At 36.6% G+C, this 68,091-nt stretch overlaps 11 protein-coding genes and 1 long non-coding RNA gene across 24 annotated transcripts in view; 5 read left to right on the top strand and 7 right to left on the bottom strand.

Annotated features, from left to right (window-relative positions):
• LOC112509628 (vacuolar cation/proton exchanger 3-like) overlaps window positions 1–5,875 on the top strand; it is an 8,660-nt gene extending 2,785 nt beyond the window's left edge. For 4 of the 6 annotated variants that reach the window (XM_025114687.1, XM_025114689.1, XM_025114686.1 and 1 more), the window contains 8 exons: window positions 1,652–1,848; window positions 1,984–2,196; window positions 2,471–2,602; window positions 2,890–3,006; window positions 3,085–3,138; window positions 3,363–3,479; window positions 3,578–3,671; window positions 4,975–5,330. In XM_025114687.1, coding sequence (XP_024970455.1) covers window positions 1,652–1,848; window positions 1,984–2,196; window positions 2,471–2,602; window positions 2,890–3,006; window positions 3,085–3,138; window positions 3,363–3,479; window positions 3,578–3,671; window positions 4,975–5,000 — 950 coding nt within the window. In that variant the 3' untranslated portion in view covers window positions 5,001–5,330. Of the gene's footprint in view, window positions 1–1,651; window positions 1,849–1,983; window positions 2,197–2,470; window positions 2,603–2,889; window positions 3,007–3,084; window positions 3,139–3,362; window positions 3,480–3,577; window positions 3,672–4,974; window positions 5,331–5,526 lie in introns of those variants that run through there. The other 2 variants (XR_003068841.1, XM_025114690.1) reach the window with 2 other exon arrangements.
• A 1,274-nt stretch (window positions 5,876–7,149) lies between these two features.
• On the top strand, window positions 7,150–10,718 carry LOC112509362 (tyrosine-sulfated glycopeptide receptor 1-like). Its single transcript, XM_025114291.1, has one exon. It carries the CDS (start codon window positions 7,164–7,166, stop codon window positions 10,449–10,451), a length of 3,288 nt encoding a protein of 1,095 aa, XP_024970059.1. The 5' UTR covers window positions 7,150–7,163; the 3' UTR covers window positions 10,452–10,718.
• A 2,639-nt stretch (window positions 10,719–13,357) lies between these two features.
• On the bottom strand, window positions 13,358–14,109 carry LOC112509363. Its single transcript, XM_025114292.1, has one exon. The coding sequence runs from the start codon at window positions 14,047–14,049 to the stop codon at window positions 13,915–13,917; it is 135 nt and encodes a 44-aa protein (XP_024970060.1). The 5' UTR covers window positions 14,050–14,109; the 3' UTR covers window positions 13,358–13,914.
• Window positions 14,110–15,896: 1,787 nt separating this feature from the next.
• LOC112510531 (15-cis-phytoene desaturase, chloroplastic/chromoplastic) lies at window positions 15,897–21,513 on the bottom strand. 3 transcript variants are annotated; one of them, XM_025115981.1, is made up of 16 exons: window positions 21,379–21,513; window positions 20,421–20,697; window positions 20,203–20,335; window positions 19,872–19,960; window positions 19,385–19,442; window positions 19,027–19,182; window positions 18,701–18,849; window positions 18,364–18,483; window positions 18,027–18,240; window positions 17,833–17,935; window positions 17,642–17,689; window positions 17,386–17,431; window positions 16,946–17,133; window positions 16,517–16,679; window positions 16,176–16,255; window positions 15,897–16,088 (listed from the first exon to the last, which is right to left on the bottom strand). In XM_025115981.1, exons 2-15 carry the CDS (start codon window positions 20,640–20,642, stop codon window positions 16,199–16,201), a joined length of 1,746 nt encoding a protein of 581 aa, XP_024971749.1. In that variant the 5' UTR covers window positions 20,643–20,697; window positions 21,379–21,513; the 3' UTR covers window positions 15,897–16,088; window positions 16,176–16,198. The 3 variants fall into 3 exon arrangements, with proteins under 3 accessions (XP_024971749.1, XP_024971750.1, XP_024971751.1); XM_025115982.1 differs by having other exon boundaries at window positions 15,897–16,082; XM_025115983.1 differs by having other exon boundaries at window positions 17,833–17,932.
• A 5,774-nt stretch (window positions 21,514–27,287) lies between these two features.
• LOC112509779 lies at window positions 27,288–29,453 on the bottom strand. 4 transcript variants are annotated; one of them, XM_025114920.1, is made up of 5 exons: window positions 29,075–29,453; window positions 28,580–28,818; window positions 28,449–28,482; window positions 27,696–28,354; window positions 27,288–27,624 (listed from the first exon to the last, which is right to left on the bottom strand). In XM_025114920.1, exons 1-5 carry the CDS (start codon window positions 29,418–29,420, stop codon window positions 27,367–27,369), a joined length of 1,536 nt encoding a protein of 511 aa, XP_024970688.1. In that variant the 5' UTR covers window positions 29,421–29,453; the 3' UTR covers window positions 27,288–27,366. The 4 variants fall into 4 exon arrangements, with proteins under 4 accessions (XP_024970688.1, XP_024970690.1, XP_024970691.1 ...); XM_025114922.1 differs by having other exon boundaries at window positions 29,099–29,453; XM_025114923.1 differs by having other exon boundaries at window positions 28,580–28,815; window positions 29,099–29,453.
• Window positions 29,454–32,203: 2,750 nt separating this feature from the next.
• LOC112508715 (protein STRUBBELIG-RECEPTOR FAMILY 7-like) lies at window positions 32,204–37,290 on the top strand. Of its 2 annotated transcripts, XM_025113425.1 has the most exons (16): window positions 32,204–32,602; window positions 33,346–33,478; window positions 33,569–33,640; window positions 33,756–33,821; window positions 33,908–33,979; window positions 34,060–34,131; window positions 34,227–34,298; window positions 34,375–34,440; window positions 34,545–34,607; window positions 34,680–34,993; window positions 35,107–35,390; window positions 35,884–36,155; window positions 36,228–36,360; window positions 36,432–36,568; window positions 36,673–36,829; window positions 36,912–37,290. In XM_025113425.1, exons 1-16 carry the CDS (start codon window positions 32,521–32,523, stop codon window positions 37,050–37,052), a joined length of 2,136 nt encoding a protein of 711 aa, XP_024969193.1. In that variant the 5' UTR covers window positions 32,204–32,520; the 3' UTR covers window positions 37,053–37,290. The 2 variants fall into 2 exon arrangements, with proteins under 2 accessions (XP_024969193.1, XP_024969192.1); XM_025113424.1 differs by having other exon boundaries at window positions 33,346–33,640.
• A 191-nt stretch (window positions 37,291–37,481) lies between these two features.
• LOC112508717 (26S proteasome regulatory subunit 7 homolog A) lies at window positions 37,482–42,123 on the bottom strand. Its single transcript, XM_025113427.1, has 10 exons — window positions 41,964–42,123; window positions 40,281–40,362; window positions 39,464–39,555; window positions 39,297–39,374; window positions 39,023–39,084; window positions 38,716–38,860; window positions 38,383–38,601; window positions 38,115–38,296; window positions 37,848–38,023; window positions 37,482–37,750 (listed from the first exon to the last, which is right to left on the bottom strand). Exons 1-10 carry the CDS (start codon window positions 42,048–42,050, stop codon window positions 37,593–37,595), a joined length of 1,281 nt encoding a protein of 426 aa, XP_024969195.1. The 5' UTR covers window positions 42,051–42,123; the 3' UTR covers window positions 37,482–37,592.
• Window positions 42,124–43,033: 910 nt separating this feature from the next.
• LOC112508716 (O-fucosyltransferase 36-like) lies at window positions 43,034–46,696 on the bottom strand. Its single transcript, XM_025113426.1, has 3 exons — window positions 45,368–46,696; window positions 43,680–43,929; window positions 43,034–43,406 (listed from the first exon to the last, which is right to left on the bottom strand). Exons 1-3 carry the CDS (start codon window positions 46,624–46,626, stop codon window positions 43,230–43,232), a joined length of 1,686 nt encoding a protein of 561 aa, XP_024969194.1. The 5' UTR covers window positions 46,627–46,696; the 3' UTR covers window positions 43,034–43,229.
• A 2,163-nt stretch (window positions 46,697–48,859) lies between these two features.
• On the top strand, window positions 48,860–51,310 carry LOC112508508. 2 transcript variants are annotated; one of them, XR_003068776.1, is made up of 6 exons: window positions 48,860–49,110; window positions 49,384–49,543; window positions 49,635–49,782; window positions 49,884–50,044; window positions 50,564–50,915; window positions 51,022–51,310. It is a non-coding gene; the product is annotated as an uncharacterized LOC112508508 (long non-coding RNA). The 2 variants fall into 2 exon arrangements; XR_003068775.1 differs by lacking the exon at window positions 49,884–50,044.
• A 5,880-nt stretch (window positions 51,311–57,190) lies between these two features.
• LOC112509888 (RING-H2 finger protein ATL3-like) lies at window positions 57,191–58,348 on the top strand. The gene has a single exon (XM_025115084.1). It carries the CDS (start codon window positions 57,439–57,441, stop codon window positions 58,282–58,284), a length of 846 nt encoding a protein of 281 aa, XP_024970852.1. The 5' UTR covers window positions 57,191–57,438; the 3' UTR covers window positions 58,285–58,348.
• A 464-nt stretch (window positions 58,349–58,812) lies between these two features.
• LOC112509889 lies at window positions 58,813–59,763 on the bottom strand. The gene is made up of 4 exons (XM_025115085.1): window positions 59,647–59,763; window positions 59,502–59,556; window positions 59,332–59,416; window positions 58,813–59,216 (listed from the first exon to the last, which is right to left on the bottom strand). The coding sequence occupies exons 2-4, from the start codon at window positions 59,549–59,551 to the stop codon at window positions 58,824–58,826; spliced, it is 528 nt and encodes a 175-aa protein (XP_024970853.1). The 5' UTR covers window positions 59,552–59,556; window positions 59,647–59,763; the 3' UTR covers window positions 58,813–58,823.
• Window positions 59,764–60,566: 803 nt separating this feature from the next.
• Window positions 60,567–66,937, bottom strand: LOC112509344 (probable ubiquitin-conjugating enzyme E2 33). Its single transcript, XM_025114254.1, has 10 exons — window positions 66,805–66,937; window positions 64,463–64,599; window positions 63,497–63,551; window positions 62,872–62,910; window positions 62,475–62,538; window positions 62,309–62,370; window positions 62,183–62,222; window positions 62,041–62,068; window positions 61,048–61,139; window positions 60,567–60,966 (listed from the first exon to the last, which is right to left on the bottom strand). Exons 2-10 carry the CDS (start codon window positions 64,517–64,519, stop codon window positions 60,717–60,719), a joined length of 687 nt encoding a protein of 228 aa, XP_024970022.1. The 5' UTR covers window positions 64,520–64,599; window positions 66,805–66,937; the 3' UTR covers window positions 60,567–60,716.
• Window positions 66,938–68,091: the final 1,154 nt, after the last annotated feature.

The following is a 68,091-nucleotide window of genomic DNA, read 5'->3' as shown; positions in this document are numbered from 1 at the left end:
CCATCCTGCTCTTATTGCTTCAAACATCTGTCAACATGTCTTACTTATACTCAAACTCTAACAAAGTCCTTTAGTCCTTATGGGCCTACTTATTCAAAATCCATTGCGAAGCATACAAGGTTACATACCACATCAATGGATCTGGTCTCCCCACTGACATCGATGAACCTATTAGGAATCATATATATGCCCTCGTCAACAAATGGATCTACTCTATCATCTCCGATGATCTCACCACTCAAATTTTTGAACCAAACTCTATGGCCTTAGACACTTGGACACGTTACAAGAATAACTTTCATAATAATGGAGTCTGGGGTGCTCAACTAGAGAACCAATTCATAAACACCAAACTTGAATCTTGCTCTTTCGTTACATGATGGTGCCAAAAACTTAAAACCATCACTGACCAACTTGCTGACATTGGCAATTCTGTCAGTGAACAACAGTTATAGCTCCCAGCTTGTCAACGGTCTCACAACAGGAGAATTTGACATTGTGTCCTCAATCATTCAATAAATATATCCACTCCCATCTTTTATTAATGTCTGCTTCATGCTTCTTCTTGACAATAAATATATCCACTCCCACCGTGCTTCTTACACCACAACAGCCCTGCAATAGAAGCCCTGCCTGTGGAATCAGCAGAACTGCACGAATTAGTAGCAGCGGGTTTCCATGGAGGCTACAGTGGCCATAATTATAATCCTAACTATCATGGATTCTGTACACTTAATAATTTGAGTCATGAAGGCCTTGGTCAACACCCCTTCTACGTGCCTCAAGGTCGGAACTCATATAACGCCTCTCTCTTGTCTCCCGTGCCTCTGTGTCCCTGCACAACGGCCCCGCAATGGCTTGCCTCTCCTCATCCGAGCGCTGGACTTCTTGACCCAGCCCCTCGGACAGCAACCCCCAACCAAGACTATACATCGAGGCCTCCTACCATCAACTCATTGCAGCCCACAGACATCACTAATGCCTTCAACACAATGAGGCTGCAATTCCAGGAAAACACTTGGTATATGGATACCATACGACGTCTCATCTTGCCTCTAACCCAAATATTTTATCTCAAGTTTTCAGTTTGGGCGCTATTCATAATATTTTTGTTGGTGATGACACATGTATTGGGAACACCACCCTAATGTCCTCCTTCTATTCCTTCCAGCTCTGTAACATCCTCCTTGCCCCTCAAAGAATTAAAGGCCTTGTTCACTTAGACAATTTACAATAGATATTAGATAATAATGTGAGATGCAATAGATCTGGGGAACTCGTTGACCCACATCCCCACTGTACTTCACCAACATCTCTAACGTAGCTTGTTGCTTTCCCATCCTCCCGGTGGCATAGTCGTCTTGGGCATCCCGATTGCAGGTGTTATAGAATATAAATTTGAAATTATATCTGTCTAACATTTTCTTATGTATATCTTGTAGATATTTTGATTGTATTAGGAGTCTCCTGAAACTCGTATAAATAGAGGGCAAAGATAGAAATTTGGATTAAGGGACTCAAATACTCTCCAATAGAAGGTTTTGGCTGAATATTTGTTGTCTAGATGAATTGCGACGTTTGCTTATAGGACAGTGTGTCTGCCATTGAGTACCTGTTTATCATTGAGCAGCAACTTTTGTTGGATTTGCAGTTGGTGGTCTTCTGAATGCCACATTTGGCAATGCTACAGAAATGATTATCTCACTATATGCATTAAAGAGTGGGATGATTAGGGTGGTTCAGCAATCATTATTGGGATCCATCTTATCAAACATGCTATTAGTGCTTGGTTGTGCCTTCTTTACCGGTGGCATTGTGCATTATCCAAAAGTCCAGGTTTTCAGTAAGGTAGTCCATAGTACTGAATTTATTTTTTCCTTACTCTTATGTGTTGGAAGTGAGGTTCAATATACCTTACAGTAAATATCTTGCCAAAAGAGGAAAACATAACCCTTATTTTTGTCTTTTTATGTTTATTTATAGGCAACTGCCATAGTTAGTTCAGGACTGCTGTTGATGGCTGTGATGGGTATATTATTTCCAGCTGTTCTTCACTTTACACACACAGAAGTCCATTTCGGGAAGTCAGAATTGGCACTTTCAAGATTTAGCAGCTGTATCATGTTGGTGGCGTACGGAAGCTATCTGTTCTTTCAGCTTAAAAGCCACTCTAACCTATATGATTCAATTGATGAGGTAGGTTGTTTATTGAATGAATTTCACATACTTCTTGTGCAGTAATTTCTCCTTGCTATTGCTAATTTATAGACATAATTGGTATCTAGTCATAACTGTCATTAGGATTCTTAAATTATTTAGGTTTGGTACCCTCTATGTAAGTTATATATAGCCACATCTATAAGATGTTTTCTGCTCTTGTAGTGGACTTTTTTTCTGTGATAAATGAATTTGTTTCTTTCTGTAGGGTTTATTTATGTGTCCTTATGTTGAGTGCTGATATTTGATGCAGGGAAGGGAAAATAATGGGGAAGATTCTGATGGCGAGGTCCCTGAGATTACTAAGTGGGAAGCAATTTCATGGCTTACTATTATAACATTGTGGGTATCTGTACTATCTGCCTATCTCGTTGATGCCATACAGGTAACCTATGCCCAGAGGGTCTCTAAACTACCTGCATATCAACATACAGTTATTTGGCTTTAGCATAAAAATGAAATAAAGTTTTATCTTGTTTGTTAACTGTGTAACTTTGGGGTTTAAGGCAGCAGTGGGAAGGCATGTTCATTTGTCTGGCTCCCTTGTTGTTGTTCATTAAATAATCTACTGTGAGCCGTCTCTCACTGACTTCTTAGATCCCAGATCAACTACAGGTGGTGATATGTTTTTGACAATGGTCGATGCTGATTGTCTTCCTCATATTTGTTCAGGGAGCATCTGACTCATGGAATATTCCCGTGTCTTTTATTAGCGTCATCCTGCTTCCTATCGTTGGGAATGCTGCTGAACATGCAAGTGCCATAATGTTTGCCATGAAAGACAAACTTGTAAGCATACACCTCGTATCTTTAGGGAAAATTGGTATGAGATTAGTTAGCTATTGCCTAATCCTTGTATATTTATAGGACATCACACTAGGGGTGGCAATTGGATCATCAACTCAGATATCTATGTTTGTGGTAACGCTTTCAATCCTTGCTTGATTGTCTGATCTACTAGCTTTATTTGTGATTAGACCAAGAAATTCATCGTTCTCTCTCACTGATTTCTTCCATAATTGCTTTCTTGACTCTACGCATTTCGGCTTTCAAATAGTGATTGAAAGTTTCATGCAACATTTGCCAAAGCTTCTCTGTCCTGATTAATATTAATGGCATCTGACTGTTCTGTTTTACAACTTCAGATCCCCTTTTGTGTGGTTGTGGGTTGGATCATGGGGCAGCCGATGGACTTGAACTTTCAGCTCTTTGAGACTGCTACACTCTTTATCACAGTGTTAGTCATAGCATTCTTGCTGCAGGTCTCTCTCCTTCTCTACCCTCTCTCTCTCTCTCTCTGTCCTCCCTCTCGTTATGGGTGTATTCAGAAACTTTGTAAGCGTTAATTTGCTGGATGCAGGAAGGAACATCAAATTACTTTAAAGGCCTGATGCTAATTCTCTGCTACCTCATTGTTGCTGCAAGTTTCTTTGTACATGTTGACAATAAATCTGGTGAGTGTCATAAGAAGCCTCCCTTTCTCCTTCTTAGGTGTATCACACTCATAAATTAGTTGAATTAGTCATTCCACATGTGGTCTTCTTGTTTGAAGTCCTGTGGTGATACAACAGCAGCGAGACAACCTTTTTATTGCGAAAATTTATTTATTTTTACTGTTGCTCAATGCTATCACTAGGCTTATGTATGATAAAATATCCAGACTTGTTGCCATGATGCCTATAGTTGCTGCAGGGGCAACTCAACTAATATATATAGCATCATGTAGTTTTCACTACTAAGAGGTTGTTTGCCATCACAATTTGGGTAAGCGCTAACAGGGTAAGCACTAACTGAGGAAAGCTCTTGATCCTTACCATGACAGCATCTCAATCAGCGACATTGTGTGTCAGAGGGTGTGGGTAATCAACACCACTTACCCGGTAAGAAGTGGTGAGTGTTTAGTAAACAGACTCTTAAGGGGACGTTTACCAAATGCTTACCGGCAAGGTCCTTCACTTACCGGGTAAGATTTTCAGTCCTTGCTATACCTCTTACCAGGTAAGATTCTTGGTCCTTGCCATGCTCACCCTGTAAGGTGATGACACACGTCAAAGACCTTCCAGCCTAGTGGTAAAGGCTTGGGCATGGCATAGTCATGAACCCGAGTTCGAGCCCTGGGAGGGGAGTGTTGGCGACATTTAAGTGGGGCCATGTTTAGCCTCCAAAATTGCCGGGGATTAGTCGGACTTTGACCCGGACACCCTTACAAAAAAAAAAAAAAGGTGATGACACACAAGATTAATTGACACTGCAGCAGATGTATATTACAGGAGAGTACTTTCATCAATATAGTGGTCCATGCTTATTAGCGGAGTCGGGACTAATAATCTGATGTGATGTTACTGACGTTTGCCTCTTAGACATTGATTTTACTAGTCTATAAGATAATGTATCTGTTCTATCGTAGTGCTGATACAATTTGGGGATGGAATGATTGTATAAAGATCACTTTAGTAGCAACCTAGCCATAAACTTGGCTGGATGCGTTGTTGTCACGTATAGTCGGTAAAAGTATATAGCAGATGCTCCTTGACCCTGCTTTGTGTCAATCTCAGGTAGTTTATATGAGCGTACACTCAGTACCTTCCTAACTCGATATAATTTAACTGGAACCACATCAATCTCTTGTAAATCACAATGACACCAAAATGATTGATGACATGTAATAGCTTTCTTTTAGGTGGGGGATTCATTTTTACTTGTAGGCATTCTTTGCATATAACCAGCAGACACACTATGGAATACTAATGCACTCAGGCATAAATTATGCAGATGATGATTAGAAGTGCAGGGACCAAATGATCATTCATCATCATCAAGAAATAGAACTTGATTTCCGGCATGGGTGCACACAGATCAGCAGCTCGATTATTCTTTTCCCATATTGTAAATTTGGATCCAGCATCATAAGGAAGCTGGAAGTTTTTTGGTCTATGACTAGTTGAAATAGAAGGCACACATATTACGTCCTGAAAAATGAAGAATTTGCAGGTATGTCGTCTATACCTGGGAGGACATAATCTTACTAGTTTGTTAGAATGTATATTTACGCCTCCATGGCATCCCTTTCTGTATATTAACAACCATGGTTTAAATACATTTTTTTCCATGTAGAATGCATTCATTTACCAACATAAGTAAAAAAGATTGAAGGGACCAGTGTTTTTGTCATTTTAGGATTAGTAACATGTTTTTGTCAGTAGGTTTTGACAATTGGTTGCAAAACAGTCCAGAAGTAGTACATTTTATGTCTTTTACATAAGCAGCTCAAAGAAAGATTACTGGCCTTTCTTGATTTACGTCATGCAGTCGGCTGGTTCCAATGACCTGAACTGACCTATGTGTGAAATTGGTGCGGAAGGAGCCTGATAAGTATGTGGTAGATTATGAAGGTCAAGTTGTGGGTGTGAAGTGCGTGCATATTTTAGATTTCCTAGTTCTGTTCACCAAACTATCTGTAGAGCAGATGACTAGGTTAGCATTGGTTTAGCAGTCATGTTGCTCATATTGACTTGTACATTTATGCGTTTTTCTTTCATGGGTTCATGTGCTGATGAGCTTTATGTAATGTTATCGTACCATTTGAATTATTTAATGACGGAGGGACGGAGAGGGAGAGGGTTCCACCACAAAATATCAAGACATGGTTGTTCAAAAGTCAGATTGCATCCCATTTGGTGTTAAATATTAGGATAGAACTTGGGAATAAGATCTTGACCTGGTTTTTATCTTTTGTTTTTTTTTTTCCATCCTCATATGTCTGACAAACTACTTATATATACATATGCATACGGCATATCATATACATTAATAGATATTAGAGTGTTCTTTGGTTTTTCATTTTTTTTCTTGTACATGACTCTCTCTATATATATATATATATATATATGTATGTATATATATATATATATATATATATGGAGAGAGGGAGGTTCAGGAAAAACCCTCTAAAAATGAAAAATTGAGGAACATTTTAATAACAATTCATTTGTATGGTATGCATACGTATATACAAGTAAATAAAGATGTTTCATGATTTTTATGCACGTGTGTATACTTGCATAATATGTACACGTGCATACTTGAAAAATTACTCATATTTACATATACATATCATATAAATGAATGGTTATGAGTGTGTTTCTTAGAAGTTTTATTTATTTTACGTTTTTTTCCATGAACTTGACTTTATATATATGTAATTTTAAAGCTCCAATTGATGGAAAATGGTATAATTTGATATTGGATAGGGGCATTTGACTTTCTGCATTTGTTTTTTATAACCTGCAAGGGGTGTGAGCTGATGAATGCATGAAGCAAGTTGTGTTTATTTTATGAACCCAGACAGGCTTGGTCAACAGTATTATTTATTCTTTCCCAAACCATGTTCACGTAGTACACAAATGACAAACCCCCTTTCTTTTTGCTTCCTTACTTTTCTTGTTTATTAAACCCATAACCAAATAAAAACTTTTAAATTATATATCTAAAATCAACAAATCTTTAGGTATGAAATAATTTAAAAGAAAAAAATAGAGGGAATATCCTTTTATCTATCTCCACTTGGTTTTTTGTTTCTTTTGATTGGGTAACAACAATAAATTAACGCCATCCCTTCATTTTATTTCTTTATTTATTTATTTATTGTAGTGGGTTTCTCCTCCTCCACTTGAAAAAGAAAAGAAAAGAAAAGAGAAAGAAAAAGAAAAAAAAAAAAAAAGCAAGAGGGCACTTTGTGATTCTTGATTTGATAAGCCAATAACAGAAGAAATGATGACCAAACAGCCGCCCCCAACAAATCAATTTACAAAAAAGTAAACGCTTCCATCATCAGAACTCATAACTCATAACTTATATAACTCATACATACATACAAAAGAAAAGAGCTCTTTCTTTCTTTCTTTCTTATTATAATTATATAAATAATTTTGTAATTTATAATTATAATGATGCTCCGCGTCAACATCCACTTGTCTCCATTCCTCCTCCCTTTCAATGGATTATTCCTCCCTCCTCTGTCTTCTTCTTCCTCCTCCTCCTCCTCCTCCTCCATCCCTCCATTTTCTAACCCTTCTTCACCTGCAGCACTCATGATGCTGCCTAAACCCAATACCACCTTCTTCTTCTTCTTCTTCTTCATTACTCTTAACCTCCTCTTCCTCTTTCCTCCCCTTACTCATGCCCTCTGTAACCCCCTCGATTACGATTCTCTTCTCTCCTTCGCCACCACCTTTCCCTCCCTTAACTGGTCTGCTTCCCTCGATTGCTGCTCCTGGGATGGAATCTCTTGTGATCCTTCCGGAGATCGAGTCATCCACTTGTCTCTCCCTGCCAAAGGTCTTCGCGGCTCCATCCCTTCTTCTCTTCTGAATCTCACCTCTCTCTCTCTCCTCAACCTCTCTTGTAATTTCCTTTCTGGTCCCCTCCCCAATGGACTTTTCTCCTCTTTGAACGCTCTTCGTACCATTGACTTGAGCTACAATCGCCTTTCTGCTCACTTACCTCACACCTTTCCTGCCACCCTCCAATCTCTCAATCTCTCCAGCAATCATTTCAATGGCACCATTCTTCTCAACTCCCCTCAAACCTTAACGTCTCTCAATATCAGCAACAACAGCTTCACCGGCCCCATTCCTCCCTCTATCTGCATCACCTCCCCGGCTTTACTCATCCTTGATTTCTCTTTAAACGACTTCACCGGAAACATCCCCCCAGGCTTTGGCGATTGTTCTAAACTCCAGGTTTTGAGTTTGGGATTCAACAATCTCACGGGACAGATTCCTGTTGATATCCATGGCGCCCGATCGCTGCAACTGCTATCTTTACCTGGAAATTATCTTACGGGAACCATTCATCAAAGCATCACCAACCTCACCAACCTTAGGACCCTTGCTCTGTTTGGTAACTTGTTTTCTGGTTCCATTCCTCGGAATATTGGGAAGCTGTTGTTCTTGGAGAGGTTGGAACTTCACATTAATGATCTCAATGGAACCCTGCCCCAATCCTTGATCAATTGCACCAAGCTTCAGCTGCTAAATGTGAGGGTCAACTCTTTAGTTGGCAGGCTTGATGATTTTGATTTCTCCAATTTCAGTCAACTGATTATAGTTGACTTTGGTGAAAATCAATTTACGGGTATGCTGCCTAGAACTCTTTTCTCTTGCAAATCACTGACCGCAATTCGAGTGGCCACCAATAAGCTAGACGGGGAAGTCTTGCCTGACGTACTCAATTTGCCATCTTTGTCTTTCCTCTCCCTTTCAAACAATACCCTCAAGAATATCACCAAAGCATTCAGTATTCTGAGCAGACATCAGAATCTCACTACTCTCATCCTCTCCAAGAACTTCTTCAATGAAACCCTTCCAGATGGAGGGATTTCCGGGTTTCTTCATCTTAAGATATTGGGGCTAGGTGGTTGCAAATTGTTTGGTCAAATTCCGACTTGGCTGAGATCATTAACAAACCTGGAGGTAATCGATCTCTCTCAAAATAATATCCATGGCACAATTCCAGGTTGGCTACAGACACTTCCAAGCCTTTTTTATCTAGACTTATCTAATAATTCTCTTTCCGGAGGATTCCCTGTTGAGCTTACTACACTTCCAGCACTTGGATCGCAGCAAGTTCTTGATCATGTAAACAGTAGTTACTTGGAACTCCCTGTATTTGTTCAGCCGCAAAATGCTTCCTATTTGCAGTACAACCAGCTGGCCACCCTGCCGCCAGCGCTGTACCTAGCAAGCAATCACCTGAGTGGTGAAATCCCCGTTGAGATTGGTCATCTGCAGTCAATTCACGTCCTTGATCTCAGCCGAAACAATTTCTCTGGCACCATTCCCAGTGCAATATCAAATCTCACGAACTTGGAAAAGCTGGACCTCTCTCATAATCTTCTATCTGGTGGGATCCCTGCGTCGCTTAAAAGCCTCTACTTCTTGTCTTTTTTCAATGTCGCAAACAACAATCTACAAGGTCCCATACCAGCTGGGGGCCAATTTGACACCTTCCTGAACCAGAGTTATGAAGGCAATCCAGGGTTGTGCGGCCCTCCCATGCACAACCTTTGTGGGAATCGATCAGCCACGACAGGTGCTTCAGGACATAAGAAAGGCCCAAACAAGAAAATGATTGTTGGACTTATCCTTGGTATATGTTTTGGAGTTGGCGTCACTCTGACTTGTCTAGCATTGTGGATATTGTCCAAAAGAAGGATTCTCCCAAGGGGTGATCCGGAGATATTTCATATGGACATGGTATCCTTCAATTCTACATCAGCTGCAGACGTTCCCAAGGATACAAGTGGGGTCATATTGTTCCCAAACAATGCAAAAGATATCAAGCATCTGACAGTATCTGATATCTTGAAAGCAACAGAGGATTTCAGTCAAGCAAATATCATCGGTTGTGGGGGTTTTGGCTTGGTTTATAAAGCAACTTTGGCAAATGGAACAAGACTGGCTGTTAAGAAGCTTTCAGGAGATATGGGTCTCATTGCAAGAGAATTTAAAGCAGAAGTAGAGGCATTATCGACAGCCCAGCACAAAAATCTGGTTTCTTTACAAGGTTACTGTGTACATGATGGCTCTCAGCTGCTGATATACTCGTATATGGAAAATGGAAGCTTGGATTACTGGCTACATGAGAAGACTGATGGAGCATCCAAACTTGACTGGCCAACCAGATTGAAGATTGCCCAGGGAGCAAGTTGTGGACTGGCTTACATGCACCAGGTATGTGAACCACATATTGTGCATCGTGACATAAAGTCCAGCAACATCCTTCTTGATGAACAATTCGAAGCATATGTGGCCGATTTTGGACTGTCTAGATTGATTCAACCATATAATACACATGTCACCACTGAGTTGGTTGGCACCCTGGGCTATATTCCACCAGAATACAGCCAATCATGGATAGCCACTTTGAGAGGAGACATATATAGTTTCGGGGTTGTCATGCTTGAGCTACTTACAGGAAAGAGGCCCATGGAGGTATTCAGGCCAAAGGCATCTAGAGAATTGGTTGTGTGGGTGCAACAACTAAGAAGAGAAGGGAAACAGGATGAAGTATTTGATCCCCTCCTGAGAGGCAAGGGCTTTGAAGAAGAGATGCTGCAGGTTTTTGATGTTGCCTGCATGTGTGTGAACATAAACCCTGTTAAGAGGCCAACTATTAATGAGGTGGTTGATTGGCTCCATAATGTTGGGTCCAACCATCGGATACCCAAATAAGGGAATGTGTAAAAATATATAGCTTTGAAGAAATCACAGTTTTATAGCATTCCAAACCGTGTTGTCAATGTACTTGTAATTAGTTGTCTGTACAGAAAATTTCCCTTAATTTTTTCTTACTTTTGCCTTCTAGTTTGTGGTTAGTTATGTGAAGGAATTTTTACTTGATGACAGTGCATTAATGTATAAAGAGACATCTGAACCTCTTACAATTCTAAATTTTTTCTAGGTATGGCTTGTAAATAGAAACATCCTATTCATACTCCTTTATAACTTGTTGCTAGTTAGTAATAGCTCAAGTTATTTGCAAAAGATACCATCTTCTATTCTCTGACAACAAGCATTGGAAGAATACGTGATCTACAACAGACTTGTAATACCATATAAACCTTCTACTGTCTTCTGAAACAGATGTAGCTGTGTTAAAGTCTTTTGGCTGAACACAGAACATGTATCCGTGTTGATATGGAATAAGACTGGACCAGCAGGGTTGCTAATATGGTCATCTATGCGATCATAAGATCACATATCTTCCATTGATAGGACTCTTTCATGACGGGCCTTTTCTTTCTGAGTGATCAGTAAAACGAGCAAGACACAAGGCTTTATTCGTCCTTGATGCTTAAAATGATATGAGAAGATTGTGTTCTTTCAGTTTCCAATCGGATGCTAGTTGCAAAACCTTTCCTTTTTGTCTATTTGGGAAAATTAGCATAATGAAAAAGATTTGATCTATTTATTACCATCTCAATTTTTCTTATTTTATCCTTCCTTCCCAATCCATGCTAACTCTATCTTCCTCTCTTGTAATTTAGGAGATGTGGAACCATATAAGGAATTCAATCACTACTAATTGGTATCTTTATTTACGCTATCAAACTTGAATTGGAATAAATTTTACAAACTATATGATGTTCCAAGTTAGTCATGCATGAAATAACCCATGAACTCTATATATACTTACAACATAGCTAACAGTGACGATGAGTACCAACTTGATCTTGATAATTTACATGGCTATGTTTATCATCTTGCCGCTGGTTAACCATGACCTGAAAACTTGACATTTTCTTTTCCTCCACGCTGATTCCATTACATTCATCAAATAAAGATCAGCGCCTTCAATACATTTTTATGTTCCAATTTATCTTAGATGAAGGTATTTCACAATTATCTTTTCTACTTCGACACTAAAGCTATTGTTTTGTTTATCCTGCAGAACGCAGGGTTCTTTGGACCATTTTAGGCACATTTTTACCTAAAGACACTTATAACAGCTCCAAAAATAGAGTATAATGCATGGGACCCCATGAGGAAATATATGTTTCTTGCCTGCTTTAATGTAGTCTGTTAAGGAGCCATTTTAATATGTTAAAATCACCTCTGACCTACAAGAACGACCAAGTTCTAAAGTACCATTTGATAACATTGTCTGAATAATGTGAGAGTTTACAGAGATAAGGTTGCTCTATTTTGTGTATCTATGATATTATTTCATGATTGCAAAGGTCATCCACTATTAACAAACTATCATTTTCCATTCTCTATGGCAAGTCAAACCAGTTTCCTGCTGTCATCTTTCTAGAAGGTTCCTATACTTTTTCTTAAGATTGAGATCAACTGACAGTCAATAAGAGAGTGAAAGATGCAGTATTCTGAAGGGTAACTTTCAGTTGAAAGCATATAGATGAATGAGAGAGTTTTGGGGTCTGACTGGATGTATAGAATTTGGCTTCAGTTTTGTGAAACCAAGTGTACAATGACAACAGCAAACTCCAATTTTGTTTGATATCTAAGTAAATGCAGATACAGCTGGTCAGCCTAAATTGTCACAGGAACTGAGTTATGGTAATAGATGGTTCCTTCAAATTCATGAGGTTTAGCCTCTATACAGTACTCTGCGAATCTTGCACTGAAAGTGGAAACCTAAATTACATTTGGTAGCTGACGTGCGACTTGTCTATATAAAGATATTGGGCATCTCTTCTAGGTAGTTAAATTGTTTGTTTTTGTTGAGCCACCAGACAAGAAGTGATTTCATGAGACATGCAGAAAAAAAGATGAAGATGGAAACCGACTACAAGATGGTTTGGATCAAAAGATCATTCCGTCATGTTCCAAACAGAGGGTGAAAAGGTAACATTTTTACCCCCAGAGCTTCTTCTGTGTTGCACATAGTTGGTCCTTGTTTCTCTTGTTAGATTTGCAGTAGATTTCCATGAAGAAAAATATCTTCTTTTCATGAGAAATGGACTTAAGTCAGTCTGTCTGCCTTAATCAATCATGCAACTTAGCACCTGGCTTGCTTTGTGGATGCTATCAGCTTGAGATTCTGGCTAAAAAGCAAGTACTGGGTAGGTGGTTAGATACGGTTCTCGTGTCTTCTTAAGGAAAAGGTAGACCAGAAGACATACAAGAAAGCTAAGGATAAAGTTAGCAATGCTAGAATGTTAACTTCTTGCAGGGAGAATTTTAGATACAATTTCATCCTATAACTAGAAACATTCTAGGTATAAGAAGTTTCTAAGATTACTACAAATTCTCTTAAGATTCTCTTAAGATTCCATCTAAATATCAAGATTTCATATGAATATCAAAAGAGAATATAAGAATGTCCTAGAATACTAGGAAGAACTCTGATAAATGATTCCTGAAAATGAAAGAGTCCACTCTTGGAGAATGTTTGCTGGAGGGCCTTACGATTATGAATTTATGATAATAAGTTAACCGATTGTTGCAGGCCAAATGTTGTCAACTTTTTAGAAACAGATACTGCACGAGATTAGTGTTTCAGTGCATAAAGATTAAGAGGTTGGTAAACTTTCACCTTCTAAAGCTAACAGATCATACAGTCAAGTATGTGATTCAGAGGTTGGTAGGATAGAAAGATGAGCCAAATCAAAAAGAGAAAGAAGAACATTCCAAGGATTACATTACATGTTTGAATACAATAATCTTATTGCTCTTCAACATATTTATTCCAGCACCAGCTTATTGAGTTCATCAGAGTGCTTTACATTATTACATTATAAGGAAAGATCATTTATTTTCTGCAGGGAAATCCCTCTAAAGGTCTCAACATACATAACACATACGTTCATACACAGAAGATGTTGTCGTTGAACCTGCGTTTTAAAGCTGCTAGATTGCTTCGCTTGGGTTTGTGTCAAAAGCTCATGTTTTGCTCTGCTGCAGATGCCCAAAAAACCCAAATGGAAACCATTTGGATAAAAAGTAAGTGTTGAGAAGGGCAAATGAAGAGGTATGAAGATGGACAAAGACAAAACCAGAAAGTAGAAGAACATGTAGATGAGAAGGAATTTGCAGTGACAGGACCAACAGCCTTTCCATGCAACTGTTGGTGCTAAAAAGATGAGATTAGCACTTAATAATATGTATATGCCAAAAGAAAAAGAAAAGAGGGAACCACATGAGTTGATGGGAAAAAGGGATAAGAAGAACACTATTCATCGCCATGAATGTACCAACAAAGAAGCATGGTGGCACAACGACGAAGGATGTAGACACGGGCACGTTGTTTCTTGACTAAAGAAGCACACTTTCTTGTAATGCCATTACCTTTTCTCTTTGTTTCCATTATATTGTGTTTCAGAATGTGAAAGCAGAAAGATTTGGGAAAAAAAGCCTCACAGAAGTGGAGCTGGACCCTGAGAAGCAAAAGGCAGGGGGCAGAGATGTATTTATAGATGGGGTCAGCATTGAAAACAGATGACTGATTTGCATGGAAAGGAGTCAGCATTGATGGTTTTTGGCTTTTTGTTTAATCCTGAAGAAATCAAGGGCAAATGGAGAGGGAAAGGGGGGGTGAATGTAAAGGAGATGGAAGCTGAAATTAGTTGTACCGTACAAGAAAGAAAGAAAGAAACAAGATGAATTGCACGTAAGTCAGATGGAGTAAAGTGGAAGTAAAAGAGATGGTTGGGAGGGATGTTGTGATGGGAATGCGTATTGGGGACATGGTGTCGCCTTATTTGCATTCACAAGGTATTACTTTATATCTCTTTGCATTTCCAATATCATATCTCTCTCATCACAACTAAATCTCGGGTTGCTATTTGACTTTATGTGGCTTCCTGTATCAGAAATATGTCATAATGCTTTAACTATTCAAAAAATGTGATTCTTTTTTAATTACGAAAATACCCTTCTCATCCAATCAGTGTCACTTTCTTTCCATCTTTTCTTCTGTTTGTTATAATTTATACTCGCTCTTTCAAACATTAGTGGAAATATAAATATTTATATTGGGTTGAATCAAGCTTCAATCTTTACCTATCTTGAATCTTGTAATTGATAGTCATGTGTATGGTATTGGTGACAGTTAAGTTTCCATTTTCTTTGACAAATTTGATTCCTTATTATGGTTGGAAACAAACAACAAGTGAATTTTAAAAAGATACTGTAAATTTTTTGACATGCAAGCAATGGGATTTGGTAATCCAGTTTTGATTTTTCAACATATCAATCCTTCTGGCATAACATGTCTTTCTCTCAATACATTACTATTCTTTATTAGGACCCCCTCACTCGATTATTGAAAGAAAAAAAATAGACGTCTAATGTTGATATTGAGGGGTGCTCGTAAATAACCAAATTTATAGCAGAAGTTAAACGTGGGTGCAATGGTTGGATTAGGACTATATATAAAAGAGGTCATGGGTTTGAATCTTATTTCAAGTAAAACTTTAACTTTTTATCTTTTAATTTTAGGCTCCAAGGCCAGCCCAAAATGTTAACTCAGACCCTAAAATGTTATTTCTGAAAACATTACGCAAAAATATAGCTAGAAGGAACGGCTTTTTGTTAATTTTTCTCCTATTTTGATTTTAGTATTTTTTTCATGATTTTTTTTCCTTCTCAATGCAGTTTTTTTTTTTTTTTTTTAATTTCATGTTCAAACGACACATATTTATTTTAAAGACCAAGATCGATTCCATTTGAAAAACAAATATACTTTATTCTCCAAATCGACACAGTGGTCAAACCGCGACTTTACGGACCCACCTTTCAGAGAAATTCTTAAACCTGCCACTAATTTTTACCGGTTGATACTAGGAAATACAAAAGGAGATATGTACTCAAAAAAAGCAAATGACCAAAACCCTAAGAAAGTGAAACTCCTAAAATTTAGGAGCAACTATTTTACATTATAGATGTACCAGGCCAGGACAGGACAGGACAGGAAGGAAGCTCCAGGATTCTAATGGATCTCTTCAAATTCAACGAATTAAGAACCCACTTCACCCCCCTAAACCTTACTTTCCAAGCATCTACGTTACACATCTCACACTTTTCTCTATTTCACAAGCAATTACATTTCCTTCATCCCCACAAAAGAAAGGCCAACCCAATATAGATTTCTTAATTCTAACATCTTTCCCAGACTCACAAATCAGTTTCTTCGTCTAAACCATGAAAACAAAATTAAACACCCATGCCCATGTATAAAACATCTTGATTAATCAATATTTGCTACAAATGATGTATAAAGTAATCAGAACGTAACCAACTAGGTACATAATAAGCATGTGCTTCTTCTTTGGAAAAGCTTCACTTGGTGTTTCTATGTTTAGCTTCTGTTGAACTTGTAACAGCTCCACCACGTTAAGCCTACAACTTCAGCCAAGGACCACAAAAAGTCAAAGATGTTTTTGGAGTGGTAAGAACCACTATGTTTCTATCTTTCATTGATTTTTAACCTACCAAGTCATCTGGTGTTTGTGGAGTTAGACAAGGCTTGCCTCAGCCAGCACTTCCCCCCGGGCAGCAAGCAACTCACAATCCTGCGTATCATGATTCATGAGATGATGAGCAACAGAAAATGCAGGCTACTTTGTGTTCTATGGTACTGAAATAGCTGCCCAAGCTTGTACACTTGTATTATCGCATCTAACACACTGACTGACTGGCCAAATACAAACATGATCTACTAGGATATAGGTGTAATTTGCACCACTTGAAAAAAGGAAACATATAAGAAGGTGCGAGTAATTCTCTTTCTGCCAGCTATGCACTAACAATTGCTTTAGGTACTTGAAGATCACCTGTACAATAGCTTGTGCACAAAATTTTCCTGATAGAACGGCACCCTCCATTGAAGCCAAATACTTTTGTTTGGTGTAGTCGCCAGCTAAATAGAATCCTTGTATTGGAGATCTTTGTAAAGGACGACAAGGTTCACAGTCTGGTACAGTTTTGTAAACAGACCTGAAAGGGAAGTATGAGTTAAACTGGTTCATAGTTACTGATAGGGTCGCAAATGTTTAACCTAATACATATTGGAGGTACTCGTGAGAATAAACAAATTTGTGGTGAGTATGTATCTATAGGTTCGCATATGTGTATATACTGTAAATTCTCTACTTGGAGACTAGTGGATTTACTATTTTCCTTTTGATGGGTGGATGAACATGATGATGTTGACATGCTAAGTACTCTTCAGAAAGAATAAGTACTCGTTAGATATGTCTAACCTTGGTGTTTTAACTACATGGTATTTCAATATTTTTGCTTTGCTCTGATCTGCTGCAATTTCATCAGGAAAGAGTCTTGAAAGTTCACTCATCGTGGCATCAATAATATCAGAGTCACTGCGTGAAATCCATTCTTCTGCAGGTGCAAAGACCAATTCCAACATGGACCGATTCGGATCATAATATTCCTGCATAAAATGGACAATGTTTTCAACCACTCCAGCGTTGAAGAGATATGGACCATCATGTAGTTTACAACTCAGAGATATGGTGGAGTTTTGGAATTGGCGAATATGGTAGAGTTTTGTGCATCATGAAAAGTCAATAAGCATATCCATGCATGCAATAAGGAGGCAAAACTGATTCTATCCAATTATAATGAGAATCTGGAGGCAGAATGTTCATGTGGTAGGGCTGCCTCTTTGTCTTTGAAGTATTACCTTACATGTTACAGACATGTCAGCATATACACTGAGAAGATTGCTCCTGCATGCCAAGTTAAATGTCAGTATGAAAAATAGGATTAGACTGCCAAAAAATCAGTACTAATTTATTAGACCAATTATCAAATGACCACAAAAAGGAACCTTCTTAGTAGTAGCAACATCTTTGTTTTTTAGAGGATGTAAAAGCAACAAGCACAACATCTTTGTTTGTGAAAAATAAGTAAATGTTTTGCAAGAAATAAAAGGTAACCTGCTAAAGAGTAGGTGATCATAGGTGTTCCGGAGTTTCCTATCAAACCTGAAAATGGTTCAACAATCAAAAATACAAAGGGGTTGTAATTGTAATTCAAAGTAAAGATCTTGACAGAAGTGAAGAATCATGCATAAGCTGAACTGTTGTTATTCTATGTTTTTAGCAATATCTTGGAGGATCCAACTAACCATATATGAACATTTATAACTGGAACACCAACTAATTTCTCCAACTTTTTGAAGTATGGAATTGGTTTCCAATCTTCAGGCAAAAGAAGCTTCAGAATGTCTACTGCTTGATACAAAACAATGAATAAAAGCTTGTTGGATATAATGCACGTATGAGGAAGCTATGGAATCAAATAATGATTTTGTCAACATACCTGGAGTAGCGAATACATAAGCATCGCCTTGGATAATATTCCCATCATTCAGTAGGAAGTTCCTAACAGTTCCATCTTTGTTTAACTCGATCTTTTGTATTCGGGAATTAAGCCTGACTACGCCACCTAGCGACTCAATATGCTCAACGACTGGCATGCAAAGTCTTTCAGGTGGGCTTCCATCTAAAAATGCCATCTTTGAACCATGCTTCTCCTGTTGATTTATTTTTAGACTACTTATCACTTGAGTTAATAACTCGCTTATTAAATGTCTTGAGATAGATTAGTTTCTGCTAAAGTACTTAATCAGCAAGCTTCAAGATAATGATGAGTTTACCTGAAGAAACCGGTTAAGAGCAATGAGAATACATTGCATTGAAAGTTCATCTGGATTTATGAAGTTTAATGCCTTTGACATGGCAATAAACACCTCCGTAGTAACTCGATCTGGTATGCCCTAGAGAAACGAGAAAAATGCATTAGAACCGAAAACTAATGCTTTTAACTGAGGGTATTACTAAACCAAAAATCCTCCCAGAAAAGAGGCTTTGCTAAAGTTCAACCTTTCAACCTTCCACTTAGAAATTAAAAATAGATCTTGTATAGATCATGACCATTGCTTCGCATTTTTTAACTGAAACAGGCTAGATAAAAAATTTCAAATGATGACATACTTGCTTTCTCATCCAGTCTTTAACACTCAAACCATCTTGAGCCTCGACATAAGCCTGTCCACCTAACATTGCAGGCAGGAGCCCTATTGCAAATTTTACTTTCTCAGGCCATGTCAGCATTTCATTGTTCCTCAATATAGCCCAAATTCCTGAAATAGTATGCATAGTTAAGCCTTTTAGTAATAGCATGCGTTGGCAATCTTGTTTTAGATCATTGAACTTCCTGTCATGTTGCAGATGCAGAGAATGCACGACCAAAGACCTATTTTGGCATTAGAATGAAGTAAATACCCTAAAATAAGAAGGGGAGATAATAGCATACTTGCCATTCAATGGTGCAGGCAGAACATCTGGGAAGTCAAACCGACTAAATTCTCCAGGCTTGTTTGGCATTGCGAATATCATAGAATGCTCCTTCCACTGCAATCTATCATTAATGCCAAGTTCTCCAAACAGGTTCTGTACATTTGGGTAAGCTCCAACTTCAAGCAAATCAAGAAGTTCATTGAGCATTAGGTGTCTGGTTATGAACGTTCAGAAGGAAAGACAATAATTGTGGGGAACAATACCTTATAGCAGACAAATAATGCACAAAGAGTATTATACTGGTGTAAATTTTTATGCTAACTACCATATGTCTTTTTAGATACTTAAAGGATAATAATGGAAAAGGTTAAAACTTACAGAATATGTGTAAGCCTGTCTCGTACCAATCTCCATCATCATCTTTCCAAGCAGCAACCTATGTGGAAAGTTTAACTTGTTAATGGTCATAGAAATATTCACAATATGAAATAACATCAAAGGCAACCTATTTTTCCAAATTAAACCAAACAACTAGGCTTGCACTACTTGCTATACATATAAGTTGAAATGCAAGTGGAATCTCTCAAAAATAATCCACCTTCGCCTGATGAGACTCGCAAACAAACAGATGTTCTGCCTAAGTTATTGTACTCGCACAAAGGGAAGACGGAAAGAGAGCAACAGAGAAAGAGAAATGCAGGAGCAAAGAGAAACCACATGCACAACGGCTGAGACTTAACTTGCAGCCATTGTTTAAAAGTCAAAAGCACAACAATGAGCAAAGACATATAAGATAAATGAAAGGTGGGAATGAGAGAGATGGATTTACGATGAACATGAAAATAAAGATAGAAACTCTGCAAACCTTTCCACCAAGAACATCTCTTGCTTCTAATAAAATTGGCTTGTGACCTGCGTCAGCTAAATACTTGGCAGTTGATAAACCTGCCAGACCTGCATATGCAACAAGGTGCAAAAGTTAGTTGGATAACAAACTATAATAGGTGTTAGTACAAAACCATCAAACATAGGTGTTATATGCTATATACTTCATAAATACGAGGAAGTGTGGAAAGTAGCATCTTAATGTAAAATAGTTGAAAAGAGATTAAGGGCACTATTATGGGTATAAATTTTGGTTACAAAAAACACTAGCTTACGAAATTTGATCAGTAATATAAACATCAGCGTCTTACCTGCACCAGCAATTACAATTTCCAGTGGTTTAGCTGGACGGGGGGAAGTTCGGAATGTTGAAGACAAGTAAGCAGCTTCCAAGAAATTAGACGTGTTCTCAAGCTCTGGTCTTGGATAATCAACGCAAACTACCTATTTAACACAAATTATTAGAGACGTATTTATTCATGAACTTGATACTATGAACAATAATCAAATCCATGTTGTACAATGGCACCTTCAAAGGGGAGACATTCTTCTTCGTTCTTGTTATTAAAGAACGGACACCTGGGAATTGCAATCGGTGACCCATAGCATCACTGTGTCCAAAGGCCAATACATCCATGTGCCCTGAGGCAATGTTAAAACAATCTCTTGAACTGATCTGTGTCCTTGAAAGATTCATTATTGTACACTTTCCACTTGAGTTGATGGTGGAGACATTTCCAAACAGAGACATGCCACCTCACCAAATACCCAAATTACGTCCGTCCCGAGAAGACACAGTAACAGCCCTGCGATTCATAGAATTCCACATAAACACATGAACCTAAAGAAGTATAGCTAATCACACATTAGAACTTTTTCCTTCCTGGAAAACCAGAAATCCAGTCATACAAAGAGTCGCAAGTTTCTTTCATACAATTGCATTCTATACCTCATACAAATATGCATTTAGCTATCAAAGATAATCTAAAACATATTTCTTTTTGTGATTATCCAAAAATTCTGATAAAGTTTAGAATCAAAGTTAAAACTTAGATGTTAAACCAAGAAATTGAAGTGCAAGTTTTTTTGTTTGTTTTTGGAAATTGAGGGAAACCAACGTTTTAGTTTCCATCAAACAGATTGGACGAGAATATCTAAAAGTTCCTTAATTTCATTTAAGCAACCAGGTTCCACTCTTCCCTTGCCCCTTGTAATCAACTATTAAGAACACCTATACATACTAAGAAGAAGCAGAAAATAGCCCTTTCAGTAGTCATACGTTTCGATTATCAAACAAGCTTCTCTCAGCTGTCAAAATTATTAATTATATTTACTTTGTAAATGAAATAAATAATCATATCAGAAAGTAATAAAATTGCTAATTATACAGCAGACCCTGGAAGCTGTATGCTCCAAAACATAAAGATTTGATTCCATCCACCTTCACAGTAGAATAAAGTAGTGAATCCTAAAGAGAGCTACTTTACCTTTGTGCGATTTGGCAGAACTTGTGGTAACAGGAGAAGAGAGGATCTGGATTGGAGCTACGTATTGCAAATTGCAAATTGCAATGGAGAAGAAGTTGGAGTTCAATTTTGGGATTGGTTTTGGCGTTTTTCGTTGTTGGAACTTCGTCAGCCACGGTTAGGAATATACCCTCCATTCCACTTCCTTCCAATTACTCAAATTTCAATTAATTAATTAATTACAGATATATTAACTGTTAAAACGTAGAAACTAACTGATAAATCAAATGAAAACGATTAAATAATATAACTTCACAATTTTATTTTTTTATTTGTTCTTTAATGGAGTGAGTTGTGGTTTTCATAAAAACAAAAACCATTACAGGGTTTTGAAATCTATACATTGTTTTGTTATTTATACTTCTCGATTTATTTACGAAGAAATTTAAAGATGATTTTATCTTTAAATATATATTGATATGGATTTCAAATTAAAGAGTCTAAATTTATGGTTTAATTTATCTAATTTAGGTTTTATAAAAAAAATATTTTTTATTTTAGTTTAATTATGATTTGTTTTATAAAAATAATGACAAAGTATTTTGTTAGAGGTTAAAAATCATTTAATTTAAATGATAACTATATTAACGATATTTTATATTTAAAATGAAGAGCTAACATACTTTAATAATAAAAAAAAATGAGGCCTTTTATCTTGAATTTTGTTGTGTTTATTCGTTAATTAGTTATATAAAGAATTTTAAACTTTTAGATATTTGAAAGTGTAATTTAAATACTTTATAATAATATAGGATAAATAAAATTTCATCGATTTAGATTAGATGCATCACTGAATAATCAACTAAACATACATTTAATAAGATGTGACATTTATTTAAAATCCCGAATAATAAACCACATGGAATTGTAGCTCTAATCAAACGGGTCGGCCAAAAAGAACACATAATCTTTAGCAAACAAACACAAAACAAGTTGTATTACCATAAAAGAGAACAAAAACGAAAAAATACCCTTGTTGTAACCGTTCATTTTGACAATATGCACAAGTAATTACGACCAATTTGTTCAATATGCACATTTACATATAACATATGTGTTTGTGCATAAAAACCAAGAAACAACTTCAACCACCTCAATTATTCATTTTTTTTTTTTTTGGGTTTTCCGTCCTACTACTTATTATAAAATCGATGGTAAGAGCTCTCAAATATTTCGTTGTGTATATTCAAACAAGGGGAAAGGAAGGAAACATAAATACAGAGAATACGAAATCNAGAGCTCTCAAATATTTCGTTGTGTATATTCAAACAAGGGGAAAGGAAGGAAACATAAATACAGAGAATACGAAATCTATACAAAGAAGGTTGCTAAAAAAAACCAATATAGAAGGAATGATTAGGAGAGAAAAAGGCAGTGATTATCTCAATTCCAATATTCCCCTTCAAGTTGGAGCGTGTAAGTCTTTAACGCCCAACTTGTCAAGTAGAACTCTGAGTTGTTGTGTTCCCAATCCTTTGGTGAGAAGATCTGCGATTTGCATTTTTGGTATCGATAGCCATTGGTTGGATTTCCTTTGACTCCACTCTTTCTCGAACAAAGTAACAATCCATTTCTACATGTTTGGTTCTTTCGTGAAAGACCGGATTGTTAGCAATATGCCTAGCCTCTTGGTTGTCACAAAATAGAGGTGTTGGTCCATTTGAGACAATGTCCAATTCGCTTAAGAGCCATCTTAACCACAAAACCTCACTAACCGTGCTGGCCATAGAGTGGTATTCTGCTTCTGCGGAAGAACGTGAGTTTTCCAAGAGACCGGCGCACCACCAAGAAGGACTAAGTATCCTGTTTGTGATTTTCTAGAAAAAGGACATCCAAGCCAGTCAGAGTCGTTGTAGGCAGTAAGGCCACATACACCTTCTCGAGGGAGGAGTATGCCCTGACCCGGTGTCCCCTTTAAATATCTTAATACTCTATGTACTGCGTCCAGATGGTCTTGTCTTGGATCGGCAACAAACTGACTCAAGACATTTACAGAGTACGCAATGTCGGGTCTRGTGGCCTGTAAGTATAGCAATCTTCCCAYTATGCGACGGTATCGACTGGCATCAACYTTAGGTTCGGCACTGTCTTTGTCCAACTTTAGGTTCTGTTCCATTGGAAAAGCACTCGGTCTGCATCCCTGKAAACCACAATCTTCCAAGATATCTAGAGTATATTTTYGTTGGCTTAGAACAATACCCTCAGAGGTGCGAGCAACTTCAAGACCAAGGAAGTATTTTAAACTTCCTAGATCTTTGATGCTGAACTCCTTGTTGAGTTTCTCTTTTGTATCACGAATCTTTGGAAGATCATTGCTTGCTATTATCACATCGTCCACGTATATCAAGGCTGCCATAAAGCTRTTGTTTTGTTTAAAAATAAAAAGAGAGTGATMTGCCTTAGATTGTTTGAAACYGAGGGTAAGAAGGAACGTAGTGAACTTTTGATACCAATTGCGGGATGCTTGTTTCAAGCCGTAAAGGGACTTTCTCAATCGACAGACCTTTGTCTCACCCTCCCTTGAAAACCCCTGTGGTATTTTCATGTAGACTTCTTCATGTAGATCTCCATGTAAGAAGGCGTTATTAACATCGAGTTGGTGGATCGTCCAATTCTTTTTAACTGCAACGGCAAGGAGTGTTYTTACCGTGAYAATCTTGGCAACCGGGGCRAAAGTGTYATGGTAGTCCACTCCCTCCATTTGGGTAAAACCCTTGGCAACGAGACGCGCCTTGTATCGTTCCACTTCTCCACTTGGTTTATATTTTATCTTATAAACCCACTTCGAATCAATGGCCCGTTTTCCTTCAGGTAAGTTTTCGAGGGTCCACGTACCATTCTCTTCAAGTGCTCGAATTTCTCTCAGCATGRCCTCTTTCCATCTTTCATCCTGTACAGCTTGTCCAAAGTTYCTTGGCTCATCATTGGAGTTGATGGCCGCTAAGAAAGCTTTGTGAGATTTAGAAAATTTATTATATGAAACGAAATTAGACAAGGGGTGTACCGTTGAGGATCTTTGAGTTGGTGCGGGATCARCATGGTCTACCGATGGGGGGAGGTTGACATGATAGTCTCCAAGATGAACTGGCTGTGATCGGTTTCTCTTGGGTCTAGACGGTTCAGAAGGTGGGGCTTGAGCTTCATCATTATTCTGGTCCACATGTTCAACAGGTGACGCAAGACTTGGTTCTTCATGCTGCAAAGGCTTGTTCACATTTAAATTGTCACCTTCATTTTCATTTTCGGTTCCTTCAGTGCACTGCTTTTGATTTTGGCCTTCATCACAGTAAGTATTGTTTGGCCATTCAAAAACATCTAGTTCATCYTTTTCTTGCTCAAGATCATTAAAATGGAATTTTTCTTCGTGACACTTTATGTCTCTAGAGACAATAATCTTCCCTGTTTCGATGTCCAGAACCTTGTACCCTTTCGTTCCTTGTGGATAGCCTAAAAAAACACCRRGCTTCCCCCTCATTTCGAGCTTGTCTCCTTTCGTATCGGTGTTCCAATAATATGTTAGACAACCAAAAACCCTCATAAGATCGTAGTCGGGTTTTCGATTGTATAAAAGCTCGTAGGGTGTCTTGTTATTGATGACTTTAGAGGGAAGTYGGTTAATGATATAGGYTGCTGTCAACACACACTCTCCCCAAAATCTTTTGGGTAAATTGGCTTCGAACCKTAGCGTTCGAGCAATTTCAAGTAAATGTCGGTGCTTTCGCTCGACAACCCCATTTTGTTGGGGGGTGTGAGGGCAAGTTGTTTCAAGCAATATCCCTTGTTCTTTGTAAAAATGAGCCATGGCATTCGATGTGAATTCACCTCCRTTGTCACACCTTATTCATTTGATGTCCTTTCCAAATTGTGTCTTRACCATTTTATGAAAGAATTTTAAACTATCACTTGCTTGGTATTTGTGTTTTAAAAGAAACAACCAGACACTTCTACTATAATCATCAACAATAKTTAGAAAATAACTTGCTCTCGTAGAAGAAGGTGTACRATATCTTCCCCAAATGTCGCAATGTAATAATTCAAAACATTCATTAGTCTTTGAAACACTAATTGGAAAAGGACTTCTAGTATGTTTCCCTTTAGAACAAGAGTCACAAACTTTATTATTAAAAGAAATACTTTGAAGAAAACCAATCGCATTGAGTTTTTCGTTTGAGGCATGACCCAACCTTTTATGCCACGTGTCTCCGGTTGTCATCATGACTCGTCTTTCATTGTTGATCATCCCCATTCGGTATAGACCGCCATTGCACTTACCTGCACCAATCAAGTTCCTCGTTTTGAGCTTTTGCATGATACAAAGGTTAGGGAAAAAGGTTACGGAGCACTGAAGGTTATTGGTTAATCGTCCAACCGAGAGAAGATTGCAATTAAAACTTGGAACGTAAAGAACGTCTTTTATTCCCAGACCGCCCTTTAGAGTGCAATCGCCCTTCCCTTTTACGGGTATGGCGTCCCCATTGGGAATAATGACAGGTTCTTCGGTTTTATTTACTGTTCTGTTTTCAAGGATTTCAATATCATGAGTAATATGTTCGGTCGCTCCCGAGTCTATTATCCACTCATCGTTTCGATAATACTTACCTGCCATATTGGCCATGTGGGGTGTGTCATTCTTGRGGCCACTGCCATCATCAGAAAAGTGGTCTAGAAGGATTTGATATTGATTATTTGTCAAACCTGGTATAGGACTTGAGTTAGTCACGACACATGATGCCTTCAGCTTGCTATCTTCACGTTTCCCTTTGTTACCCGGCCACCAATCCGGATATCCAATCTTCTTGAAGCAACCATTCTTRTTGTGTCCATCTTTGTTGCAAAAATCGCAATGCTCAACCGCTTCTCTATGYTTCGGTTCCCTGGAAACATTTTTATCGCGCCGATTTGTGTCATGCCGGTTTGGCGCATAAGCCTTAAGGGCAATGGTTTCAGGTCCCGATCTTCTTTCAGCAGATATTAGCCTTTGACGTTCGTCTTCGGCCACAAGATGGTAGGCACTGCCCAGGTTTGGTGTAGGTTTTAATGCAAGAATTTGAGTTTTAATAACAGAAAAATCACTGTCTAAGCCCATCAGAAACTGATATAGTTTCTCCTTGTCAAGGTGCTCACCCAGCTTCTTCCCCATTTCGCAAGTACATCCATCGCAAGTACATCGAGGAGTTGGCTGTACCGTGTAAATTTCGTCCAATAGTCCGCGGAGTCGTGTGTAATAGGAGGAGACAGAAGCACCGTCTTGTTTAACGGTCGGAAGGGCTTGTTTCAATTCGTACGGCCTAGGCACGCTCTCTTTTCCAAACCTCTCGACGAGGTCGTTCCAGATTTCAAGGCTCGTGTTCGCGTACTTCACACTAGCCCTGATGTCCTTCTCCATAGCGGTGGTCAACCACCCCTTTACCATAGCGTCTGCACGCATCCACGCCATGTAATCGGGGGTTGTTTTGTCGGGCTTCTTAAGAGTGCCATCAATGAGTCCGACCTTGTTCTTTGCAAACAGAAAATTAAGCATTTCTTGCGACCAATCAGCATAGTTGCTGTCGGTAAGACTGTCATTGACGTGTAGTTGTTTCGGATAGTCGGACGGGTGGACATAGAGTGGTGAGCTCGTATCCAGAACGCTTTCGTTCTTCGGGTTGGTTTCATTTTTGCCGTCAGCCATTCTTGATGAAGATGGGGCGGCAGTTTCGTATTTTGATTTTAGGCCTGCTCTGATACCATTATAAAATCGATGGTAAGAGCTCTCAAATATTTCGTTGTGTATNTTCAAACAAGGGGAAAGGAAGGAAACATAAATACAGAGAATACGAAATCTATACAAAGAAGGTTGCTCTAAAAAAAAACCAATATAGAAGGAATGATTAGGAGAGAAAAAGGCAGTGAATATCTCAATTCCAATAACTTATAAGTTATAATAAAAACCCAACAAAGCACTTATTTCTACAATGTTGACATCTGAATATGCCTCAACTTTCCAAGTCTGATTGAATTGATGTAATTGGGAGGAGCATGAGCAGAAACCCCTGGAATCACCAAACCCATTATTCTCATCATTATTCCCTCCCAAGACTCCTTGTACTCAGCCCCATATCTCCTTCCCATTCCCAAACCCCTCATCAATTCCCATACAGCATTCACATACTCCGGAATCAGGTACCACAACCCATAGTAGTTCCTGTTTGGTTCTTCTTCCACTTTCTGCATTTCACACGAAGATTCAGTCCCAATGACTAAAAAACTAGTAACAAGAGGAAAACACAACTACTTACTTGCCCAACAAAGAAGCTGTTGTAGTAAAGGCACACTCCAAAATGCTTATACAAGAAGGTTTTGTTGTCATAAGGCAATCTTGGAACAATATCATTGCAGTAGACCACTCTATAATATTTCGGAATCGGTTCTTCTAATCGTGATTCCATATACCTCCCTAATTGCCTGTTTCCCACTCTCGGCTGTCCGAACGTGTGTACACCCAACAACCTTTCTAAAACCTCTTCTTCCTCGTGTAATACGAGCACCGTTGGGAATAATATGGCAAGAGCCCCTCCTAGGCTATGCCCAGTTACCATAAACTTTGCATTCGTATGCTCCTTGAGCAGGCTTTTCAGCTTGCTCCTCACAGCAAAATATGCGGTCATCTCCACCATCTCTGGAAAACGCTGGGTTTCTTTTTCATCAAAACCATTTTTTGCTTGAAGAATTTGCTGGAAAGAAGATGGGTTTGATCTGTTTCCTAGACCCAAGGCTTCTAGAAAACCCATGTGGAGTTTTCCTAGTTTTGGAATGTCATACCAAGAGTAATCAAAATCAGTAATCCAGTCATCTGCATCAAATGGCTCTGTTCCTCTAAAACTAACCACTATCAAATTTGCATCTTTTTGCTTGTCACAAAATATGAATACTTGGGTGGATCTCTCCTTTTGATAATCTGCCCAACACATAAACAAGGTCAATACAAAAGGGTTGTAAAAAACACAAAAATCACATCATCTCAAATACATATATTACAAGTAATCTCATACCATTCCAACAATCATAGAAGTCAACAAAATCCATCTGTTAATTAAGCAAACATGTCATGCAACAGTTAGCATTTGTAATGAAGTAATCCACAAAAACGAAAGGGATAATAAGGAGATAAGAGGAAACATACCTTCCAATGTAGATTCACAACGTTCTTAATAACATTAGCATTCTCATAAGCCAATTTGGAAGCCATCATACAGAGATCCATAAGTGACTTATTTCCAGCATCCACTCTTTCTCCTAACTTAGATACATCTTTCTCTGCCACAAAGACATCACCTGGGTCCAGGTCTATTCGCCCATCAATATGCCCGATTGTGCTAATAAACGTTGCTGAGCCTCTTCTTGGAATGACCACCTTTCCTGCTTCCTCGATACAATCAAGAACATCAATTTTGCTTTCAAAGATAGATACTTCAAATAGAGTTTTTAAGAAAGAAAAAAAAATCCATAATATATGTAACATAAAGTTGTAGCTTTTTCTGCATATTGCTGTAATATCATTGGATGGAAATTTGATTCAAGATTGCACATTGCTCAGACATACATGTATGAGAGTGTAAATAAGCGATGCTGAAATGGAATTCGTGGTTAAAACATATATAAAGTTTCATGGGTTTACCTAGTAAAAGATTGGCGAACAAACCTAGGAGGTTGCCATTGAGGGAAAGCAAGTTGAGTATGAAGTCGACAACGTAGCCGGTCCATTCCATGGGCTTACCAAATATCTTTATCAACTTCCTCATTAATATGGATACGACGATGACCCACCGATGATCCGGCGTCTCCCCGGCTTCTTGTCCTAAGCCACCGAGCGACAACAGCTCCTCCTGGATGATATGTGGATGGGAACTCTGGAGGAATTTGGCACCGCTGGCTTTGTTGCCAAACATTCCGTATCTAAGGAGGTCTGTGATGCGGCCATTTTCAGCGTGTACAATCAGGTAGCTGAAATGGTCGTCAGCCATGGTTATCTATCTGGCAACTGGGTTGTGATTGATTACTCAAGGCAACGGTTTTATAGAGGGATGAGTCGTGAACAGAATGTGTTGGGCGGTGGAGCATGGCAGCTTCCGCCATTTGTTGTGAATGTGACGCTACGTGCGACGTCTGCAGTGGCCCATCTACCAACAGAATGAAAAAGCATATAGCCCAGCCAAACTTGATATGTCAGATTTATCCTTTTTAGGAATCATCCAAGGGAAACACTTAAGAGAGCTTTAACTCAACCTCGAATTAGACATAGATTATATAATAGTGGTTTAATAATATAGACAAAAGACAATTTTATCCATATATGACTTAATTAAAAAGCAACCAAACAACGGCAAATATAAATAAAGGACTTGTTATAAATATTATTAATATGAGAAGAGAAGAAGATAAAATAAATATTGAATATAAACTAGACCTTTTTGCGACAAGATTGGATTAGACATGATTTTAGTAGAAACCCATAAGACGTGGCATCTAACTTGCTTTCATGTACCACATCACATGCATATAAGTTGTAATAACTTGCATTATATATGTGATTTAGAAAAACACTTTAATAATTTAAAAGTTAAAAAGCAATTATGCATAAAAACTTGTGAATATCCATCCGCGTTTATAGTAATATCAAATTGTTAATAGAATAAATAGTAATGTGAATGAAATGATGATAGTGTTTTGGACGGGCATCATAATTTGAAAAAGAGGGATTTAAGAAGGCATTATTAAAATCATGTCTTATATGACAATAACAACAACAACAACAAAAAAGGTCATATGATAACAAATTCAATGATGTAAACAATGTAATTAGATTAATATTTTAATTATTTTATGTTGATCTACAAATTAGATAGGTATGGGAATTTAAATAAATTGATTCTACATAGATAGCATCCTTTATGTATATATGTATGTATAGTTTTGCATGCATCAATATCAATGGGAGTGAAAAGTTATATGGAGGCCAGGGTGAATATATAAATATAATGGCAATGAAGGTGAACAGAACAGGTGGAGGAATGGGATGCCAGCTCATAGGACTTGGCTTGCAATGCACAATCAGCTCACCTGTAGCTGTAGCTGTAGCTGTATGCATCACACGTACGTATTCTATATATATATATATATATATAACCTACTCTCAAATATATTATTTTTATTCCATCACTTTTCCTTGTATATATATATATATATATATATATGTTATTTAATAATAATAATAATAATAATAATAATAATAGGGATTAGGAATTAGGGAGGCGGCAGCGTGGCAAAGAAATGTGTAAATTCTGAGCTTAGCTGTTTGGTACAACTACAACTACAACTACAATACCAAATATAAATAATATCAAAAACCTTGACCTTTTCATCCAAATTAATTAATTACACACGCATTTAAAAAAATATAATTTTTAATATAATATAATTTTGTTTTCAATAACATTCATACCTATATAAATTATTTAATGGATAAACAAAAAGCACTCTTTCTTTTTACTCACAATCATGCTTCAAATTTCTTAATTTTGTTTTCTTTTTTCTTTTTCTTTCTATTTTCCCGTAATTTACTCAAAGTTTAATAAAGTATTTAGTCAGTAATGGAATCTTCTTAATAACAACACAACCATTTTTTAATCATAATCATTGTTATTAACATGAATCATTTCTTTTTACAAAAAAAGAATGTTAATAAAAACATTTAATTTATCAAAGGAAACAACACAAGTAATAATTAAATAAGAGTAATTATGGATTTGGTCCTTCTTTTTACTATAATGGTTTTCAAATCAACGTAATTACAGATTAGATATGTTATGTATTTATTCAATCCCTCCCACTCCCACTAACAAAATCAAAAAGATTCCATTCAATCCATGACTAGTTTTTTTCACCTTGCTTTCTCTTTATCCTAATTCATAAATCAATCAATCTTTTTCAGTTCATTAAACTTCACCTACAACAACTTCTTCTCCATGGAAGAATTTACTGCCTCAAGCTCACACTCATTGTCTCAATCTCTCAATACCTCTCTTACACACACTACACATATACATATATAAAAGAGAGGTGGTTCCCGACGTTGTCACCGAAGGAAACAATGAGGCTAATTAAGGGTGTGGCCAAGAAACATATGGGAAACCGGAATGGACGTCGACGAGACTCTACATATCTAATGAAGCTACTTTTCCACCCATTTCTTCATCCGGGGTCAGAAAACAAGATGGATGTCACTTATGTGTGTATATATTTATCAATATAATAAATAATACAATATTAAAAAAATTAATTTTTTATCAATGAAAAGACAAAACAATGATAAATGATCAAAATACCCTTTTGACTTAACTGAGGGAATACGAAAATACGTACCAGAGGTGCCATATCTATATTTATTTTGATTTTAAGACCATAATGAGTAGAAAGCACAAACAACAGGGACGAAACCTGTAAATAATAGGAAAAAACATGGAAATGGGATTAATATTTTGGAAACGGGAGGAGAGTGTCGGTGTGGGGCGGAAGAAATTGTCAATGGTGAATAGTAGGAAAAGGAAAAAAAGCAAGGGACATCCTTGTCCTTTTACACATAGTCAAACAAAAGCCGGAGATGGATGGATGGATGGATTCCCGTGAGGTGCAGTGAATTTTTGGACTGCATAAACCTATTATCTTTTATATATATATATATATATATATATATATATATAGATTTTGCATTTTTAGATGATACTTAATTTTTGGGGAAGAGACCCACGCTGCTTATTTTATTACTAAAACCATCACTAATTAATTTTCCATCTTCTTCCTTTATTTTGAAGAAGCTGCTAGATGATGTATATAATCTAGATCCAGAGAGGCGACTAGATTTCTGTTGCTTTGGATTCTTAACAACATCGTGCCTGCCTGCCACTCCCATCATCTTTTCCTAATACCCTATATATCCTTCTCTCTTTCTTTTGAATTCACTTTTACAAAGATTTCCCACAACATAAAGTAAATTTCGAACCCATTACAAATTCACCTGCTTTCACAAGTTTTTGGTGTTTTCTGAACCAAAGATACAGCCCACAGATGAGGGAGGTAACACCATTGCTCTTCATCTTTCTTCTCTTGGCTCCAACCTTCATCAATGGCGACACAGATCCAGCTGATGGTTTGTATTTCTCATACCCAACTCCACTTTCTTTTTTCTTTATTTGCTTCTGGATTCATTTAGGTTTTTATTGTTTACAACATTGTACCAACAATCAACTCAAACTTGATGGCTTCTTCACCCACCAGAATGTGGTTTGAATCCGATGACTCTTTTTAAAATTTCCAGTTACCAACAAAGGGTTAGGAAAATATTTGTACAAGATCAGGAACTAGTATATGCAAGGTTAAGATTTCAGTTGAAAGGCGGAGGCTTTTCCTGATCACCCTAGTTTTACAGATGCGTGATTACTAAACATATCAGATGATCATGATCCTATAAGAATCCCTGTTTAACATTATACAACAGTTGGTATGTGTTCAGCTCTAATGATCATCATCGTTAGAGAGCTGCCCAACTCCATCTGTAATCTGTTTTTGACCTTTATCAATCATCGAGTTTTATTGTTTCTTTGCTAGCATGATGTTTCTGTGATCATGTATGCTTCATATGTAATGGAGGCTGATGGTATTGATTCCTAATTTCCTATGCTATGTGGATGTATGGTCTCTCTATCTTTTGCAATATCAAGTTTTGAAATGCAAGCCTGCCTTAGTTCATGTTCTAATTCTATCTTTAGCTGCCAGAAACATCGTATTTGCTGAATGACAAACAGCAAACTTGATCATAATCAAACAATTGTTTCAACATCCTAGGTTTGTGTGGTTCAGATAGTGATCTCATGATTGACTTTCTATGTGCAGCCTCTGCTCTCAGGGTCATGTATCAAAGTTTGAATTCCCCCGGACAGTTGACCAAGTGGAGCTCAAATGCTGGCGATCCATGTGGAGAGAACTGGAAAGGCGTTACCTGTTCAGGTTCAAGAGTCACAGAAATGTATGCTGCATTCAACTCAGATGTTCACATTCATGTGTTTCAGTCTTACATTTTGCAAATCTTTAACTTGATCTTTTTGTATCATTTCAGCAACTTATCCAGCCTTGGGCTATCTGGTGGAATAGGATACCAGCTTACGAGTTTGACATCATTAACCACCTTGTAAGAATGATTACATGTTTCTAACAACAGATGGAGTTTTCTTCATTCTTTTCGTGGATTCTTTTGGTAGTAGCATAATTTTATAAACCTGACATTGTGTTATGGGTTACTGCAGTGATATAAGCAACAATAATCTTGGCAATCAGTTACCTTATAACCTTCCTCCAAACTTGCAGAGATTGTATGTTCTTATTTAGATTTTATACTTTCCACTTTTCATCATTAACTTTTTGTTGCAGTTCTCATAAAGCCTGTCTTGCAATGCAGAAATATTGCTGGATGTGGTTTCACTGGCACTCTTCCATATTCCATATCACTAATGACTTCTCTAAAATACCTGTGAGTTAACGTAGACATTTTCTCCATCTTGTATTGGTTGAACGATGATTCATATTTATCTTTATTCTTAATTGGACCAGAAATGCTGCTCGCAATCAAATTAATGGCGAATTGTCTGACATGTTTGGAAAACTTTCAGCGCTAACCACATTGTAAAGCTTCAAGATCCCAAGCTCGATCCTTTTTATGTTTTCTTGACTATTTATCTAAGGACTTCTAAACCAATTAACACTTTCATATGCTTCAGGGATCTATCTTTTAATTCATTTACGGGCGATCTTCCTGAGAGCTTAAGCTCGCTTTCCAGTGTGACCGATATGTAAGTACCAGAGTCTGTTATCTAGGCTGTTATTTAGAAATTGCTCCAATTCTCAGTCGTATATCTTTTGATGCAGGTATTTGCAAAACAACCAGTTTACAGGAACCATCGATGTCCTTGCTGATCTTCCCCTTAAGAACCTGTGAGTATTATCTTTTATTATAATCCACTTTGGAAACATATCCTATGGTTTCTTACAAGCACATTAATTGGCTATTAACCTGGGATTTTATTTTGTTTTCTCAGGTACGTTGCCAATAACAAATTTACTGGTTGGGTTCCTAGTCGGTTAAAAAACATAAATCTGCAGTAAGCATCTGATTTTAAATGCTGGATCTTTTTTATCCAATTTGAGTGTTAAATCAATGATTTGCTTGACAGAAAGGACGGGAACTCCTGGAATTCAGGGCCTGCGCCCCCACCTCCACCGGGTACACCAGCATCTGGAGGGGGCAGTCGAAATCGCCAACCGAGTGGTAATAGGAGCCCATCCACAGACAATTCTAATGATGGTGGGAAGAAATCTGGAGTCAGCGGTGGAGCTATAGCAGGAATTGTGATATCAATTTTGGTTGTTGGTGCAGTCATTGCATTCTTTTTATTAAAGAAAAGATCAAGAAAGTCGCCTGCTGACATTGAAAAGACCGAGAACCAGCCTTTTACTCCTCTTGCTTCTCAGCCACAGGGGGTTCAAGGTACCACTCCACTTTATTGTTTGTAGTCTGCTCCTCTGACATGATGTTGGATTTTAATTATTTTCTCTCAACATTTGTGCATGTCGTTATGTCATATTACTTTCTTGTTGTAGAGATGAAGTCTGTTCAGGCTTCCGCAATGGCCAACACAAAAGCATTTGAAATTCCGTCTGCAATAAATCTTAAACCACCACCCATGGAGCGCCACAAATCATTTGATGACGATGACTTCTCAGCAAAACCCGTGGTTCCCAAGAAAGTAAGTGTAGCTCCAACAAATGCCATATCCTATTCAATAGCGGATCTTCAAATAGCTACAGATAGCTTTAGTGCAGACAACCTTATCGGTGAGGGGTCTACTGGACGTGTTTTCCGTGCTCAATTTGAAGATGGGAAGGTATATATATCATATTCATCCTTTTTAAACCTTCACCTTATTTATGATTAACAGGCCAAGGGGATGTTTGGTTGGTTTTCCATTAAGTCCTATATGGATAAAGTTGTCTGTGTGGATTAATCTGCCTGCATAGTTTGGGGAAGTTTTTATTTGGAAGGATTTTTCATGGACAGAGGGAGCGTGTTTTTTAATTGAGAGGGGTAGGTTTGGAAAAGACTTGGCTTTCTACATAAAGCTCCCCCTAGAAGCTTACTGAATAAGCCACTTTCTATATCATTAAACCACTATCCAACAGTCATGTATAGCTGACTAAATAAGCTGAGTCCCATTAAGCTGCTAACAAACAGACCCCAAGTGTTCTATTCAATATAATAGCCCTGATAGCATTGCATGCAACAATCCCACAGAGGATGACTTGTTCCATATAGATATGAAAAGTGACTTTGCAGCATTTAAACAAAATCACAACCCCTTGAGTTCCATGATATTGTAGGTTGTTGCTGTTAAGAAGATAAATTCATCTGCTCTCCCTGGTCACCTGTCAGAAGATTTCATTGATATAGTTTCAGACGTATCAAGGTTACGCCATCCAAACGTGACAGAGCTGGTTGGGTATTGCTCTGAGCATGGGCAGCACCTCCTAGTTTTTGAGTTCCTTAAAAATGGTTCTCTCTATGATTTCCTGCACCTCACTGATGAATACAGCAAGCCATTAACATGGAATAGCCGTGTCAAGATCGCTTTAGGGGCAGCACGTGCATTGGAGTAAGTTGGTATTCCTTGTTTGAACATAAACGTCACATATTCACTATATGGTGCTCACATTGTTCTCTCCAGATATCTACACGAAGTATGCTCGCCATCCGTTGTTCATAAAAGTATTAAATCCGCCAACATTTTGCTAGACTCAGAGCTGAATCCTCACCTTTCTGACTGTGGTTTAGCAAGCCTTGTTCCAGATGCAGATCAGGTAGACATCAAGTCTGTTAAAAGGTAAAAAGTCCATTATTATATGATTTGGCCTTTTTCCTTGTTCTGCAGGAATTGGATAACAATGGTGGTTCTGGGTATAGTGCCCCAGAGGTTTCCATGTCGGGTCAGTACACAATAAAAAGTGACGTCTATGGTTTCGGTGTCACAATGTTGGAACTGCTGACGGGAAGAAAACCGTTTGATAGGTGAAGTTATATTATATCTCGTTCTCTAATTTGAGTTCATAAATCTTTATTAATAGCATACGAATGGCTTTGTGTTGAATATATGTATGTATATTTATGAACAGCTCAAGAACAAGATCTGAGCAGTCGTTGGTGCGATGGGCGACTCCTCAGCTTCATGACATTGATGCCCTTGTGAAGATGGTTGATCCGGCACTGAAAGGACTGTATCCAGTTAAATCTCTGTCTCGTTTTGCGGATGTAATTGCTCTATGTGTACAGGTAGGCAACTCATTAGGTTTTGATATTTGTAGGGTATGAATATGTTAATTCTTATGATGATGATAATGATGATGATGTGCAGCCTGAGCCTGAGTTTCGGCCACCGATGTCGGAAGTGGTGCAGGCGTTGGTTCGACTGGTGCAGAGGGCAAACATGAGCAAGAGAACTGTTGGTAATGATCAAGTGTCATCTTTGAGGCCTGAGGAGTATGAGGAGCCTTGATTAATGAAAATGAATGGTTGGTTGGTTGGTTGGTTGTTTCTTTTATTTATATTGTAAAATAGTGGGAGGCTGCAGTAAACAAAAAGAGAGGTTTGGAAGTTGGAAAGTGTTTATATACCCTGAATGAATTTGCCTTGTTTTTCTCTTAACCCTTCACTGCCACTGCTACTGCTGTTAATTATGTTTGGATACATCAACAATGTGCTATTCGATATTATTAATGTTTTCATTCATCGAACTTTACGCTTTCCAACATCATCGGTCGGGTACAATCATAACCGCTTAGCTTAAATTTCTCATTGTCTGGTTCAGGTCCATCTGTTTTCGCTTTTCAATTATGTGATTTTTCACCAGGAAGAAGTTGTGATTTTAAGATTTGAGCACAAGAATTCTCAGATTGCAAACTAATTTGCATATTCAGAAGATATGAGCTGAGCAAAACACAAATATAATTAAAATTAAGACAAAAAGGTTGATAGCATCATGGTTTTGTGGATAACATGAAAACACACAAATGGGTGTCCATAGGAAACATGAAAATCAGTTGTAGACCATGTATTTGGGTGTGGCACTGAACTTCTGATAACCCTTGATCACTTTGTTCACTGCATCCAAGAAATCTTTCTCAGTCACTGTCTTCCTCCGTGCTCGTATGGCATACATTCCAGCCTCTGTGCACACGCTTCTTATGTCGGCTCCTGCATGTCATTTTCACAAATCAATCACTAAATTACCTACCATCAACATGTCTAAATATACGAAATCATCGAGTTGAAGAATTAAGAGATGATGTACCCGTTGAATTTGGGCAAAGGCGAGCAAGAAGTTCAAAACGGACATCCCTTTCACAGTTCATTGTTCGTGTATGGATCTTAAATATTTGTGTCCTACTCTCCATATCTGGAAGTCCAAACTCCACTTTGCGATCCAATCTTCCAGGACGTAACAGTGCTGGATCCAGTGTATCAGGTCTGCAAGTAATACAAACACGTCATCATCTAGAATTCATTGTTGCCACTATGCAAAAGCACAGACAAGATGATTTATGAACCATGGACATACCTGTTTGTGGCCATCAGAACTTTAATATTACCACGAGCATCAAACCCATCCAGTTGATTCACAATTTCAAGCATGGTTCGTTGGACCTCGTTATCCCCACCTACCCCATCATCAAACCGTGCACCCCCAATCGCATCAACTTCATCAAAGAAAACAATGCAAGCCTTCTTTGAGCGTGCCATCTGTCAAAGTGTAACAGTTAGAAGATTGTCGTCATTGGACCAATGATCGAGAAAAGAGAGATTATAACTTGGAATTGCTTATTAACCTGAAATAGTTCGCGAACCATACGAGCTCCCTCGCCAACATACTTCTGAACTAGCTCACTTCCAATTACACGTATAAAGCATGCATCAGTCCTATTAGCAACTGCTCTTGCTAGAAGTGTTTTGCCAGTTCCAGGTGGACCGTAGCAGAGTACACCTTTGGGAGGATCAATTCCAAGCTTTACAAATTTCTCAGGATGGAGCATGGGTAGCTCAACAACCTACACTCCACAATCAAGATAAGAGCTTGCACAAAATGAAAGAAAAATCACAAAATCACAAAATCACAAAAATAACAAAAAATAGCCATATGACTCCAGCATATTATTACACACCTCTCTCATTTTCTCAATCTGTTCTTTACATCCACCGACATCATTATATGTCACATCTGGCTTCTCCTCAACTGTCATCATGGTTACACTTGGGTCAATCTTGGGAGGCAAGGGAATCTGGATCTGATATTTATTGCGATCAACACTGCGATTGAGAATGGAAATCAACAACTTGAAAATTCCATAAAATAAGAAGAAATTACTCCGTCATGCTGATATGCAGAAGAAATTGTTGACTTGCGAGCATGGAAAAATTGCATAACCCAGAAACTTAAGTGGCAAAAATCACTGAATCGATAGAACCTACCCGACACGCATGCCTTCTTCAATATCAGTAGGTGAAACTTTGTCTCCCAACCCAACAACAAACTGTGGATTTTTGTAGAAACAGAATGTTAGATGCAGAAACTCTCATTTTTGTTTATCTTTCACTATTCATTTCACCTTTAAAAAATAGGGTATATTCATTTATAAAGAAAAAAGGTGTGGATGATGGCAATATTGAAGAAGCTTCAATAGTGGTAAGTATCCACACCAACAGTCCGTGACCATGAGAGAAAGAGAGTGCACAGAGTACAAACCTTTGCAATCTGCTTGACATTTATAACATATTTGGCATCTTCAGTGTTTGGATTAATTATCTTTGTGCATCTTGCTACCTGCTTGCAACAAGATAGAGCAATTGTTATCAAGTGAACCAAGACGATGCCGACATGAAAATTCTCTTCAGCTGTTACAAAGGTCGAACCTGAAGAGGTTGCTCTTCTTGCATCATTTGTTTATCAGAAACAAGATCCCATTGGCTAGGTGCAGCTAACCCAGTGTCAGATTCCTTAATACCTATCACAGTTAAAGAGAGAAAATTACAGTTCAGGACAAATCTAGGCAACAAAATTTAGCCAATCATATCTAAAGGTTGATAGGCTCTTCATATCCTAGCAAGGGATGTCACCAACTACCAAGTAATATAACAGGCACAGGTCGAAGCAGAACCCAATACTTAACCTAATCCTGGTACACCTATTGTAAATGATGTGCTGGAATGTACAATAGATGGAAGTTCATGTAAAGGAGTGAAGAAATTCACCATGCTAGAAGACAACAAGCTGATCATTTTCTGACTTGGTATTTTCTCAATCTAAATCAATCAATCAAGATTATAGGCCAGAAAGCCTGGAACAAGCAAGTGGGAGCTTGTTGCCAAAGAGAACGTTAGTGAGGAAGTGGGGAATTTCCTCAACTTTGGCATGTAAAATCAATTGATTTGAGGAAAGAAGAAAGGGCTTATACTGAACATCCCCATCTACAATTTTATCTACTACGAAAATCTGTAGCCTAGTGCCCTATCGCATGCCTTTTTAGACAACATCCATGTGTAAAGAAAATTTAGAAGGCCATTCAGGAATCCAAGTGGAAAGTTGTTGTATATGGAATATGTAGATTTGACTAGAAGATTTAAGAAGCAAAAATAGAACTCTTTACAAAGGAAGCAAAAAACTCATACCAGCTTTATATAGATTATGAAATAAAGCTCAGTCGTGTCAGAAATGTAGTAAAAAACATACCACATAAATCATTGATCCTTTTTGACATTTCTTTCACATCCTTTTCTGCCTTCTTGATGCTAGTGGAATAAGGCCCGAGTCCCTGCACGACCATTTCTCAGTGACATTACAATTCTAAGCTAATTTTCTCTGGATATTTTTAACCAACAAATAGATGAAACCCATGGGGAAAAACAAAATGCATGTTATCAAAACCAAACAACCCACAAAATCCCACACTGAGTAGAAGAGAAGAGATACATGGAAAAGGAGAACAAGTAGAGCTAGTTAGAATGGTAACCAACAAGAGCATGTTATCGATCTATAGTTAATAAATTGCTCCCAGCAACGGTTAAAACTTCATAAGGAAACCCATTGCATAAAAACTCATTGCAAAAGATTGTTTTTGTCTCTTAGATACTTCAAAAAAATATTAAACACAATATGGTGACCCCAATGCACCAAGACTCCTCAGCTTCGTGAGGACTGGAGAGGAAAATCTGTGTAAGCATCCTTACCCTAGAATTTTATAAAGAGATTGTTTTCATGATATGCAAGCATGACCTTCTGGTCAGAAACACAAGTTAGCTCTAAATGTAGTACTAAGGTGTCAAAAAGAGAACATGGCCCTGAACAATTCAGAAAGTGAGAATAAGATGCTTAACCAAACGTACAATATTAAATGAACCATTGAAAAACTTGAAATAGTGAGATGGGCAAATGGCCAAAAAAAGCACTAATCCAAAAAATCCCCAAGGAATATGTAGATTTGACTAGGCCTCATAAAGTAAAACACGATAAATCAATAGTATGAGAATAGGAAACTATATCTAAAGCCTACAAGAGGAGAGGGGATGAATCTTTTTCACATTTTCAGCAAGAAGTGTTGACTCAAGAGTTCCTAATCTAGCTATATCACAAATCATTATGCCCCTAAGCTGTAGTTGAAAAAACACGAATATCCAATTTGAATCAATTTTAGATAATGGTACGTGAATCAACTAAAGCCAAACCCAAATCACAATGTGACTCACCATGATTTCAATTTCTTACAGAATAAGAAGTAAACCTATAATCTATGCAACAAGAACTTTCTATTGAAAAATAACCATGGTGGAGAGTTATGATCCCTTTGCCATCTACTTGGAAAAAATCTCTTGATCATGGAAGGTCATATACTCACAAATACCCATGAAAATTCATCAAAAAACTGAACAAAGATGAAACAACCCTTAACTTGAAATTAAGTTCACTGAATTGCTAATACTAGGTAATCTTGTCTTTAAATATCAGATCGCAGCCATCCATTAATGAAGCACTTGTCCATCCAATCTATTATATTTTAATCAAGATGAACCTAACTTGGTTCCAGTGTTGTGATCGGCACCCTACCAAATCCATCAGAGTCGACAACCTTACCAAACCACCCAAGGGGTTATGGTGCGGAGAGAAAAAGCGTGAGGAAAATGATGAAGCCAATAATAAAAGTTGATCTTCTTGATTCCTAGTAGAACATCATTATACATGTAAATCGAAAAGCAATGAAATATCTTAGTTGGGCAAAGAAATTCGAAATCCCTAGCAGCAATATTGGTGAATAAGTAAAAATAAGAGCATAAAGCAGGAAATTAGAAAATAATCCGTGAGTGTATGGCATCAAAGAAAAACTAGGTCTTGTCTTGCAAGAAAGGAGATTTTACTCACATAAGTCTTGAGGAGGGCGATGTCATCTTCATCAAGAGGTCGAGGGTTCTTCTCGTCCTTGATCTCGTCTTCTATGTCAGTCGGCATCACTTGTTTTGTTTCTGGTGCGGTTTTTCTCGATCTCCGGCAGAAAGAAGGAAGAAGAAGATGTCTTGCGAAACAAATAAACATCGCATATGTGTATCCTGGATTTATAAATATAAAAAGTTACATGGATAGTCCCTCCAATTCCATTATATTCCAATTTCTCCCCTCCATCTTTCATTCTTGATGTTTATGTCCCCCTCAACTTATTCCATAATAACACAACACTTCATTCATCGTACAATACTTTTTTTTTTTTTCTTTTCCTTGGTGGCTATTGCAAATAATTCAAGTCTTAATAACATTACGTTATTGATTTACATTTTCCATAATTTTAATTTTGAAACGTACATTCATCTTCCTCTCTTGCTTCACTTTCACTACCCTTGATTGTAGCAGTAAAACTATGAGATTTCTGCTAAAAAAATATTGTATTTATCAAATAAGAAGTAAAAACTAAAATCATTTATCAAACATTGTATTTCTTTCATAATATTGTTTTATACATCTCTTATTTTTAGATCAACATTTTTTTCTTACAGAATGTATGTATTGATAAAACTAAAAAACTAGAGTAGATAAAATAAGTTCCATTGTCAATGCGATTTTATTTTTATAAAGTTGTTTAGTTCTGAAAGAATGATTAAGAGTTTTTTTATGCATTATCTTGCTCGGTATTTGTCTTCAATTTGAACATGTTTTATCAATTGGTTACGAGTTTGTTTTATAAATTTCAAACCTTTTTCTCAATGGATAAATTTCAAACGTATTAAAATAATAATAAACGGAGTAAAAATACTATAAAAATAAATATATTCGAGATTGAAATTTTCCAAACCTGGTTAAAAAAACCGAAAAATATATTACTTCACTTTAATTGAAGTAGACACAATCCAATCCTCGTTGGAAAGACAATAAACAACCACATTGTTCATGAACCAAACAAACACTTTATATGCATGCTCTTCACATGTAGCAGGGAAAAATAAGAATTGCATGATTTGCAGCTATCTTCCCATAAAGATAAGATGAGGTATGTAATCCAGAAGCACAACAAAGAACACTCGCCCAAGCTCTTCATCTGATTCAAAAAATTGTTCTAATTCTAATGCTATTATAATATCATATGTTACAATTACTAATTTAACCTTCAAGACAAGCACTGTATACATACACATGCATTCATTCATCTCCTGCAATGAAATTTGGCACCTCACCCTCACACAGATACTCGTCACATCTTGATGCTGTTCCCCACCCTCTGCGTAACCGAAGAATGTCCTCTGTGAAGGTCGATCCCGGAGCTCCAATGAACACGCCGGATAATGCAGAAATGGTCTTATCAAGCATTGCCTCCACCTTCGACATCAAACATAAATCAATATTTCAACTCTAAACTATTCTTCGACTCATATTGTCATCTATGAGGAAACATATAGAGCATTGGAGCAGCTTTCAAAAGACTGATTTTGGTAAGTGAAACAAATATATTGTGATTTAGTAGAAACACTAAGATAAAGTGTGATCGATCAGCAGCCAAATGACACAAACAAGGGCCAAATAAACTGCCAACCTGTCATATTACTATAAAACAGATAGACGGCATAAAGAGAAATGGGCTGATAAACTGACCTGAGGATCCCCATCAAGTTTTTTTCTATACAATAATGCATCCCACTTTTCGGCTGAATTACGAGCCGGCCGTGTAATGAGTGGCACAGTCTTCCCATTCAGCATAACAAGTGATTGCAATAATCCAGTTTCACTTTCTGCAGCATCCGTAGAAAGATATATCACTGGCATATTGGCTCTTTCAACAAGACGGGTAATACATTCCGCAGCTTGAGGAATTGGGAAGAAGCAGCTTGGATTCTTGGCATTGCTGAAATAAATATGTGAAGGTAGTTATACAAAATTCATGAAAAATTATCTTGTTTTCTGACAGTAAGCACAAAAAATTCCTAGGAATCAAGATACTCCTGTCTTTCTTCTTCAATTAGCACCCCTTAAGCTTTAAAAGTTTCATCCCTCCAATTTCCATCATGGTTCAGAGCATAATGGTCCAAACAAGTATTGGAATTCTTTTCTATATGCAGTAGATTAATTTACTTTACATTTGTACAATACCATACCATCCATAATAATTAAAGCTAAGGGCATTGTCAGCATCATGCAGAGTGTGTTCACACTTCAAAGAATAAACTCTAAAGTTTTTTCTTTCTATTATAATAGTGCTTCTGCATGCACACATTGTGTTATCAGTGACCATTCTAATAAATACTGTCAAGAAGGCTGATTCATGAACTACTTTATTGCCTACAAAGTCATATGATACATAAAGGCATTCTACGCATTACAAAAAATGATTAGAAACTGTGTACTCAACCATTTTCTTTTCTTTTTCGGAAGGGTGTCCCAGGCTATGCGTGGATTAATCCCGGCAAACTGTGTAATCAACCATTTTCTTTCTATGCATTATACTTGACCAAAGATGTATCGTACTCCCAGTGCACATCTTCCAGATAATTTGTCTCTCTTGTTGGAGAGTTGGTATCTTACGAATGATTCACTTGTCATGGTAAGAATAATTTTGGAAAAAAAGACTACAAGTCAATTGATCTTTATGGGTGTTTCTGATAGAGAAGAATCCCACTTCCAATACAGGGCCTCCATAGCATGAAGCCATTTTTTACGAAAATCTATTTTGGTATGGTACAAGTGCGAATTATATGTTGGCTCTGCATATTTACAACCAAATAGGAAGGAAAAAGAAGGTATTGTTTAGCCAAAACGTGTAAGAAGTCTTCTAAAGCTGTCAATTAGGTGATGAGGCCACCTAGTCACTGAACTTGGGGCCATGCAGACAGATAATCAGTTTCTGGAAAGACTCAGAGAAACCACACCCAAGGGATGAAACTTTTGTAGCCTATACGGTATGCAGGGGTTTATCATGCAAACGAATAATCAGTCATCATGATTCCTTACACTTGGAAGTGAAAAATGATGACTGGTCTGTTGATTTGGGGTTATGCATATAACCAACAAAATTTATATCAAATTTGTAAAGTCTGTAAAATTTCAACTCAATGTGGTCATGGATATATCCATTAGGAGCTATACAGATTATCAACAAAATAAGTATCAAATTTATGTGTCTGCACTATCAGTATATTCATATTGATATAGCTATGAAAATCAGAGGCAATGGGAATCAACAATTACTTGCAACCATTGTTGCATGTAAATGTAAGAGATTCAGATTTAACATTCAATGGGTGATTTGTGAAAATGATACTTTGCAAAAGAAAGGACATACATACCAAAACTTTAAGAAGCCATGGCGCCGGAAGTGAAGAGCCACAAAATTTTCTCCTAAAAAAGTTTGGATGAAGCGCTGGGCGGTTAGCAAGATTAGACGGCTTGGTTCGATCAAGGTCTTACATTTATGAGCAATAGGACCACCTGGCTGCATCACCCACTGTTTCTCCACATCAGCAAAAAAGACATCTCCAATGGCAAGAACCTCATCATTGGAGGAGAACTTTTCAGTTACCTCCTGGATTGTTCTCTCTGTTGGCTTCTTCACATCCTCAGTCCATACGGTCTTAAGCTCACTCAGTGAAACACCCAGAGCCTTCAACTTCTTTACATGATCATCATCAACGTAACAAGGTTGGGGCAATGAGAAATAACATAAAACCTTGTCTATGTGCATATGATTTTTTTTAAGTTCTGCAAACTCTTCAAACGTGACCACAACTTGTCTGCCCAAACACTTATTAATGTGATCAATATCAAGCACACGGCTAAACTCATAATCAACCTTAGCACTGGGAATAACCAACACACGGTTCAGCACAGCAGCAAAGAACATGTGCTTCTCTAAGCAAATCAAGTGGTTGGACATTTGGCCAGACGTGCAAATGGCGAATAGATACTTACCTTGTTTGGGCTTCCAATCTATTGTTCGCCTTTCAGATAATTTTTGGTCTACTTTTTGGCAAGCAGTTAAACCAGAAAGACGAGGGTCCGTAACATTATGTTCTCCGGAATCCAACCAACTCCCCAACTGATGGGTCGACAATAAAGCATCCTGTATTTTCTTATTCAAAGAAATTTGATCAATAAGGGCAGATCGAAAATCTTGAAATGAATTGGAGTCGGTGGAATTGGAGTTGACACTAGGAATTGCTGCACGGTTCCATAAATCAAGAAGGCGTGATTGCTGCTGTTTTAACAAGTATAAAGCTCGCAATTCAGACTGACGCATCAAATTAGAAGCAACCGCACCGTCTTGGTCATAATGGGAAGATAGATGTGTACGGAATAGGGCTTTGAAATCGGAGGTGAAATAAATGAAGATGATGAGGAGGGGGAGAGCAATAGCAAATAGGTACCTTTTGTTGAAGGTGAAATTGAGAACATGATTAGCATAGGAGGAGTGACGAGGGCTCTTGAACTGGTTGGGGTGGTCGTCGTCGATCTGGAAGGTAGAAGGGTGAGGAGATTTAGGGATTGTATCATTTTGATGAATTAGATGGCGGCGATCTTCTTCTTCATCGGAAGATTCTCTGTCCATTATGGGTGTTCAAAAAGCAAAGGCCGTCGCAGTGGCAGTAGAGGAGGGGAGGTGGAAATTGGTTAATAACAAGGGGAGTGAGATCTGGTGGAGCAGCGGTTGAGTTGATGCACATCATCGTTACTACCACTTGCTAGAAAAGAAAATAAAGGGTGTAAATCAAGAAACTTATTAGGTAACGGAATTTTTATTTTTTCTTATTTAAAGTATGTTCATAAAACACCTTAAAATTCAAGTTATTCGTATAATTTTGTTACAAAAGAGTTGTGTTATTTTAAAATATATACAATTGCACCTAACAAAGTAATGCGTTGATATTTTTCAAAACTATTGGTCTATTAAAAAACAAAATGGATTTTGTTGTTTTCATCTTCCCGACACTTCTATCCGAAACTGATGAAAAAACTCTATTTTTTATGATATATTCACAAAACTTTTGTAATACATGTAAGAAACACCTAAAACCTTAGGGAATGGTTCGACCCTGACAGATACCCCGTTTATTTGATCCGTACCAAGAGCATGGATTTCCACACTTGGGGTTGACAATTCAATGTCTTTACCCGTCCATTGATTTATTATATTACCATCCTTTTACCATGGGGTGGGGTCGGGTATTCCCCATAATCTCATCCACTTAATGGCATCGAAACTATTGTTTTACCGGTCTGTCCCCAATAATTAATTCTCATTGACCAAAGTTAGGTAATTAAAATTCCGTTTTTATACTTGGAAGGAAATTTTGATGTCTTAGTTATGTCCCAGAATTTGCAAATTCCTTTTATCATTCATTGATTTGCCTTCATTAACCGTTGGTATCACAATTTCTTAAACCCTATGTTCTATTCTCTTTCCTCACTAAATTATGGTAATTATTTTAAGAATAAACTTCATTTTTGGTCTCTGATTTTAATGATTTCTTTGAAAGTGGGATCTGGACTTCAATAAGTCAAGATGTCGTCCCTCATGTTTGAATTTTGCTTTGAAAATGAAGCCTCACCACTAAGTCGTTTAAAATATCCGTTAAAGTCAGGGGTAAATTCGTCCAACCATGTTTTCCCTATATTTTTACAACTCTTTTTTGTTTTTTTTTTCTTCTTATTTTTATAAAAACTATCAAACTACATGGATCAACTATCTGATTAACTCTAATACACACACACACACATATATATATATATATATATATATATATATATATATATATATATAGAGAAAAAGAGACTTGAGATCATGTGAGACAAAACTGCTTTCATAAGACACGATTTTTACACTTATAACTTTACAGCAAAATACTATGAAGATAACTTTCACCTTGTTTTTGCTATGAATGTTCGGCTTTTTTTTACCTTCACAACATTGTTGTTGTGAAGTTTCAAGTGTAAAAATGTTTTTTCAAATGTCTCACAAAAAAATGTTGTGATGATAAAAAAAAGTCGAAATTTCACAGCAAAAACACTGTGAAAGTTACATTCACAATATTTTGCTGTGAAGTTTCAAGTGTAGAAATCGTGTCTCATGAAAACAGTCTTGTCTTATATGATCTCAAGTCTATATTGCGTGCGTGCACACACACACACACATATATATATACACACACACACGAGGGATATTTTGCAAACCAAGCCAATTGTATTAAACCTTAAAAACCGTGGATTTTCATTGTTTATTTTAGTGAAAAAAATTCATGAAATTGTTTCAAATATTTCACTTCAAATAACTATAAACATTATCATATTCTTTCTATTAATTTTAGTAACCAAATTTCATTAAAACGAGGAATACATTACAATTTAATTTTTACATAGAAACAAAAATATATGATACACTTTCATCATGAAATGAATTATTTGCAACAATTTCATTATATTAAACAATTTCATGGAAAAAAATCCAATAAACTAAACAATGAAATCGACGATTTTTACGGTTTGTAAAAATAGTTTGGTTTGTATTTTATCATTTTCCATGTATATAGTATATATATATATATATATATATACACTACATTATAAAACATTCGATACAAAACTGTTAAAAGACAAGTCATAAAGCATAATTTACAATCACTTTATTTTACATGAAGTTAAAAAAAACTATGAATTACAACTAAAAAAGCATAGTGTACAACTCCTTAGTACACAACCACCAAGGTTGAAGCTTTGAGTTTCACCTGAAAATAGTTTCAGCTTTTCTTTATCGTGAACAACATCACCACTCAGAGGTCTCTGTATTTGGTGCATTGTTGAAGAAATGAATGGAAACAAAGATACCTACATCACAACGTGTTGCATCGATCCCCCCTCTTTATCTCAATCACATCGATAGCAAGCTTCTTCTATTCGATTTTGATTTGAGCATTGAGGTAGCGTATGAAAACCCTAACTCTTGATTTCTGATCTCGATTGATCGTTCTTGCAGGTCCATCTCTGCAGACATTCTTCAAGTTTGTGTTTGAGTTATTACCCTCAAATAAGTATCGCTGTAAGTTAGCCTTCAAGTTTACAATTCTATTTTATCTTCCCTTTCAGTTTCCCCATTTGTTGTTCTTAGTCTTGTAAAGAATCCATTTAGGTTTTGTAGCTTTTACATGTCCATAAATAAAGAATATTTTGTTCTTAAGATTGGTTTCTCATCCTTAACATCATAGTTAGCTCGCACATGTTATAAAAACCCCATGTGAATTAAAGGCCGTATAATATATATAATCGAAGAAGTTAAATGGATTATGTGTTGATATCTGAATTTTACTTCAAGGATATGGTTACAAGAGCTATAAAGAAGGAATCAAATCGGTGCAAATGTTAAACACTGTTGGGCCTGTGTTTCTTTGAAGAACTTTTGCAAAATCTATCAACTAAATGTTGGATATTGCTTCACAGCTTCGCTTTTGATCTTTTAAGAGAGGGAAGAATTGGTACTTGCTTTGATGCTTAAAATATCTATCAACTGTTATCTGATTACACAAATTCTTTCACATCTGATCTAGAGTCCAATATTTGATGCAGATGTCGTTTGAAATTACAGATACACATCCCAAAACTGTGTTGGAATCTGATAAGAACAACTCAACTGCCTTGCAAACATTAGCTATGAAACCAGAAATCTTTCCGAGTAGAAAGAGGCTTGGTTTATGGGGCCGTCTCATCTATTCTTGTAAATTCCCTCTTCTCCTTCTTTATGCATCCGTATCACTTTCACCATTTGCTTTGCATGTTGGAAAAGTCATTCGTACTTGCTTTGAATCGTCGGGTCAGGGTCAGAGCATCTCGTTCACACAATAGTCCAGTGACGGCCATGCCTCACGTCATTTAGAACCTGTTTAACGTTTGTTGTGGGGTAACCAAGAATGGATGTTGTTACAACCTCAGTGTTCATCCATTTCACAGGGAGCTGGTCACTTGTCACATATGATCATGTGAGCTTCATTCTGTAGTACTTTACATATTCCACATGACATACAACTTGATCTTGATCGACCAATTCCTATAAGGCAATGTTTTCTATGGTTTACATGTTGCAACAAAGTATCTTGTCTTATTGGAACAACCGGGTCTTCTCCTATTCTTTATTCAATTTTATGAATAACAAAAAAAAAACCTTGATTTGATCTTAACTTCACCAATTCTGATGCTCACCGTTGTCCCTATTCTTTATTCTAAAAAAATTAGAGTAAAGTTCGCTTTTTGGTCCCTAAATTTCAATCTGTCAACAGATTTGTCCCTCGTATTGTTGAATAGTCTTGTAGTTTTTCGAGGTTGCATTATCTTATTGACCGTTCAATGGTAAAGAAAAAACAGCAAGGTCCACCCACAACAGATGTCTAACTATTTTATGTCTTGTTGATCTTTTTTGTTATCATCGTTTTCTTAAAATTTAGAAATCATCTGGTTTTTTGTTGCTAAAAACCAGTTTATTTTCCAACTCTGTTTTCCAGGGTAATGAACACGAGAAACTTGCCACTTGAAGAGAGAAGCTCCATCATATATTCAGAAGAGAAGCAGGATAAGTATCATCATCAGAAAGTTAATGGATCAAATACAATTACACGTGGTAGCATTGCATGTTCTCCATCTGTCATGGATCATCATCATCATCTTTAAAAATATATAGATATAAAATATAATTCAGATGAGATAAAATCAACAAAAAACACAACCGCATGCATTAGGAAAATGAGGATGATGAGAGTGTTGGAAGCAAGGTGGAGTCGGCTGTTTGCAGCTAAGACGTCGGAGCGCGCTGCCGTTCATGGTGTTAAGCATCCGGCTACCCATACTCTACAAGATGTCCGTCCCTCCATCCAATATATAATATAATTCATCACCCTGCACTGCACTGCACTGCACCGCACCTATATATAGTAACAATTAATCTTGTATTTGTTTTTGGCAGAGGGAAAGGATTGAAGTAGAGATTGATAAAACAAAACAAGAACAAGGGAAGAAAAGGAAGGAGGTGGAACAAAAAGTTGAGTCCCAGCTGAACAACTCCGAGAACGTCACCCAATCACCCGAATCGCTCTCTAGCTCTTGAACATATATATACAACTGATAGAATATACATGTTGTTTTTTTAAATGAAGGGTATATGATTTCCAGATGCAGTCTGTTTGTGTGAGCAAGACAAAACAAAAGCTTCAAAATTCTGTAAGATATGCAAAATACAATTTAGTTTATGTGTTTTTGAGTTGGACAGATGATGACCTCTCCTCTCCTCTCCTCTTCCCTGTAGTGTAGAATAATAATGGAGATTGGATTTTGTTTACATGTTATATGTCGCTTGGTCGGTGTGTTTGACTAAGCAGGATGTGGTTGAATTTTCCAAAAGTGGAGCTACCTACTATCTATAGAAACGTTTATGTTGTGAGCTCTGTAGCGTGTAGTATGAAACCAAAATCCAAAAGCGAAGCTAGCGGGACCCACATATTTATAATGGACGACTACGCTCTCCTTTCCTTTCCCTTCCCTTCCCTTCCCTATATGTATTATAAGTATACGTATACATCCGCAGCCCTAATTAATTAATTAATTAATTAATTAATATCAATAATTCAATAGTCAATACCTTACCTGTTTGTTATGGTAAAACAAGTCTTTCCCTATTAATAACAACAATATGATGGTAGTTGGTATCTACTACAATTCCAATTTGCTTATCTTCAAAGATAGACCCCAATTGATCAAAGGCAATGAATGATTGATTTTCGACCCTTGCCCACTTGGCAACCCCTCATGTTCATTTACCACGCTTCTCCTTAAATGCAAATGCTACACCATTTCATTCATATCTTAATCCATTCAGCTTTTCCCAACTATATATTCACTTTAAATTAGGCATACCATCCATTTCTCCCACCAAACCAAAACACTTCCTTTTGTCTATTTCATCTTCTTCACAAAAACCTGCTACTGCTACTGCTACGGCTATTACTACTATTTCTTCTTCATTCATCCAATCCATTCCATTCCATTCCTAAAGATCAAGATGATGATGATGATGATTATGATAGCTGCCTATGTCAGCTCCATAACCACACCAATCAAGTCTTGGTTGCTAAAACACTCATCCACTCCTCCTCATGCCCACCACAACATGATAGTCAAGGAGCTCACCGTCAACTCCTCTCGAATCGACTGCATCGTCTGCTTGTCTGAGGTGGTCTTGGGTGAACGGTTAGCCATGTTAGAAAGGTGTGGTCATGGGTATCATGTAGAGTGCCTAAAAGCATGGTTAAAAGAGCATCCAAATTGCCCACTCTGTAGAACCCCTGTCTCTGTCTTTGGTTCCCATGATCAAGACAACCATAATCTTTACTTGAAGAAATTTTATGACATGGTGAGTCGTTATGGCACCAGTGCCTTGGAAACCACGGTTGATTGGCTCACCAGTTACTTTACTCAGGGTCTTCAGTCCACTCTTTCTGAGAGTTGCAGTTACTTGTGATATCATTCAATTTGTCTAAGAAACAACTAACAATACAAATACATACATACATACATACATACATACCCTTGAGATTTTATTTCATTTGTTGTTAAACAGTTTGTACACAAACATGTAATATATATATATATATATATATATATATGTATGTATATGGAAAGGATGTTGTAAGATATTTTCCAGAGTGAATCCTTTTATTTGTTAGTCATACAGAGATATGTTGATGATGTTTACCAAACAATTTCTTTTAGTTACTGGAAATGGGTTATATCTATTTTAGGAAAGATGATGCAAGAAACCCAATTGAATTAAAAATATAAAAGAGGAAAGGATAGTCAATGTGAATGGAGGGTGCCACTTACACGCCCGCACGGGTTTCATCAAATCAACGTTGCTTCCACAAATATTGGCTTTTGTGAACTCTGTCCTGATTCAATCCCATTCCCGCCGCTGCTTTTATATATAACAACTTGTTATTTATGATATATTGACAAGTTGCAAGGGTTGACTCTGACTGAGTTGAATTTAGTTGCAGGTTTGATCCTGTGATATGAAACTAACACATCACATCACATCACATTTAGCTCTAATTAATAAACTTACCATCTAATTAATACTCTACTCTAATTAGGCCTACCCAACACTAATTAGCTCTTGCCGAATTGCAGAGTTTGAAAAAACAAACACCATTCCGTGCATGTGGTCTATTATGACAAACAAACAGAGATGAGATCAGAACAAACACAGAAATCTTTGGGTAATAATCATCTGATCTTCCTTTTCAATAATCTATCCACTTCTCCTTTTAATTTCTCTGCAACAACATAAATTCAAGAAAATGAAAAACAAGGGTGATGCATCAGATGAATGAAGTAATTAAAATTAAGCATTTTGATACCCCTGATTTGGAAAGAAAAAAAACACCCAAGATCGAAAATCATGAGGTTCAAAAACGCCAGCTTAGAAATACCCCAACCCAATATTGATTGCCAGATGGAGATGAATGAGGCTCCAATAGTTATAGAACAATAACACATAAACCAGAACAAGGAAATCATACTGGGCCCAACCCAAGTCTCTCAGGAAAGCCCAGTTCATTCTACATTGGGTTTGATGGGCTATCAGTTTCTCAGCCCAATTTTCAACTTCTCTCTCGTCTCTTTATCCTTCAGTATATTAAAATGTTTGTATGACCAAAGTTTGACTAAAATATTTCAAAATAAATGAAATGAAATGAATAGCCAAAACATGATCTATACAGTTGAAAGATTCTTTTTTCTAGTTTTATGAAATGAATAAGCCAAAAATATCATCTACTAAAACGTCTATGCTTCTTTTTATTTTATTTTAAATTAATAGTTATTTAATAATGTTAAAAATAAAATAATTAGTAATAATTTTTTAACGGTTGTTATTGTTTAATGATGTAACTTATAGAAAATATTAAATAAAATTTTAAGTAGCTAGAAAGTATATATGGTATAAAACTTAAAAGGAAAAAATATATAAATCTTTTTGTAAATAAAAAAAATTAACCGTAATAGTAGGACCTATAATGTTAACTGTTTTTTTTCTCATTCATCATCATTATTATTAATCAAGTATATATAGTCATGTAGTTTAATTCTTAAACCAAATTAAATTAATTTATGGTAATAGTTTGATCCTTTTTAATGATTAAGTTTCATATTTCTTATGAACAACAATAGAAATGAAATGAAATGAAATTAGACATGTAATTAATTGTTTATTAAATAATTTTAGTGACATGCAAGCAGATCAGATAAAGGTTGATGAGACTCTACTAATACCATTACTTTGTAATTTACCCATTCACCTTTACTTTAATATCTTTCTCTCTTCAGTTCATTAAGTCATTTAATTTGAAAGCCACCCTCTTCATCATCTCCTTACTATTAATTTACTGCCTTACTATATATATATATATATATATATATATATATCTCATTCATAATGTTATGTTCCTATACATATAAATGCATGCATCTTCCCTGTTTCGTCTAACTATAACACTTCATTCCATTCTTGAGTTCCCCCACAATGAATCAACTCTTGAGAAGCATGGAAACAACGGAGATGCATGTTTGTTGGTGGCACATCCACTTTTCTGGTGGCTTTGGCCACGACAAACAACCGTACCAGTACCATCAGTATGTGGGTTGCAGTTAGTTAAAGTTGGTGGATGAAGTCGTGGTAATGGCAGTAGAGAAAGAAAGCTTTGATTGCATATATAGTGTGCCTTTGTGAAGTGGATGAGTACACATACATAACGCTTCCAAACTGTGATCAATTCCATGCTCGATCAGCTCATTGATACTTGGTTGAAATACCATTCGAGCCCACATCCCCCGTTCGTTGTTCCGATATCATCTCTCAACAGCTTCTTCGAGACATCATCTGCTATTGCAACTCTACCTGTATAGTAGCTACCTCTATAGGAGATGCTCATGATTTTTAAACCATCAACCGTACGTGTGTATTTAATTAACTATATTCTCATTTATTATATATGTATATACTTAAGTTGTTAAAAAGAAAAAAAGTAATTTGTAAACGTGACTTATTGGGAAGAGATGTACGTGGTCAACTTTTGAATGTATGATTGACATTACATATATAGATGAGAGTCGACCAACAAAGGTCCCCACGAGCCACTCTTCTAATTTTGCTTTTGTAATGTCCACATTAGATCGACTAGCTTATGGGGTGACTTGGACGTTTTATTCGAGACTAAGTTATCGACTTATCGTTTCATTTAAAAATATCTGTATCCTGTTTATAACTAATTGATAAGATGATGGGATATGAAAATGAATATTGATTTTCAAATGATTTATTATTTAATTTATTAGTAAACTATATATATATATTTATTTAAAAAAATAAAAATGCAACTTAACGGAGGTCACTTAAATAGGTGATGGATTTGGTCTTATACTTGAAAATGGTTAAGTGATGAATATTTATTTATATATGTGTGAATAGCAAAATGAAATTAAAAAGAGAAGGTAAATTAATGTTGCATACAATTACAAATGATTGAGAATCTCTACAGTCCATAATTAATTAATATGTGATGGAAATATATACATTACGTTAAACTAAAAACATGAATTAATAATTATAGGCTCTTTTATATATTTAATTTAATTTAAAAATAAAAACAAACTTTAATTAATTTAAAATCTATGTTTCCTATTTTATGATCAATATATGGAGTTAGATGAGACAAGTAATTAATAGCTATTAAATAAGTAATGTTTTTATTTTTATTATGGACGACTGAGTCAACTCGTTAAAGTTGAACAAATTCTCCAATAATCTTGAAAAGGATTAAACGAATGAGATATAAAAATTAAGCAAAACTAACATGTTTAAAGATGAAAACACAAAGTAAAAGAAATGATTAGAATGAATGAAAGAGTAATTGAAGAAGCATAGAAAGTGTTATATTATATTATGGTTGCTTGGTAGATAACCTATCAAATATATATATATATTACTTCATCATCAAACACCTTTTTTTATATCTTTTCTTTTAATATATGTTAAATGAGTCTTTTTAGAGTTTTTGTATTATATACTATCCGTTAATCCACACTTAATTTTATATATCATATTGACTTTGAAAATAAAATAAAAAATGATTTAGTAGATGCGGTGGTTATTTGTTGGTATAGCAAAATTAATTGAGTTGAATAATCAATCATTTATCAGTTAATTGCTAATTTTGTATTCTAATCATAATATTAAATATTAAATATATTTGTGTTATTTTCAAGGAAGGAAGGGAAATGACATCCTCTTGAATCTATGCTTCAAAGTTCCTCCATCAAATCAAATCAAATGGTAATTGTATTCTTCTTTCATCGAAAATAGATGGAAGTGAATGTAATATTAGTATTTTGGTAATAGAAACTCAAAGATTTGAGAGGATGTGAAGATCAAGTATAATTATTAGGCATACGATACAAACTCAAATAAAATTTACATTTTTTTGGTGTTGGGAAGGGAATGATGAAAACTAGCACGGCTGCTCCCTCCCTATTCCCTAATCAACGTTGCAACCATCATTTTGCCCCTCCCTAATCTCTTTTTCTTTTTCTTTTCCTTTTCGGTGCCCCAATATCTCTATATCCAATTTAATTTAACCACACAATTATTGTTTTGAAAAATAAGAACTCGAACGAACCGATTGTACAAAGTTTCAATTTTTTTTCTTGATATATATGGGTACGTCTGTTGATATCACCATCACCATAATTACCATTTGTCATATTGTAACAGATGACTCTATATCCTAATCATTTACCCATCACGAGCAGCAGTAACAAAAGAAACGTAACCCAATCTAGAATAGATTTCAACTTCCATTGTCAAATTCAAGTCGGCTTCACAGCAAAACAAAGAAATGGATTTGGTACGCCAAATGGAGAAATTGAAGACCACACACGTGTTTTAACGATGCTACCCGTCAAAGGCTAATCAATAATAAATAAATTATGAGGGATAGGGTTTGGAATCCTTCTTCGTCCCTGCAAACTGTTTCACCCATCTCCATCTGCTGACTTCTTGAATTACTGTGTTTCTTTCATGTCCCTTTCAAGACTCCATCCTTGTCATCTTCTTCTACTTCCTTGAAAATCTCCCACGCTTTCATCTTCTTCCCCAATTCATCATCTTTTTCTTAACCCTATAAATCCCCTTCTTCATTCTTCTCTCTCTAGACCTTTTACACTACTTCTAATACAAGAAACTCGAACCTTTACTTCCAATCTCAGGCTCATCAACATTTCAGCTAACTTTTCTTGCCTTTAGTTGATCATATACAAATCTTGATCCAAGATGACCACTTACCATGAATCGAATGTGGTGGAGCTTGCCGGAAAGATCTTGATCGTATCAATCCTAGTAGCCTCCGTGGTTGTGGTTTTCGTTTTCTTTGTCCACCTCTATGCCAAGTGGTTCTGGTACCGCCGTGAAGAAGAACGGGACGTCGCCAACACCCACCGCCGTCGTCGCCGTGGAGATTTTACAGCAGGACACCTGGAACAGCAGTCTGGAGTCACCGTCCTCCGCCGTGGCCTTGACGCCTCATTCTTGAAAACCATACCTGTCATAATTTTCGACCCCAAAGACTTCAAGGAAGGATTTGAGTGTACTGTGTGTTTATCGGAGCTCGGCCAAGGAGAAAAAGCTCGAATTCTGCCAAAATGCAGTCATGGGTTTCATATGGAATGCATTGATATGTGGTTTCATTCACATTCGACTTGTCCCATTTGTAGAAACCCTGTTTCACATCAGACCGAAATTTCGGTTGAGAATCTGTTGGAAAGTCGTCAAACACAAGAAGAATCAACAGAGAATGGTGATTCACGAGAATTCCCAACAAATATTTTGTTTTGGGGAGATGAAACTGAAGTTAGCACTTTGACTTCTCAATTGGAAGAAGCCAATAATCATCATCAAACAGCTATTTTAACTTCTGAAACATCTTCATCATCACAGCCAAATAGACCAGATTTAGTGATTGACATACCAAGGTTGATTGATGAAGATGAAGGTCAAAAAACACCCGTTTCATCTCGAATGAGATCATTCAGGAGAATCTTGAGTGGCAGTAGAATGTTTATTAACCCATTTAGTCCTGCCAGTACTAGCGTCGAACAAGGGTCCAGAGGTCATCGTTGATCAAGATTCAAGTCTATAAGAATTCATTTTTTTGTTATTGGATTGTTGGATGCTTGTGAAGAGGATGCTGGCTCGGTTCTGAGACCATGGAACCTCTCCTGCTTCATATATTTCGTTCATTTATCAATTCTGTATATGAACGAATTGAGAAAGCTATTATATTGGATATATTTTAGCTTAGAGATCATCTGTTATAAAATGGAAAGTAGTAAGAGGGATGCAATCTGTTATAAAATCATCATCTCTTCTAAGAATTGTTGAAACTGTTGTCTCGGAATCACTGGTTATTGCGACATTGAAGACAATCAAGAATTCATTGTTGAATGATATTTTCGACTATGACATCTCTAAACAATGTCAAAATCACGTACTATAAGGAGATATCAAGAAAACAATTGGAGGGTAATGTATTTGAATTGAATTGAATTGCTTGCAAGTAATGGTTACTTTGTTACGTGCAGCATCTTCGCTAGACTGACTTTCCCAACATTCTCAAGGTTGAACAAAACAAAAAGATAATAAATCGCATTGAACTTTGATTATGTTACCATGTAAATAGGACCATAGGGGTTAACACCCCGCGAATGATTGAACTTCCCAAGTGAAATATATGGCATCCAAAACTCCTCCTCCCTTGTCTTGAATAGAGTCGATAAAAGAGGTCCTGAAGTTGGTCGTTTTGGTCGTTCAGCGCTGATCCTGTTCATGGGGACAGAAACATAGCCTGGTCTTGTCTTGGGGGAGCTTTCTGAAAGTGGTGGTGGGTCCTCTTCGATGACTTTCTTGTGGCTACTTTTCTTATTGGATTTTAACCATGGGAAGATGGAGCTTTTCCACGACTTATTGGGCTTTCTTGTTCCATTCAACTGTTCCTTTTCTGATGCATGTAGAGACTTTTGCTGGCAAGCATGTGTTTTTGCTTCCTTCAAGAACTGACGAAAACCAACATCAGATTCAGATTATATCCTCTTTTTAATCTATTTCACTTCTCATCCCACATTTGTCCATGGTTTTGAGATGAAACAAAGTACAGATTGTTGAGAATACCTGTGCGAATTCGAAGTGGGGATCATACTCATCCCCAGTTTCATAGTATTTAACAGGAGGAGGAGGAGACTTGTTCATGACTGGACTAGAGAAGAAAAATATACAAAGGGATCATCAGTTTTAGTGAAACAAAATACAAAGAGAAATAGAAAAGGGAGAAAGTTGTCCACTTGATATCAAGAAAATGATCTTGACAACTCAACGAACATTTGGTGGGCATGAATACTGTGTAATCACTAAAATAACATCTAATCAAAGAGTTACCCTACTGGAGTTCAAGTTGTAATTAATGGAAAAAAGCTACTTTACGTGTACCTGTTTAAGAGAGACCAGCTGCAGCATTGGCTGTGAAGAGAGAGATGAAGATGAAGAGGGAAGAAATTGAATTGATTAGTGGTTAATTAATTGTGTCATCATGTTAAATGAGGAAAGGTAATGGTGGTGGCATTTCATGCGCCACAGCTTCAGGGACTGTGTCTTAGGTTACCCCCTAAAACCCTCCTAATCCTTTTTCCATTCAAATTGAGCAAATTATTATATCACTTGAATACAGGTACCCTTCTACAACTACAATCACTATATAAATACATCTTTTCTCCAAAAAAATTGTATAGTTTTTCTTTAAATATTTGCAAGAGCCCACACCATCTTGACTGATGAGACTCTAAAGTTAACAACTAAACAAGCCCGTTTGAAAGAATTTGAGCTGATGACTCATAAAACAAACTCAAGATCTTTCCGGTTAAACTATGATTTAGCATATATAGCTTTTCTATATTAAAGATGATGCAAGTTTGTGACTGTCAAATGTCTTTTGATTTGCCATACAACACCAATTACATAATGCTATAAATGATGCTTTTAACAACTTCCCTTCTTTATCATCTACATAAGAACAAATTCAAATTAGAACCATAAATACCTTAAGAATCTAGGAACCAACTATTTATCATGAATGATATTCATGATGCAAATTATTCATAATGAAAATACAAGATAAAAATGCATCATATTTATGATTAAAAAAACATAATATTCATCTTGAAAATACATGATATCATGAGTTATGAAAATGTGTGACATGATTATTCATAATGAATAATACATGAAATAACTATATGAACATTCTTTCCCCATATGTATGTATGTACATGAATGAAGCAAAATGTATCTATTCAGCCATCTTTAAATATTTGGAGATGGTATCACCTCACCTCTATAGCAGTGTTGATATATAGATTCAAAACACAGCAGGAGATATGATGCTGCATACGTATCATAGATATAGACAACCAAAATCCCAACAATTCAAGGATTAAACATATCCAGACTTAGCATTTTTAACACACCCTTTTAAGTTAGTAATTATATCACCATCAAGAACATCAAAGTTGCAGCAGAGGCAAAGCCATTACAAGACCAACAAACGAAACTAGCAACAGCAGCATCCAAGTTGGGAATGACGCTTTCCTTGCTTGTCTTATTTCTTCCTTTGGGGTTTCTACTCTCTTTGCCTCCTCTCTCTTCTCTATCAAACCTTGTGTACTTTCTTGCGCTTCTACAACAGGCTGCTCGCACAGCCGCTGCTCTTCATACTTCTCCACATATTCCGGGAACAATTTCCTGAATGTTGCGCTGCCAACAAAATAATATCCAAACTCAATTACTACTAATTCTGCAAACAGTCCCCAACTCAAATAATAATAGACAACTCACTTTCTACAATTGAAGGCCAGAGATGCCTTTGCAAGCCGTTGCTTCTCAGCAACAGTAGTATTTACACTACCGGTGGTGGGACTGTTGTCCATCTGCGTGCATAAACAATAACGTAGAACCTGCTTGTTAGCAGCTTAATAAGCTTAATGGGACTCGCAACTTATTCGGTCAGCTATTCATGACTGTTTGGTAGTGGCTTAATGATATAGAAAGTGGCTTATTTAGTAAGCTTCTAGGGGGGAGCTTTATGCAGAAAACCAAGTTTTTTCCAAACCTGCCCTTCCCAATTAAAAAACATGTTCATTCCATTTATGAGAAAATCCTCCCAAACAAAAACCTTCTCATTCTATACAGACACCTTTATCCATACAGGACTTGATGGAAAACCAACCAAACAGCCCCTAAAACAAGTTACAATGTGTACGTAACCAACACCAACATTCTACACATTCTGCAAATGTCACTGCTATGAGGATAAATTGCTTTGTGGAATTAGAAAAACAACTAAGGTTTAGACTAGCAAGACCATCTTTTCTGCTAGTAAAACCTCAAAAAAGGTTGCTGGATACATAATCTCAAAAGTAACCACATGCATGCAAAAGAAGAATTTTGTTATTTTGGAACCAATGCTGATTTTAGTTTCAGAATTCAAATCCAAATGACTTTGATGCATACAGGGTGATATAAGTTTGAAGTCAATAAAATATGAGAAAGCCATGGAATATTATATTATATGCATGATTGTAATGCTAGTTTCTAGGTGCATAGCTAATAAAGCTATTACACAACATTTTGAAAATTAAAGCTATTGCACAACATGTTAGTGTTAGTATAGAAAACTTGCTACTCAATGTCAGCTTTAGTGTCACTATTTTAGGACTGTATGCACCATAGCTAGCACAAAATAGCTGGTGTAGTCGAAAGGAGAAAATACCACAAAATCTTAAAGTCCACTTTTTCCTTTATAATTAATAGATGAGCCACTGAACTCACCATGAAGGAGAGGAGCCCCGTCAGGATGCTGCATAAGAAAATGTTGAACAGAAACTTAAAAGATATCAAAATAATAATACAGATAAAAAATAAGCATATGCATAGGATATGCAGCTGCTTTATTTGGTAAAATTAACACTACCTTGACACCGACCACATCGGGTTCCAACTTTCTGGATGGACTGGAAAAGAATGAAAAAAGTTAGTACTCAATGTAGAGATAATAAATATGTAACTCCATTCTTTCAAACTGATTTCAAGGACTTACAATCACTTATCGACAGACAGATCTTCTTTTGGGTCATAAACCGCCCATTGGGAGTGGTCATGCTACAAGAAAGTAAATAAATATGAAGTCAATCATCCGGTCAACCTAATCAAACTGCAAATATCAAACATAAATGAGTAAATCTGATGCCATGTCTATTAAATACCTGATTCCTGGAGGTTTAAATGGATATTCTGGAGGGAACTTTATTTTTCCATAGTAAAATCCACCTGAAGTATTAAACGAGTGAAATAAAAACGGAACCAGTTGAGGATAAGCTTAAGCTACATGTGCAGAGAACAGTGGCACAAGCATTTTGAGCGAGATTTGGGTGATCAAAGACTCTCAACTCCATTTAAATTTCTGAACATTATTTTTTATTTCTAGGATTCATAATTTAAGTATATAATATTTATATACAGTAAATGGAACTCACACACACGCCTCACCTTTGGTGAGGTTGGAACCCTTGACCTCTAGAAAGGTTGGGTTACCGGATACCACTGGACCGAAGGCCCTTTGGTTAGAATTCATTTCTTGATGTCAAAATAGGAAGAACCAACCTGCAAAAGGCGTTCCTTGGCTCCCCTCCAATACATAATCTGCAATAAAATTATAGAAATACGAGTCATATCACATACATGTATAAAATGATGTGGTCAAAGGGGAGAATCACAGTATCACAGTATCACAGTAAGGTGCTTTTTACTTGGCTCCTAATGCCTCTTTATCAAAGAGGCTCTTATTTAGTAAGAAGCAATGCTGTTCACCAGAATTAAATTTGCCTCTTAACGAGAAAACGTTAGCTCTTATTCCTCTTATTCAGTTGCTAGCAACAATGTTATATTTCTTACTGGGCTAAAAAAGTAACATCACTCTATTAATCGCAAAAGCACATCTACAATGTAACTAAGCACAAAATCTTTTTTAAACTCAAAGTGGAAGAAAGAAATTCATAAGGACAATCATTACTGTTCCTCATAAGAGTGTAGTGAAAATATTATTTGTCGACTTCTCATAATCACGAATTTACTTGCCATTACCCCTTTCCCATGTCATCATCGCAAACGCATAGAAAGCATAAACTAACGTGAAAGGAAGTATGAAAAAAGAGCTGATGATCATAAGGATAAGGATGATGAAAGAAATAACGCTAAAAGAAAATAAAAGCTAAGATAAGCATCTTACGCCAGTCAAGAATGTCATTTGGGGAAGGCCGCGCAACTATATGGGAAACAGGTTCCTATAATTGAATAGAGAAATAAAATCAGTGAAGTACTTAACACTGTTGATGGTTAGATAACAAATTACATCGAATCACAGAAAAAGTAGTCAAGCATATCCTTCAACACTTAAAAAATAAAACCCTCCTTAAAATCTTAAATATGTCCTCCTTGGAAAATGCAAGGTGATAAGTGCAGTAGCTCCATGGAGCTGCAGATCATGCAAAGAACACTGAATGAGGACATAAGACTTCAGAATTTTAGACTTTGTGAAAAAGAGGTATTAAACCCCTATCCTTCTATCAAATTGACATAAAAGCTTCAAAACAAGTTGTAACCATCAGAAGATATTATCTTCATATAGAGGTACTTACCTAAATTTGAAATCAAAAAGATTATTTCCAGCTCACATGGTGTGATCTGCTTGCTATATGCGTCAAAAGTCAAATGCGTTACCGTTTTACATCAATTTTTCTATAGCATAGCCAATGGGAGATGGTTTTCTTAGAAATTAAGATCCTCTTCCTTTACAACATATATTGATATTACGTGCTCTGTCAACAGTTTAAATGTAGAAAGGACTAGGATATTAATAGATGATAACCCTGTGCCTTTGCAAGAAGTCAGCCACTTCATACTAGATGAGAAGTAGCTAACATTAAGATAAGTAAAGAAAAAGAAATGCCATGTCAAGAAATAAATATAATAATAATAATAATAATTGTACCAAGTGTTGAGCACTATGCAGAAAATGAGTCAAAAGCTCAAGTATAGTGCCACACACCTATAGTTTTTCCGTGAAGCAATAAAATTAAGGAATCGAGTATGTATGTCGGTATGAATACATGGATCACCAAAAAGGGCAACAATGCCAACTTGAAACATAAATATAACACATACAACAATATGACGGAATAAAAAGAAGGCATACTTTACAAAGTGCTCTATATTCCTTTTGAAGACGCATTACACATGCTTTCTCAGCCATCTCACAGATTTAGCTGATGAACAAAAAGAAGTTGTGGTTTATCCTTTACTTCGGTATTCACCTCAAGAAAATGCTATTGCCTGGTAACCACATAAAATATTAGGATTAATACACGGAAATATAAATTTCCATGAAATTGCATACAAGAGCAGCCATCTCTTGATTTGGGGAATAGGAGACATAATTAGCATGCAAGGACACAACATTTATCCATGAACATCGACTACTAAGCAAGCATGGTTTGCAGCAGCAAGTTATACAGTCACCTCAAAGTTAACATGACATATAATTCAACTTTCTTACTTAATATGAATTTGTTAATTCACTGAAAAATGTGCCTTAAGTATAGACAAGGAATGTTAGAACAATTCCATAATCCTCAATTCAGCACTTGCTAAAACTTGCAAGCTAATAACAGGCGCACCCGGACTATTGTAACAACTTATTTGACAAAGACTGGCGAACTAAGTAATAAGGGTGCTCCAGTCATGATGCCTTCAGATTTCTCAATCTCGACAACTTATTGAAAGCCAACAAATCTGAAGTTTTACATAAATGACCGGCAAAGGCAACCAAGTATGAACTAGACAATCCAGCTAGATTAAGTAATATTTTCAGAAAGCGGTTTTCAGAACTTGAATATTCATAGAAAATAAGTATCACAAAAGTAAAAACAAAATCAATTAGCTGGAAATACAGCTTCATATATAGATACCCCAAAAATCCATAATACGTCAGCTGTTACGTCACTCAAATACACATCATATCTCAGTAAATGAAAAGTTCAAAATGGTTTCAGTTCGCTTTACAACTTAGTTTATCAGAGTCAAAATAACACCCATGATAGGGCTCCAGAAGTCACTTTCAATGCCTTTGATGAGGCTTCATAAATCATGACTGGACCAAGGCTTTACTGTAAAATTTTATAGCCTTCAACATAAAAGAAATAAAAGTCCACTTTCCGAACTCGAATATTCATCAACACGGAATATAAAGTCTGATTCCAGTGTTCAAATATTTTGATGAAATAAAATCCAAATTCGTTTTAGCGCTCACAATTTTTTCATGTCGTGTATATAATTACAATTGCTCCATCCTAAAGAATTATCCATTTCATGAGAACAATTGAAAACAGCTAAGCATTTTAAAAGTTTCCATAAAAGGAAGTAACTGCGTACAAGTTCAATAGATAAATAGATCTTTATAAGCATTCATATATAATATTAAAAATAAATTAACGTAAACTAGAAAGGCTATTTGCATAGCTTACTAATGATATGAAGGGACATGTCAAAAATATTCAAAACTTATGTTCCATTTACTTAATCCTCAAACTTGCATAACATTCGATCTATGAAACGATTCTAACATGAGAAAATATAACTATAAAGGTTTTTTAAGTACAGGGATATAGCTTTCTCTTTTCTATTAACTCTTGTTTTAATTCTATATCTATGTTGTTATGCCATTCCAATCCCATTTTGTTTAGAGGAAATTTGAAAGACGTGTCGAAGTAACATAAACAGTCCTACCAGATGTAAGCTTATTGTTTTATGATTCTTATCACACTTTTCAACTTTATCAAATCCAAATATCAATCTATCAATTATCTTATATCCAGGTAAAGATTAAAGACTCCACACAATATTGTGGAGACAGAAATGGTGTGGTAGCCATGATCAAAAGATGGTTGCGGTTTTGAACTAAAGCATAGTCATCTTTGTTAAAAACACGTTTCACCTGATTTGCTACAATCATGACAACTTCCGATCTTTGATAATTTTGTCATCATCCAATTGTTACTGATGATAGAAGGCCTAAATTCTAGTACCAAAAGGACCCGTTGTTATAGCTTTATAGATTGGCATAGAGTATGTGTGCAATTAGGTAGTTATTAAGATTGGAAGACAAAGTGGGATAGGATTGAAGATTATAGAGCATAATTCTCTCACATCGAACCAAATCGAGGGCAGCTCTTTAAGCAGCTGACAAACCCTAAAAGAAATTTCATTGCGATGTATCAATTAATTCCACCACTCGTAGTAAGCCCGTGCAAGATAGTGTTAAAAAAAAATCTCCAAAGTTTAACCTAAATAATCAGGATCGAAACCGAAACACAAGAAAGTTGAATAAACACAAAACGATGAGGAGAATACATACATAGAAAGAAACCCTAAACCGAGAGCGGAGATAAAGATGGAAAAGCAGAAAAGGATGGAAGCATGATAGCAAGATCTAGTGCAAGTTGAGAAAAGAAGTAAAAGAAGAGATTGGAATAGTCTTACATAGGACATGAATCAAAGGATGGAAGATTGTGAAGCAGTCGGGTGGAGGACCTCCCCTCAATTTCAAAAATGGCAGGAAATTGGAATTCGTCGAAATTTGAGACGCCTTCCTGCCCTCGCTTCCCTCTGTCGACAAGTGAATTTCCAGGTAAGGGGAGGGGGGGTTGGAGGAAAGGACGATATTACCCCTATATCCATCCAATTCCACGTGAAAACAAATTTTTGTTCACATTTTCTAATCTATAAAGTATGTATGTATTTTGATGGATTTGTATGAATGAATCACTTATTCTTTGAGCAGGAATTGGTTTCAACACATAACGTTTCTTTGTTGGTAGGGAACTTTCCTTAGAACTAAATGATGTCATCTACCATCCTACTTCATAATCAAACATCCTAGTTGTTATAATAGAATTCAAATTTAACAAACACTATTACTATTACTACTACAATTGAAGCATAAGGGATGTGATGTGACGTGGATTATTTTTATGGAGGTGGTTGTTATAATCAATTTTCTACACATAATCATTCAGAAAGATGAGTAATATTTTCTTTCTACCCGTTGTTGCAAGAATGACGGCCCATAAAAACAAGAAGGAAACTCATAGTGGAAAAGAGGGAAAGAAGACGGTCTAGAGCCTTTTGTATCACTAGCTTTCCACTCTATGTTGGTTTTCCTATTTCATGATGAGAAAAACATCGGACGTCCCTCTCAATCAACTTCTTCATTCGACTTCGAGGTCCCATGCCAACAGCTTCTTCGGATGCGATGCGACTCCACCTCCGTCTTAAACTGTGCAGCCTATATGATCTCAAGATGCCAAAGGGATATGAAACAAAGGGATGGAATCATGCTTGTTGCAGGATCCATCGAATGAAGAAGTTGAAGAATAAGAAGAAGGTGATGATGAAGAGAAGGGTTAGAGAAATCGAATGAAAGAGAAAGATCAAATAAATCCATGTACGATTCCCTATATGATTTACTAGTGTTTGGCACCACATTTCATTTCTTTAAAAATCATGTAACAAAATTAAGATGAAACATAATTCGTTAATTTACTTGTAATGAAATGCAAAATAAGATAATCTATGTATTCCGTTTAGAGGGTGGATCAAAAAAAAACCAAACCCATATGTTATTCCAGTTTATCATATTCTCACAAATGTGGATGATACAAATATAAATTTAGTAAAGATATTCTAATAGATTTACATGGATTGGTTTATATGTTTAGATTTAGTAAAGATCTTCAATAACAGTCGAGTTTACCTCTGAGATCTCTG

Source organism: Cynara cardunculus (assembly GCF_001531365.2).
Source record: "Cynara cardunculus var. scolymus isolate 2C chromosome LG 3, CcrdV1, whole genome shotgun sequence".
NCBI classification, from domain to species: domain Eukaryota; kingdom Viridiplantae; phylum Streptophyta; class Magnoliopsida; order Asterales; family Asteraceae; genus Cynara; species Cynara cardunculus.
The sequence above is the reverse complement of the archived record's forward strand: the minus strand, read 5'-3'. Positions and strand labels throughout refer to the sequence as shown.

Bases quoted from the DNA above. Each gene is read 5' to 3' on its own strand.
- LOC112508717 (XM_025113427.1), bottom strand. From the start codon at position 42,050: ATGCCGACTGACATAGAAGACGAGATCAAGGACGAGAAGAACCCTCGA. The intron at 40,363-41,963 runs GTGAGTAAAATC...ATGGTCGTGCAG, and splicing joins TCGCCCTCCTCAAGACTTAT to GGACTCGGGCCTTATTCCAC. The intron at 39,556-40,280 runs GTATGTTTTTTA...TAACTGTGATAG, and splicing joins AAGGATCAATGATTTATGTG to GTATTAAGGAATCTGACACT.
- LOC112509888 (XM_025115084.1), top strand. From the start codon at position 57,439: ATGACCACTTACCATGAATCGAATGTGGTGGAGCTTGCCGGAAAGATC.
- LOC112508716 (XM_025113426.1), bottom strand. From the start codon at position 46,626: ATGGACAGAGAATCTTCCGATGAAGAAGAAGATCGCCGCCATCTAATT. The intron at 43,930-45,367 runs GTATGTATGTCC...TATTTATTTCAG, and splicing joins CATGGCTTCTTAAAGTTTTG to CAATGCCAAGAATCCAAGCT. The intron at 43,407-43,679 runs GTCAGTTTATCA...TTGATGTCGAAG, and splicing joins AACTTGATGGGGATCCTCAG to GTGGAGGCAATGCTTGATAA.
- LOC112509889 (XM_025115085.1), bottom strand. From the start codon at position 59,551: ATGCCCACCAAATGTTCGTTGAGTTGTCAAGATCATTTTCTTGATATC. The intron at 59,417-59,501 runs GTGGACAACTTT...TTTCTTCTCTAG, and splicing joins GATCATTTTCTTGATATCAA to TCCAGTCATGAACAAGTCTC. The intron at 59,217-59,331 runs GTATTCTCAACA...GGTTTTCGTCAG, and splicing joins CCCACTTCGAATTCGCACAG to TTCTTGAAGGAAGCAAAAAC.
- LOC112508715 (XM_025113424.1), top strand. From the start codon at position 32,521: ATGAGGGAGGTAACACCATTGCTCTTCATCTTTCTTCTCTTGGCTCCA. The intron at 33,822-33,907 runs GTATGTTCTTAT...CTTGCAATGCAG, and splicing joins CCTCCAAACTTGCAGAGATT to AAATATTGCTGGATGTGGTT. The intron at 33,980-34,059 runs GTGAGTTAACGT...TAATTGGACCAG, and splicing joins ATGACTTCTCTAAAATACCT to AAATGCTGCTCGCAATCAAA.
- LOC112509779 (XM_025114920.1), bottom strand. From the start codon at position 29,420: ATGGCTGACGACCATTTCAGCTACCTGATTGTACACGCTGAAAATGGC. The intron at 28,819-29,074 runs GTAAACCCATGA...GTATCGAGGAAG, and splicing joins GTTCGCCAATCTTTTACTAG to CAGGAAAGGTGGTCATTCCA. The intron at 28,483-28,579 runs GTATGTTTCCTC...CTTAATTAACAG, and splicing joins TTGTGAATCTACATTGGAAG to ATGGATTTTGTTGACTTCTA.
- LOC112509362 (XM_025114291.1), top strand. From the start codon at position 7,164: ATGATGCTCCGCGTCAACATCCACTTGTCTCCATTCCTCCTCCCTTTC.
- LOC112509344 (XM_025114254.1), bottom strand. From the start codon at position 64,519: ATGGCTGAGAAAGCATGTGTAATGCGTCTTCAAAAGGAATATAGAGCA. The intron at 62,371-62,474 runs GTATTTAATAGA...ACTTTCTTGTAG, and splicing joins TTTAAACCTCCAGGAATCAG to CATGACCACTCCCAATGGGC. The intron at 61,140-62,040 runs GTGAGTTCAGTG...TTATGCACGCAG, and splicing joins CGGGGCTCCTCTCCTTCATG to ATGGACAACAGTCCCACCAC.
- LOC112510531 (XM_025115981.1), bottom strand. From the start codon at position 20,642: ATGTCTCTGTTTGGAAATGTCTCCACCATCAACTCAAGTGGAAAGTGT. The intron at 19,443-19,871 runs GTTTGCAGAGTT...CTTTCCACATAG, and splicing joins GAGATGTTCTTGGTGGAAAG to GTTGCTGCTTGGAAAGATGA. The intron at 17,134-17,385 runs GTAATACTTCAA...CATTTTATGCAG, and splicing joins ACATGTCTGTAACATGTAAG to GAATATTATGATCCGAATCG.
- LOC112509363 (XM_025114292.1), bottom strand. From the start codon at position 14,049: ATGGAAACAAAGAGAAAAGGTAATGGCATTACAAGAAAGTGTGCTTCT.